Here is a 72089-nt window from a genome sequence, read left to right as displayed (position 1 = left end):
ACTAGTCCAAATCACTTTTAGGGAAACCCTGTGCAATACCAAAAATAGGCTTTGCTAATGTTAGGCACTGAAAAAGAGAAACAGAGGCTGAAGATGAAAAAAAAGAGAAGGCTGAAAAGGAAGCTTCAACACTTCAGTTATCTACCGAATAACCACTGTTAAAAAAAAAGCAAGTGAAAAAGAAAGAAAACAATCTGTGAATGCTTTTACACTCTGCAGACATACTCTAAGGGCAAACCTCGCCATGCTAATTTCAACAAACAACACTGTTTGCTTCTCAAAATCCTTCTGATAGTAATCACAAACCAATCTTGAGCAAAGACATTTACTTCTAAATGCACAAAAGTTATCTAGAAAACCAAACCAATTCACAATAATTAAAATGTTAATGGCTCCACCTATACTTGCGTCATTATAATAGACTAAAACACGGTTAGTTGACATGCTGAAGAAACAGCTAGGGACCAGCTGGTGTTTGTCTTACTCTTTTGTTTGGGCTTTGCCATGCAACCTGTTCGCAAGAATAGCGAGTTTGTTGGCCCCAAAACCATCCAAATGTATCAATAAGAGTTCTTAAAAAGACACAGTGTCAGTTACACTTACTGCATTTGTCTTAGAGAACAATATATGGCGCAGCTGGTTCATGCAAATAAGTGAAAAACAGGTTATTATACTTTATTAAAAGACTCACAAACTGTTTTTCTTTAAAATAAAAAAAAATTAAAAAAAGAAGAAAAAAAAAGCGGTTGCTCAGCAATTATCTCATAACTGTAATTCTTATGTCAACCAAAAACAATTATTAATAAAGTAAATAAAATATGTCTATATTATATGATGTTATATCATCTGCGCTCATATATATGCAATGTGTGTATGTATATATATATATATATATATATATATATATATATATATATATATATATATATATATATATATATATATATATATATATATATATATATATATATATATATATATATATATAGCAGATGATATAACATCATATATATGTGTGTGTATGTATGTATATATATATATATATATATATATATATATATATATATATATATATATATATATATATAGCAGATGATATAACATCATATATGTGTGTGTGCATGTATTTATGTATATATAGATATAGATATAGATATACACACAAATTCACCTACGTGTGTCGTCGAGAACAAATGTGTGAGACTAGGGAGGAGATATGGCGATGGCTGCCTATTAAAACAACGGTTACTGACGTCATAATGCAAAGTTTAAAAATATCTTTTTTTCAAAAACATAATAGAAACTATGTTAACGACGCGCTTTATGAACGAAATCATGGCTTACATAAATAATAATGCCTCGTGTGTGGAAGCGTGTCTTTAATGTGGCTGTAATTTCCTGACACGTGATCATTCTAACTTGATCAGCAACTCTAGATACTGCAAGTAGTTATTTTACTACATACCTCGACAATATACCTGCATGCCCTGTTTTTCTTTTCATTTAGGAATGTGATACAACACTCCTCCCAAACTACAGTTAAGATGTGTTTACTACAGAACAATGAGATTACTATACGGTCAAGTATAAGCTATAAGTAACTTATAATATATAGTTTGATGGAAGAAAGAATACAAACAAGACTGAATAGATAGTCAAACATAACATAAAATCATTAATATATCAAACCTCGTTTGACTTATACAAAAAGTTCCTTCTTTGTAGCTATTAGAATAAATAGTTTTGAAATGGCTGCATTAAAAGCTATTATGTGAATAGCATAACAGGTCGGATAGCAAAACACAACTTTTGTTTTTGGGGATGGTTGAAACTTTTGTCAAGTTGTTGTCTATTCTTTCCCCTTTCAAGTTAAGGAAGAACATCAAAAGACCTTAATGCAGTTCCTGCATTACAAAAAAAGAAACCAACTTCATCATCCTCTTGTTTCATTTCACATTACAGAGTGTTTGTGTTCAACTAAAGCCTTTGTTTTAGTTCGTTAACTTTGGTGAGTTATAGATCAACCTGCACTCGTGCTGATAACAGAAATTTGGCTAACGACACGCTAACGATGAGTGATATAGAAAATAAGGAACTCACCCTCCATACCTACCATTATGTTCAGACTTCGTCAGGTATTCTTATTGTGTGCCAACAATCGCTATAGTAACTAATAACGTCTTTGGGATGTTAGTTTGGTAGCTGTTTTTCTTTCTTTCTTTCTGGAAATCTGATTAGCTGAGTTAGCCAATTGTTAGCCGGACGAAATGCCTTGCTTTCAATGTTTGCAAATCACTCACTATGCAGCTGTTGCGTTCAGAGAGAGAGAGAGAGAGAGAGAGAGAGAGAGAAAGAGAGAGAGAGGGGAAGGGCGCGCTCCCGTGGGTAGCAGTGGATGTCCGATTCGTTAACGCACTGTTCGTTTGAGTCGAATCTATTAAACGACTCACTTGAACCAGTTCACAAAACCGGTGAATCAGAAACGTACAGCCAGAGAATAGTAATAATAATAATAATAATAAACAACTTTATTTTATATAGCGCCTTTAAAGGTAACATCTCAAAGCGCTTTACAGACATAGAGATAAAAAATGAAATAAAGATCATATACATACCAGTACATGTACACATACATATACCATATATATGGTACACACACACACACACACACATATATATATATATATATATATATATATATATATAATATTATATAGTAGTGTGATTCTGTTGATTTAAAGTGCATCAAATATAAATCACAACCAGAATAGTTTGATTCCCATAAACGAGTGAACGAACTATTGTTTGTTAGTGAATCTCAACGGTTTTCTGAATTCATCTGATTCACTTAACAGAAAAGCATCACTTTCGTTGACTAAAACCTTAATACAGTATTCAAGAAGTACGTGTTTAAAAAAAAAATCCCTAGAATCATGTTTACAACGAAAAGGAGTTGATTTTAGTACGAAAAGATATTCTAGTGTTGTTAAATATTATTGAAAATTGTATTCAATCTGTTCTGGCACACATGAAACTAAAACAAAAAATGTATTAAACAACATTCATTAGCACGTAAGTTGGGATATTATGAACCACGTGGTGACGCAATTACGTACTCACGTAAAAGAATCACAGAATTGCTTCAATGAACTGTTCTAAGGAACCGTTCACGAAATTGAATCGGATGAGGCGCGGTCACGCAGCCCACCGCGTTCTGTGGAACGTCGCGACTCGCGCACCTCTGATCACATGACCCTCTCAACTATTCTTCATCTCGATTGCTACAGTGGAAGTGTGGTTTAGGGTTATTATTATGAACTGAGTTATGAGAGTTATAGGCTACACAACATATGTGTGGAGATGGCTTCCGTTAGTAGTAATGAGAAGTAAGTTAACAGTATTTTCGCACGCATTGTAAACAAATGTACTTTAAAAAAACACGAGGTGCAGCTGGTACCCGTATGTAATTAGCCCACAACAAGAATAAAACAAAAAGTTACAAAACATACCTTTTAGTTTAAGTTCTCTTAACCACGATAAGTTTTGCTAATAATCCATTTTGTCCACAAAACTTTTTTTTAAATAACCTGGAGTTCCCATTAGTAAATGGGTGTTTTCAGTTTCAGCTATGGGCAATTTTTTTTATAAATTCTCTTAAAAGACTTTTCATACTAGTTTAGGCTTAGCCTAAATGTTCATTTTTTGTTCTAAAAAGTCAAAATATGTATTATGTTAAATAGTTTTCTGTGGTGAAAATGACATTTTATATATTCTTGGAACAAAATGGTTGACTCCTTTGTCTTGCTGAGGTAAATTTAACAGCTAACATTTTATTTATCCTAAAACTCACTATTAAATATGCTTAACTATTCACAGCTTGGCTGGAAATTATGCACAATGTTCATATCCTGCAGCCTTATGCACTTAAATGAGGGCTAAAATGTATTTATTCCAGTTCATGTAGCCACACCTCATGGTGGCATCATCCTAAAAACTTGTGTCCTTTTTCCCCCTGCATTTGACTATTACTGTCCAGGTACACAAAGTTGCTTTCTCTCCTTCCTCGAGGTTTCCATGCATTATTTCTTTCGCAAACACAGATAAGCACTGAATCGTTACTCTTCTGAAACTGCATGAAACTGAAGGAAATTTGGCTGTTATTTGAGAGAGCAGATACCTATCACGTCCCCTGCACTGCTTCCCTCAACACACACACACACACACACACTATGTAGGGTGGGGGAGGGGTAGAGGACTAGCACAAGAAAACACATGAAAGTAAAGGCATCAGAGTTTGTTTACAGTTACTTTATTGGCTAAAAGTCAGAATTATATAGCATATTTAGAAGTGCAGATCACTTTAGTCAAGCTTATGTAGAAGAAAACTACCATTCTGCATAATCTTTATTCAAATAAGCAAGTATAACGTGTGCATGACAAAGAACAATCAATCATTCAAGGAAATTATTGTATTTATTTAAAAATTGTTATGAGGTACACAGATTAATAGTCATTATGACTCTCCTAATGCTTACTAAGACAACATGCATTTGTTGTGACACATAAACCATGTTGATTGTAACTGGAATAGGAGCGTAAACTCGGGATGTAGCGTTTCTTTAGAAGTGAGAAGTACTTTAAACACCCTCAGGCGAAGGACACAGAGCTGTTGTGCAATCATTCAGTTGAGAAAACGTTATTGAAATCACTCATATACAGAGACCTACAAAAGTCACTTTAATGTGTTTGTGGAATAGCCTTCTAATGCTTTCATCCAAAATCTGACCTTCAAAACATTAACTTAATTCAATATGACAACTTCTATATATATTCCGTACATTTAATATGAAAGGCTGCTTGTCCTTCTGTACCAGTCAAACTCTTCTGCTCTTTAAGTTTGATATTATGCATGTGAATGAAGTGCCAACTTCACCATCCCCCACATTTCCACACCCAACCCTCATGGAAAGGAAGATGCAGCTCTTGGGAATCTCCCTAAGGCCCTTTGCTTTTACATTGTTCTTGTGTGAGGACTTAAATGCCATGTTATTTTATTATTTTATGCCCAGACCCTCTTTGGTGTCATCTATGGAAACATTGTCATACATTATTTGATAAGTAAGAAGGGGCGTAATAGCAGGTATATAGACTTATCATGAAAATTAAGCATTAATCTTTTTTGCATAAAGAATATATATATACATCTGAAAAGTGTGTGTTTATATATATATATATATATATATATATATATATATATATATATATATATATATATATACTTTTTTACTTTATGCATAAAACGGTTTTGGTTGCATTTGGTTGAATTGGATGAATCTGTCTATCTATCTATCTATCTATCTATCTATCTATCTATCTATCTATCTATCTATGTATAGATAGTATACAGATAGATCTATGTATATATGTATGTGTGTATAGTGCAGTAAAATCGATTAATCATGATTAATCACATCTAACAGTTTGTAAATATATATATATATATATATATATATACCTATGTGTTTGTATCTGTGTGTGTATATACATAAACACACACATACATACATATATACGTATAAGTTTGCAAACTTTTATTAGATATGATTAATCGCGATTAATCAATTTGAAAGCATTACTATATACATTATATACACACTGTAAAATCGGTTAATCATGATTATTCGCATCTAACGTTTGTAAATATATATGCATTCCTTTACACACACACACACACATACACGTTTACAATCTTTGATATTAGATACGATTAATCGATTTTAGAGTACTACTGAACAATATATATATATATATATATATATATATATATATATATATACATACAATATCTATCTATCTATCTATCTATCTATCTATCTATCTATCGTTCTATCTATCGTTCTATGTATCTATCTATCTATGTATCTATCTTCCAATCTATCTATTTATCTATCTATCGTTCTATCGTTCTATCTATCGTTCTATCTATCGTTCTATCTATCTATGATATATGTAAATATATAGTACTGTGCAAAAGTCTTATGCCACCATTAGATGTTGTTTTAGCAATGGGATAATGACCATATATAATTATTTCTCAGTCTCTTTATTAGAATATAACCAGAAAATACAGGACATCTGTTTGCAGTATTAAAAAAAACTTCTATAGGCTAAGTGGCAAGTATTTAGTGACCTCCCCTGACACTTGAGTAATAGCAGGAACCTGCTCTCTTAAACCTAAATGGAATCTGATAAGAAGTTTCTCAGATTTTCATCTTTGAGAAAATGGAAGAAGTCCAGGAGGTAACACTAAATACTGATATTTGCTTAAAGAAGCCATTTTGTTCTGATTGTTCCATGTGTGTCATTCAAATTATGTAAGGAAGTTCAACTTCATCTATTTCATCTATCTGTTTTAATTATATTTTGCTGCATATAAAGTTATTTTAAAGATTTTGAAGTGTCAAAAGGTCATTCGAATTAAACCGTCCAACGGCCAATACAGCCATTCAATTTGTGATTAAAATATCTTAAAATGTAATAAATGTATATATTCTTTAATTCTGGCATGATTTTATATCATCATATATCAACATAGTGCAAAATAGTATTAAAATTATGTGTAAAAGTCGTTAATTTGTTATGAGAAAGAATGTCAGAGAAAAATGAATTTCATTGATGTCATTCGGAGTAACCAATGTAAAGGGATATAAAGTAATGCGGTCAATATCATGTGACAGGATGTGACATCATTCAGACACCTGCACAGGACCACATGATCAGGAAGCAAAGTAACTAACTCTCTCTTAACTATTTGGAAAAAAATTCATTTTCACTCGCTCATACGCATGTCCCGAAACATCAGGTCATTCGGTGCAACCGCTATAAAACATGGAAAATGTTGTAATATTTTAAAAACTTGTACTACATATAAAATGTTTGATTATCCTTTTGCTAGCTAGATAGATATCAGCCTGTTAGCATTGTTTGAAAATATTGTCATTCGGTATAACCAAAAGTAAACCAAATGACTTTTTTGGTGAAAAATTTTGTCCATCTTGTAATAAATGACAAAAGCAGTGTTAATTGATTATAAAAACCATATAATCTCATTGTTAACCCTTAATAAAACTTTAAAATTAATTATATCTCCATTATATTTTTTGAAACTTTTAAAAACCTTATTCATCAATGACCCATATATATCCAAATCAAATTTGGCTCATTAAAATGCCCAAACCTTTGTAGTCTCATAAAGGATGGAACTATTAATTTCTGTGTCCAAAGTCAAACCTCCTATTCTTTTGTAGCTACAGTAATTCCATTGAAGAGTGTCCAGGCAGTGCTATGTTGTATGGTTCCCATTCATCTCTGCTCTGAATGCTGGCTTACAGACGAATGCTCTATTGCAATCATTTCTCTGAGAGAGGGGCTCTCAGTTGCAGCCCACAGCTGTCAGCAGGGCGACACAGTCAACAAATCCACATCAGTCTCTGTTCGGGAGAAATAATTGTCCAAACATCTCGAGAAGCTCTTTTTTGATTAAATGTTTAGTACACACTAAATGATGTCACTCCAAGTCTCCAACCCAGTTGTTAAGTCTTCCAGTTGCTGGTTTCCATCAATGGAAAGTATTGCGCAGCATGAAGGGGGAAAGTTTACAAAATAGACCCTTTAAGAAAGATTGTTCAGTAGGTCTCCCAGTTAATGCCCGATCTAGAGATTTAGCTCTTGATAATCCTGACAATAATCGGCCAAGTCACAGCAGCATGTACTTAGTACACGGCTCCCTTGTTTTATATATGCAGGCCTGTGTTTTTCATATATATCAACATTAGTGTTTTACATCTATAGACCTCATGCAGCCCCTCCCCCTTTCAGCACTGAGCTCATTCGCTGATATCCATGAAATAAACACGTTTTAGACTACCAGATATAAATACTTCTTACTTCTTACAGACAAGTACCACCACCACCACCAAAAGTAATTGTGTCTGCTTTAGGCCTATAAATAACAGATGCATAATTTTATGGCAAGTTAGAACAACCTAAACTGAAATCGCGGTGACAAATGCAGTGAAACTATCCAATTATCAAGAAAAAAAAAGAAATTTCATCATACCTTTAGTCAGTATAGAGCTGCATTCTTTGTGGCAGAGGAAGTTTGTGTCAAATGTGCCAATCAAAATGTGACTTTGTCAAACAGACTGTCCTGAACTAAAATGTTGTATAGTAGCCTAATATTAAAAAGTCTATGCTCTTGGCAACTGTGTTTTTTTAATAGTCTTTTCCATTTCATCATTTAAATCTATTTTCACATACTTCTTGACTGAGGGGGATAGTCTGGGTAAGGGTATTTTGATATTTTTAAAAATACATTCAACAGTATTAATGACAAAAGTATTATTTTTTGTAGCCTATATATAATGGTGTAGCCTATATACAGTATATACCCCAAACTGGGGTTCGTGAAGGAACTGCAGGGGGTTTTTGAGTTTAATGCAAACAAATGCCTTTCGAAGACAAAGCAATACATGGTTAAATGAGTGATAATTCAAATAATAATTAATGTTTAAAACATGAAAAAGAAGAATTAGCGATTATGAATAATTTACTGCCATTGTGTAAATAATACGTAATCAGTAAAAAAAAAGTAGCTGTAGTCTGATTATGAGTATTTCAAAATGTAATATAATCTAATTACAACTACTTCATTTTTTAAATTTGATTACGTAATCCAGATGACATGTAATCAGTTACTACCAAGCACAGTATATATATATATATATATATATATATATATATATATATATATATATATATATATATATATATATATATATATATATATAGATTTTTTTAATCTAATTAATTACATGATGTGGTGATTAATTAATCTAATTAATCGCACATTTATCGTACATCAAATTTGGCTGAGAAATTATCCCTAAAAGATCATTTGAAGTCATTATTGTGTAAAGCATCAAAAAGACATTACAAAAAGTAGATTCAGAAATATTTTTTTATTTGATTATACATAGAATTTATTACACAAATTTTTAGACCATGAGGTTGAGTAAAGGGTGACTGAATTTTAATTTTTGTGTGAAGTATATATTGATTTTTATTTAATTAGTTATTTTTTATCACTATGGTATGGAAGAGGATTAGGGCCAAGCAATAATAAAAAATTAAAACCATCTCGAGATTAAAGTTGTTAAATTTCGAGAAAAAACTTGTTAAATTTCGAGAAAAAAGTCGAAATAAAATGTTGAGAATAAACTCATTAAATTACGAGAAAAATGTCGTTAAATTTCGAGAAAAAAAGTCGAGATAAAATGTTGAGAATAAACTCATTAAATTACGAGAAAAATGTCATTAAATTTAGAGGAAAAAAGTCAAGATAAAATGTTGAGAATAAACTCATTAAATTACGAGAAAAATGTCGTTAAATTACGAGAAAAAAAGTCAAGATAAAATGTTGAGAATAAACTCGTTAAATTACGAGAAAAAAACGTGTTAAATTTAGAGAAAAAAGTCGAGATAAAATGTTGAGAATAAAGTCATTAAATTATGAGAAAAAAGTCATTAAATTACGAGAATAAATTCATTAAATTATGAGAAAAAACTCGTTAAATTTCGAGAAAAAAGTCGAGATAAAATGTTGAGAATAAACTCATTTAATTACGAGAAAAATGTTGTTAAATTTCGAGAAAAAAGTCAAAATAAAATGTTGAGAATAAACGTGTTAAATTTCGAGAAAAAAGTCGAGATAAAATTTTGAGAATAAAGTCATTAAATTATGAGAAAAAAGTCGTTAAATTACGAGAATAAATTCGTTAAATTATGAGAAAAACTCGTTAAATTTCGAGAAAAAAGTTGAGATAAAATGTTGAGAATAAACTCATTTAATTACGAGAAAAATGTTGTTAAATTTAGAGGAAAAAAGTCAAGATAAAATGTTGAGAATAAACTCATTAAATTACGAGAAAAATGTCATTAAATTTAGAGGAAAAAAGTCAAGATAAAATGTTGAGAATAAACTCATTAAATTACGAGAAAAATGTCATTAAATTTAGAGGAAAAAAGTCAAGATAAAATGTTGAGAATAAACTCATTAAATTACGAGAAAAATGTCATTAAATTTAGAGGAAAAAAGTCAAGATAAAATGTTGAGAATAAACTCATTAAATTACGAGAAAAATGTCGTTAAATTTCGAGAAAAAAAGTCAAAATAAAATGTTGAGAATAAACTCGTTAAATTACGAGAAAAAAACGTGTTAAATTTCGAGAAAAAAGTCGAGATAAAATGTTGAGAATAAAGTCATTAAATTATGAGAAAAAAGTCATTAAATTACGAGAATAAATTCATTAAATTATGAGAAAAAACTCGTTAAATTTCGTTAAATTAAATAAAGTTTATTCTCAACATTTTATCTCGACTTTTTTCTCGAAATTTAATGATTTTTTTCTTGAAAGTTAACAACTTTAATCTCGAGATGGTTTTAATTTTTTTATTGTTGCTTGGCCCTAATCCTCTTCCGTACTATGGAAATATGAAATTGAAAGTAAAGATATGGTCAACTGATGTTTTATGAATTATTTTCTTAGAGAAGTTAATTTACTGAAGGCTATAAGGAAGCTAGGCTACTAAGTTTATTAAATTAATTCACAATATGTGCACATTTATTATTAATGTGGGGGGTGACGTGTCACGCAGGCATGCCTATGTAGGTCTGAGGGCGGGGCAAGTGCGTTAAATGCGTTAAAAATTTTAATGCATTATTTTTTCCTGTAATTAATCTAATTAACATGTTAAATTCACAGCCCTAATATATATATATATATATATATATATATATATATATATATATATATATATAGATGTATGTAAACTTGAATGTCTCAAAAAGTAATTTCTCACATAAAAAAAATAATTAAATCAATATTTCTTTCTTTTGTCATTTAATAAGTGGGATAGTTTACACTCAGATGGCCATTATCAGAGAATAAATTCTTAGGAAGAACTAATCAGTTTATTTTCATGATAATGACTGTACATTATCATTTACATATGATGACTCACATTATCACAGTGTTCTGTGATGTTGTTTACACAGCGTTAACTTGAGGGGGAGATATTAACAGAGCTCTGATGTCATCTCTTCTCCCATGGGATTCTTTCAGAATTCGCAACCAATGTGTTTGTCATATGTAAATATTGACAAGACAAACTACATAACATTAAAGCATGAGTCAGTGCTGCTACCTGCAATCTAAAATGAGAACATTTTAACTACATTTATTTATAGTCATTAATTTACATTTATAAAGCTTATAAATCTGTGCTGAATCGCATTTCACCTGGATTATTCCTGCTCCATCCCGAGTCTCTGTCACACAAACCAGTCTAGAATGTTAATCAAAGGCACCACATGTGACACAGAGGCCTCCCGCTCATTTCCCATTGTTCTGACATCACAAAGGCTTCGGGGGCAGCCAGGAATCGGGAATGGCATTATTATGTCTGGGATGATGAAACCATGTAAAAGTCCTTATAGAGCCAGACTGAAGGTAGATTGTGAATGAAGTTTTTAGTTCAGTGTTTTACACACAACATTCTTGTGTACTCTGTTGCAGTTTGACAAACTTGGATCCTGGTTTAATGACGTAGTTTCGGAACAATTACAGTAAACGGTCATCAATAGTGAGGCGTCTTTGTTTACGCTGCTCAGATTAACCTCTCTGAGAAGGAAATGATTGTTTTGTTGTCTGAGTTCATTAAAATACACTTCACCTCAGTATATCCCACTGATTTTTAAACAATATAATCTTGCTCTTCCAGTCCAACTAGATAGTTTCTCTGATAGTTCCACTTCCTAATAAGCTTGTTCTGCAGTCACAATAAATGCCCGGCACTGTGCCGCGTCCTCAACGTTTGCTGAAAGGGGGTTGTATTCCCCTGGGGATAATATCAAGCCAAATGGCCAGTCAGCCAATAATGACGGAGAAAAGTAGGGCAGAAGGCATCATCACAACGTTTGGAGAAAGAAAAGCTAGTCACTCATTAGGTGACACATGAACAACACACAAACACAAAACAAAAACATCACTGATAAAAAAAAAAAAAAAAAAAAAGAGTAAAGTAAACTTAAAACCATCTTCAAATTTGCCTTACAAATAGTGATGCATACTTTGAGTTTTCATGAAGCAAGCTCTGCATTATGGCTGCTAGAACAACAGCGCAGCTAAACAAACAGAATACATTCATGAAAACAGAGTTAATTAAACGGCGGTATGATGAGTCTGTGTGAGTGTGTATTGAGCAGACGGCACACATGTGTGATGGCTGCGCTCTGAGTGGCTTGTGAAGTTTGCTGAAGACTGTTTTTGTCTTGATGTGTCAGGAGCAGCTGACTTCATTGTTCTGCCTCGACTGAACGCTGTCAAGAATGAACCGCATACAAATGCGTTCTCCCCATTAATGCAAAGATTGCGATATGTGAGATTATTATAGTCACTCATGTTTACGCTGATACTAAAAATGAGGGCTGCGAACAAACCCCCAAGTATAACTTTTTGACTATTTTTCAAATAAATGATTGATTTCCTGTGTCATAAATCAATGAACTCATGCTTAAAAACAATAAAAAAAGGGTTTTTTTTGTTGTTGTTGTTTTTTTAAAAAAAAGGTCACTCCAGATAAAAAAAAATTGGAACAAATATAACAAACTTTATAAGTAAGAAGCACTTCCTAAAACTTTCTAGAACTGAACTTTCTGGAACTTTCTAGTACTTTTTTTAGAACTTTTTTTTAGCTCTAGTATGCTACTCTCTAAAAAATGCTGGGTTAAAAACAACCCAAGTTGGGTTGAAAGTGGACAAACCCAGTGAATGTGTTGTTTTAACCCAGCGACTGGGTTGTTTTAACCCAGTTTTAACCCAGTGAATGGACTGTTTTAACCCAGCGATTGGGTTATTTTAACCCAGTGAATGGACTGTTTTAACCCAGCGATTGGGTTGTTTTAACCCAGCGATTGGGTTGTTTTAACCCAGTTTTAACCCAGTGAATGGACTGTTTTAACCCAGCGAATGGACTGTTTTAACCCAGTGAATGGACTGTTTTAACCCAACGATTGGGTTGTTTTAACCCAGTTTTAACCCACTGAATGGACTGTTTTAACCCAGCGATTGGGTTGTTTTAACCCAGTGAATGGACTGTTTTAACCCTGCGATTGGGTTGTTTTAACCCAGTGAATGGACTGTTTTAACCCAGTGATTGGACTGTTTTAACCCAGCGATTGGGTTGTTTTAACCCAGTTTTAACCCAGTGAATGGACTGTTTTAACCCAGCGAATGGACTGTTTTAACCCAGTGAATGGACTGTTTTAACCTAGTGATTGGACTGTTTTAACCCAGCGATTGGGTTGTTTTAACCCAGTTTTAACCCACTGAATGGACTGTTTTAACCCAGCGATTGGGTTGTTTTAACCCAGTGAATGGACTGTTTTAACCCAGCGATTGGGTTGTTTTAACCCAGTGAATGGACTGTTTTAACCCAGCGATTGGGTTGTTTTAACCCAGCGAATGGACTGTTTTAACCCAGTGAATGGACTGTTTTAACCCAGCGATTGGGTTGTTTTAACCCCGTGAATGGACTGTTTTAACCCAGTGATTGGACTGTTTTAACCCAGCGATTGGGTTGTTTTAACCCAGTTTTAACCCAGTGAATGGACTGTTTTAACCCAGTGAATGGACTGTTTTAACCCAGCGATTGGGTTGTTTTAACCCAGTGAATGGACTGTTTTAACCCAGCGAATGGACTGTTTTAACCCAGTGAATGGACTGTTTTAACCCAGCGATTGGGTTGTTTTAACCCAGTTTTAACCCACTGAATGGACTGTTTTAACCCAGCGATTGGGTTGTTTTAACCCAGTGAATGGACTGTTTTAACCCAGCGATTGGGTTGTTTTAACCCAGTGAATGGACTGTTTTAACCCAGTGATTGGACTGTTTTAACCCAGCGATTGGGTTGTTTTAACCCAGTTTTAACCCAGCGAATGGACTGTTTTAACCCAGCGAATGGACTGTTTTAACCCAGCGAATGGACTGTTTTAACCAAGTGATTGGACTGTTTTAACCCAGTGATTGGACTGTTTTAACCCAGCGATTGGGTTGTTTTAACCCAGTTTTAACCCACTGAATGGACTGTTTTAACCCAGCGATTGGTTTTTTTAATCCAGTGAATGGACTGTTTTAACCCAGCGATTGGGTTGTTTTAACCCAGTGAATGGACTGTTTTAACCCAGCGATTGGGTTGTTTTAACCCAGCGAATGGACTGTTTTAACCCAGTGAATGGACTGTTTTAACCCAGCGATTGGGTTGTTTTAACCCAGTGATTGGGTTTGTTTTAACCCAGTTTTAACCCACTGAATGGACTGTTTTAACCCAGCGATTGGGTTGTTTTAACCCAGTGAATGGACTGTTTTAACCCAGCGATTGGGTTGTTTTAACCCAGTGAATGGACTGTTTTAACCCAGCGATTGGGTTGTTTTAACCCAGTGATTGGGTTTGTTTTAACCCAGTTTTAACCCACTGAATGGACTGTTTTAACCCAGCGATTGGGTTGTTTTAACCCAGTGAATGGACTGTTTTAACCCAGTGAATGGACTGTTTTAACCCAGCGATTGGGTTGTTTTAACCCAGTGATTGGGTTTGTTTTAACCCAGTGAATGTTTGCCTAACCTGCTGGGTAATTTTATTTAACTCAACTATTCTATAAACATTACTGTATTTCTTGCTTATAATGAAACCAAAATATGTTTTAAATGAACATTTATTAATGTGTTTAATAAATGAACATTTATTGATAAGTTTAATTAATAATAATTCAACAATAAACATTTATTAAATTGCCCATCAATAAATGTTCACCGTTTGATTATTATTGTTGCCTCTAGTAATTATGTGTCTGATTTTTAATTTACAACATATTTTGGGTTCATTTAAAGGCAGCCATAGAGTAATTTTTAAACAATAGTTGAGTTAAATAAAACTGCCCAGCACATTGGGCAAACATTTAACCCAACCGCTGGGCTAAAACAACCCAATCACTGGGTTTGTCCATTTTCAACCTATTTTGGGTTGTTTTTAACCCAGCATTGTTTTTTTAGAGTGTACCTAGCAACCACCCACAACACCATAGCAACATGATAAAACCACTCAAAACTCCTTAGCAACCACTAAGCAATGCCCTGACAACTTCCCACACCACCACAGAACTTTCTTTATTTTTTATATTAATTTTATTTTAATGGCAAAGTTGTTACCTTTAATCTTTGTTTTTGCAGTAGTGTATCATTATTGTATTGTGTTAATATATACTTAATGGGATAAATCATTATTTAAATAAAATAAATAGAAAATAAATATATAAATAGTACTTAAATTACATTTTTAACCATGATTTATTTGCATTTTTAAAGTTTAATTTATGTGTTTGTTTGTTTGTTTGTTGGTTGGTTAGTTAGTGTTTGGTTGGTTATAATAAAGATGGTTAAACTGTCAGATACCATTAAGTCTCTTTACAAATCAGTTTATGTAAATAAATAGTAAATAAATTACATTTGGTAAAAATGACTTAAACTTAATCTTTATATATTTACTTATTTATTTGTATTTTTTTTAAGTTTAATTTATGTGTTTGTTTGTTTGTTTGTTAGTTAGCTTTTGGTTGGTTGGCTGCCAGTCTGTCAGATCTCATTTACTGTACCATTAAGTCAGCCTATTTAAAGCAAGCATTCCAACTTTTGTTTTTTATAACACCAAGTTTAACTACTTTTGTCTCCTTCAAAAATGATTTTGAAGATGGTGGGTTTGCCAATAAACACTACAGAATGGCAGAATGTTCCAAACTTGAGGCTGTGTTAGAGGCAGGTTAGGGGTCTTTTGTCCTGCAAATCCACCATTGAGGGTGAAAATCTTGGAGCTTTTGAAATGGAAACATGCGGCTTGACGTGATGTGACACAGACAGTGGGGGGAAACGCTCTGATCCAGAATGTTAAGCTTGTACATGCTCGCTAAAGGTTAACACCTCATCTTGCTGACTATGTTGACTTTCTAAGTAGTTTTTTTTAACCAGGGAGGATTCTATCGAAATCAACTCCCCTACAGTACATGAGGTGGCAGAAGCTGGGAAAACACCTTTGAAAATAACTTCCTGTCTCTTGAAATGGAGATTACTATTTCCCCAATGATGGACTTTGAGAAATGAAAACTATGTGCACAAACAGAAATTCTCTGCCTGTACATGAAAGCAATTCAACAGGATGTGCTGCTTAGTCTGCTGGTCAGGAGGGAAATACAACTAATAATAATGAAATAAAATATAAATAAAAATATAACAAAAAAAAAAAGGGAAAAAAAGGCAAATAACTTGAACATGAGCAGGTTCCTGAAGGTAATTGGAAAGTTTTATTTTGCTTTCAGTTCCTTTTTTTAAGCATTATGATGCTTGTGTAATATATAAAGTGTATGACTCTTCTAGCAGAATATATGTGCTGCTTGGTGAGTTTTTCAGAGAGACTTCATTTGAATGATATAATGCATAATGAATAATATCCACTATAGTTCAAAATTAAGATATTCCTGTTTTGGTGTTGAGGAGTAGTAGAGCCTTACTGATGAAGCTTTAAGTAAAAAATAAAAAAAAAATGTTGGAAAACACTGAAATCTGGTTCCTGGAGCAAAAACAGGCAAGAACCAAATGATGTCCAGCTCCACCTTGGATGTAACAAGTGTGCTGCACAAGTGAAGCCAAAACGTTTTGATCGCCCCCAGGTGGCTGGTCCCAGTATAGGTCATAAACCCCGCCCACTAAAGGGTACATGAGACAAACTAAACAATCAAATGACACTTCAAATATTTTTTTTCCTAAGATGGTTTCTGTCATTAAGTAGTTTTTTTTAATCACGCTGATGTAAGTTTAAGTGTTCGTTTTTTGTTTTGTTTTTAAAATAAATGTGGTTTTAGTTAGTTATTTGATGCTATAAAAAAAAAACATTATGATTGACAACTGAGATTGACAGCTTCTCTGATTTTCGGGAAGAGATTGGAGCTTTAACTTTAATTACATTTCCATAGCTGTTTATTTCACACCAACATAATGAGTCGTTTTGCAGTAAACTGTACTAACAGATTCTGCAGGAGTGTGGGCGGGGCCACTTCTCGCTCTCTACTGCGCAGACTCAGGTCCCGAATCAGCGCAAGATGTCAGCGCCATATTGAGACATTGGTAGAAGAGAGTGAATGTGCGTCATCAATCTTTTTTTTTTTTTTTTTACAGTCCATAGGATGTAATGGGAGGAATTTGACCTAATCCAGCTATACCTCTGTGGACCTAATGGGTGGAGTTATGTTTAGTAAAAGGGTTATGGGTAGGGTTAGGCTGTGATTGGACCGTCTAGCTCCTCCCATCACGTCCATCAAGGGAGAGCTATACAAAAATGTAGTCCTAACCCTATTCCTTAACCTAACTCACAACTTATCCTTAAAATCAGAGGGAAATGACAGTTGAATAACACTGATGCACAATCACCTAACCCTTGTTGTAAGCCTAAACTTGACAAACTTAAACCCGTCTCTCAAATCTGATTGACTGATTGAAATGTTGTTCCAGGAACAGCAAAGATGTTGATCCAGCAACATATTGCACTTGGTGAAATAATGTTCAAGTGTAGAGACACCTTGTGGTAGAGCAAGGAACTGTACCAAAGACTGTTTTGTTATACATATATGGAATGTTCCTCTTCATCAACACATTTTATTTCACAAATAGTTACACCCTCTCCATGTCCATGTCTCCATCTTTCATACAAGTTTCAAAAGATATTTTTGTGTGAGCTATTTCTTAAAGGGTCACCAGGCCCCAGCCTCATTTGTTTCAGGTTTGCGTGAGCGTCTCGGAGATATCACATCTCTCTAAGAGAAGCGTTCATGACAGTTATGAGAGCAGTCATGGGTCTGCAGTACAATGGCAGCAGTGTTCACCCTCCCAGAGCAAACCCTCTGTCAGCACACCACACCAGCTCTCTTTAATATACAAATACTTGAAGGTACCACACCTAATAAATCCTCCTCAAGCACTACAACAACTAGATTGTTGTAACTCTATAGCTAACATAGCTAAGTTTTCTTCCCAAGATTGTGTGTGTGTGTGGTCCTGCTAAACAAACGCAATCTCACAGCAATTCGTACGTATTTTACGAGGTGGTTAATTCTTATGAATTCGTATGACCTCGCTTGTATTTTTTCGTATGACTGGTCTACCCCCATTGATGGGTAGGTTTAGGGGCGGGGTTAGGGGTGGTCCTTCCTGGTGATGCTTTTTGAAAAAACGTACAAATTGTACAAAAACGTACGAGGTCGCACACATTCGTACAAATTAGTCACCTCGTAAATGGACCAAATGTCCTCACAAGGAAAGTAATACCAGTCATTTTTGACCTTGTGGGGATATTTTTTGGTCCCCATGAAGGAAACTGTTTACAAATCATACTAAATCATGTTTTCTGAAAATGTAAAAATGCAGAAAGTTTACTGTGAGGGTTGTGTTTAGGGTTATTGGATAGAATATACAGTTTGTACAGCATAAAAACTTTTGTCTTTGGAAAATTATGAAAATTCAATGTGTGTGTGTGTGTGTTGTAACACTTTAGAACAAGGTTTCATTTGTTACTACTACTTAACTACATTAACATGAACTAATGTGCAATACTACTACAGCATTTATTAATAGTTATGTAATAGTAATGTTAATTTCAACATTTACTAATACTATTTTCAAAGTTCAAAGGTGATGAAAGGAGACAGAAAAGACATTTTCAAAAGACTACAAAAAGATTTGTATTTCAAATAAATGCTGTTCTTTTGAACTTTCTATTCATCAAAGATAATAATGAGAAATGTTTCTTGAGCAGCAAATCAGCATATTAGAATGATTTCTGAAGGATCATGTGACACTGAAGACTGGAGTAATGATGCTGAAAATTCAGCTTTGCATCATATGAAAAAAATATATTTTACAATATATTAAAACAGTTATTTTAAATTGTAGTATTTCACAATATTACAGTTTTTAATATGCTGTATTTTAAATCAAGTAAATGCAGCTTGGGTGACAAAAGCATTTGAAAAATGTATAAATATACAGATTCTTTGTCTTTGATAAAACTTTCAAAGAATTTTGAAAGAATAATTATATCGGAAGAATTAAGATTGGGGTTATCTTTCTCCAGTAATATGGCCTGGGAACGTCTTGGCCCCCTGAGGGTCTAGGAATCTGATCCATACTCTAATCTCTCTCTGTCGGCTGTGACACACATTAGTGCTGACAGGGGTCCTCCCAGCAGCCCCCTCCCCCGGCCCATGATCCCACACACAGTTGGGACAGTGCGCCTGCGTGGGAAAAGACAAGCATGCAGCAGCAGCACACTGCACTCACAATCAGTGCTGAGAATGCCATGCATCTTTTGTCACATGTTAATTGTTTTCCAAATTTTTGTTGCCCTGTAGGCGGTCCTCACAGATTGCCAAAGCTCTCTAGGGAAATATCAGACTTCATAAAGTAAACTATTAAGAAATTAGCTGTAGCCCAAATCGTAATTTATCATGAGCGGGTGGCCAGTAAACAACCACCTAGCAACCACCCTAGAAACCATATATCATTTGCATAGCAACACCCTGGCAACGACCCACAACAAGTGGCGGCAACTTTTACACCTGCAAAAAAAAAAAAAAAAAAAAAAGTTTCTTTCTCTGTATTTTTTGTTGTGTTTTTCAGTACAAAGATCTAAACATTTTTAAATCAATATACATTTACTTGAGAAGCAAAATAACATTATATAAAGTCTTGAAATTAAGTGATTTTACACTTCATACAAGAACATATGTCTGCCAGTGGTATAAGAAAAACTGGTTTTCCCTTTAAATTAAGTTTATTTTTTATTACTCAATTGGTAGATATTTTTTCTTGTTTAAGCACAGTCTTTAATTTTGATAAATTTTTCAGGACTTGCATAATTTTGCTACTCAAGTAAATGCATCTTGATTTAAGAATGTTTAGATATTCGTACTGGAAAACATGACAAAACTGAGGAAAATATGTTTTTTTTTTTGCCATGCACCAGACATTTTTTTTAGAAAATGTACAAATATTTTTTTATACATATTGCTTCATTGTTTTAAATACAGAATGAGTCATTTTACAGAAGAGAGAAATGATTCTTTTATTTTTATAAATCGGTTAAATAGACATAAATGCAACAAAGGAGATACAGAATGTCTAAGATTCATAGATATAGTTTGAATTCTGAATTAGGCCCATACTCTTTACAAATGTAGAGAAAATTAGGAAGAAAATCATAAAATGTGTCGGCAGCAGAGAGTTGGATGTACATTGTATATTGCATAATTGTATAACATAATTATATAATGTTCTAATAGCAAGTGATGTGTTCGGAAAATAAGAAATAACAAAAAAAACATGAAAGAACATGTAAATAGATTAATCCCCCCTGGACGGCCAAGTAAAAAAAAAAAAAAAAAAAAAAAAAAAAAAAGACAATAATTCAAATGTTATTATAATCTGTTAGGTATTTAAAGTGGAAATGCCAAAAAAAAAAAAAAAATTATATATATATATATATATATATATATATATATATATATATATATATATATATATATATATATATATATATATATATATATATATATATTTTTTTTTTTTTTTTTTTTTTTTTTACAAAACTGGGTCGAACTAAAATAACCAATATGTAATATATGGTGTTCAAATGTTGAGATTGATATAAGGTTTAAATAAATAATTATGATTTTTAAGGAACTATTAGGGCCCTGTCCCAAATGGCACCTTACTCGCGGTCAGTCAGCACTTTCATGATGTTACGCCGCTTTGACTATTGGGTAAAAGTCTACTGCAAAGCTCGCTTCAGTGTGCATCCAAGTGTGTCTGATTACATCCTGCAGTAGTGCAAACCACGCCCCCTACTACAAATCACGCCCCCCTACTACAATTTACGCCCCCTACTACAAATCATGCCCCTACTACAAATCACGCCCCCCTACTACAATTTACGCCCCCCTACTACAAATCATGCCCCTACTACAAATCACGCCCCCTACTACAATTTACGCCCCCTGCTACAATTTACGCCCCCTACTACAAATCATGCCCCTTACTACAAATCACGCCCCCACTACAATTTACGCCCCTACTACAAATCATGCCCCTTACTACAAATCATGCCCCCTACTACAATTTACGCCCCCTACTACAAATCATGCCCCTACTACAAATCACGCCCCCCTACTACAAATCATGCCCCCTACTACAATTTACGCCCCCTACTACAAATCATGCCCCTTACTACAAATCACGCCCCCCACTACAATTTACGCCCCCTACTACAAATCATGCCCCTTACTACAAATCATGCCCCCTACTACAAATCACGCCCCTACTACAAATCCACTAGACTGTAAGTGCATATGAAGTGTGCCATTTGGGACAGGGCCTAAAACGACTCAGAAGTTTTGCATTTTATTTTAATTGCAGTTTCAGTGAGAACGCCGATTGAATTAAGCAGACGATGGGTCATTGTTTTTACAACCAGATAGTGTATGATTACATAAATAAATAAATACTTTTCATGCGCAAACTCGCATGATATTTACTTTGTCCCGGTGAAAAGGCATCTTAACGTGATGCAACCGTTTTAATGCACAATGCAACGCAAGATGAGTAGTGTTAGTAAACATTTTTTACATTCCGTTACATTTTAACATGCACAGAAAATAAAGAAAAGGGAGTTTATATTAGATGTAGGATTACATTTTCACCTTCACTTTTCCATCTTATGACATCACTCAACTCTGACACATTACTCTGTGGGAAAACAATAGACGTTCCTCCCTCCTGTCAAAAACACATGTTACACTTGCTTAACAGGGAATATCGTTACACTTACTTCCGCTCTCTTTAAATGCATGGGGGTTCAGCCATGATTCATGGCAATGATTTCAGATTTAGAGTCAACCTCATAACCAAATAAACGAAACTGGGGGTGATTTATATGTAGGCTTATGCATATGCACAATCGTTTTGGCAAAGATGAGCGATCAAAACAAAAGCGGGGCTTTATTTGGACTTCTCGGGTGCCACAGGGTCCGTTTGCACTCCGGCATCAGAATGGCGTTTTTGGCCCTGTGAGACACACCAACGCATAACGCAACATTAGTGATCCTAACTTAGCAAGGAAGTGTTTGTTTTTTACTGCTTGTCCGCAATGGTGCCTGAAGCAAAATCCCTCGAAACCTGTCTGACAACTGTTGTTTTTTTTGTTTGTTTTTTTTTTGCTAATTTATCAGCAGTGGATCTTGCTCCAACATGTCCCTTTTAGTTGTAGTCAATGGTGAATTTGTACTCTTTACTTGTCATCATACTTTTGTCCAAGATAATTGAGATCATCCCACTCGAAACTGCCTATAACTGTGAACAATTATATTTATATTATATAACACAAATTTATCTTAATTTATAAAGAAGCTAAAAAAACAAATATTGCAACAAAGATTAGAATAACACATTTAGATTATGCGATTTCATGCAATATTATTAGATTTCATGCAATAATAAAATATCATATGCATATATTTTATTCCCAATTTAATCTAATGATATTTAAAAAATAATTTTAAATATTTTAATTAGCATTTATTAAAGCGCAATACAAATAAGAGTTCATATTTATGTGGAATTGATTAATCTAGATGTTGGTAATTGAGGCCATCTAGTGGTCATACACTGTTGATTCTTGTATCATGTTCATCACCTCGAAGATCATGTTTGAAGATTAACAGCCAGCAAACAATACCAAAATAATCAGGATGGTTAGACGTCGGACAGAATTACAAACAGCATTTAGCTGGCAAACTACATGCAACTGAACAGGTAAACTACATAGACACGTTTGTCCTCGGTCAACTCACTAGCCCTCGATTATCTCTGGATTTCTACTTAACCAGGTTTTTGAAGAACAGCTGGAGGGAATTCCTCTTCTCCAGCTTTCGTGGCATGTTGGGCGAGGCGTCTGTGCTTCCGACTGATTTGTTGTCCGGGGCCGTTTGTGGTGCTGGGGCGGCCGGTTTTGGCTCTTCTTTGGCCTTCACGGCTGGAGCGGCTTCTGCCACAGGAGGTGGAGCTGGCGTCTCCTTCTTGGGCTCTGGTGCCTTGTGTTGATATAAATGAACGGTGGTTAATGAGATGAATTTTGAAGTTTTGTGCACATTATAATTTATATTTTGTACACTCCTGTTCAAAAGTTTGGGGTCAGTATTTTTATTTTTTTATTTTAAAGAAATATATATTTTTTTTTTAATCAGCAAGGTTGCATCAAATTGATCAGTAAAGACATTTATAATGTGACAAATGATTTCTGTTTCAAGTAAATGCTGTTCTTTTATATTTTAAATTCATCAAAGAATCCTAAAAAAAGTGTATGATGGTTTCCACAAAAATATGAAGCAGCACTGTTTTCAACATTGATGATAAGAAATGAGTAACACTTTACAATAAAGTCCCATTAGTTACCATGACTTAACTAATATTAACTAACAATGAGCAATACATTTTGTTACAGTATGTATTAATCTTAATTATTGTTAGTTAATACAAATGCAACTATTCATTGTTAGTTCCTGTCAGTTCAGGTACATTAAATTATATTAACAAATATAATATTAATATTAGTAAATGTTTAATATTATCTAAGATTAATAAATGCTTTAGAAGTATTTTTTCAGTGTTAGTTCATGTTAACTAATGTAGTTGACTAATGTTTACAAATGAAACTTTGTAAAGTGTCACCAAGAAATGTTTCTTGAGCACCAAATCAGCATATTAGAATGATTTAAGTTATTTTAAATTGTAAGAATAATTCACAATATTGTTTTTGCTGTATTTCTGATCAAATGAATGCAGTTTTGATGAGAATAAGAGGCTTCTTTCAAAAACATAAAAAATCTTCCCACCCCCAAGCATTTATTAATACATTTATTTTATATATTATAAAAATATAATAATCATAAAATATTACATATATTATAAAAACTAAATTTTGAATCATGTAATTATTTATATATATTTAATACTTAAATATACTTAATATTATGGACGCTTGTTTCACAATTCTGACTTTTTTCTCACAATTGCGAGTTATAAAGTCAGAATTGCGTAATATAAAATCAGAATTGCGAATTATAAAATTAGAATTGTGTTATATAAAGTCCAAATTGGAGTTATAAAGTCAGAATTGTGAGTTATGTGCAATTGTGAGGAAAAAAGACGTTTACATCTCACAATTCTGACTTTATAACTCGCAATTCTGAGAAAAAAGTCAGAATTGTGATATAAAAAGTCGCAATTACTTTTTATTATATAAACAAGCTAAAAATATATAATATAAAAAAAATTAAGCATTATTATTTAATATATAAGGGAGTAAAAAAAAAAAAAGCAAATAAGTACAATATAAAAAATTGTCACAATAAACCATAGTGATCAAATAAATCAACCCACAGACAACCAATACTATTCAAATCTATATCTCAAATACACCGTGAAAGAAAGAAAGAAAGAAAGAAAGAGAAAGAAAGAAAGAAAGAAAGAAAGAAAGAAAGAAAGAAAGAAAGAAAGAAAGAAAGAAAGAAAGAAAGAAAGAAAGAAAGAAAGAAAGAAAGAAAGAAAGAAAGAAATGGGACTAAAGGATTTTAGTGCAAATGAATTACTGAGAAAACAGCCTATACAGGCTATATAATATCGCTGAAATATTAACTCGATTAATAACTGTGCCACTAAAGGCCTGTTCACACCAAGGACGATAATTATAATGTTAACAATAAAGATACAGCACTAAAAATCATTCTAAATATAAAATAGCAGAATCCACATCACAAGTATGACGAGAAATGATATCACTTTCAGAACAATTTTTTTCCAGTTGATGAACGACAAAAACATTGACAGCCAATCAGAATCCTTTAAAGAGCTCAAACATTTAAAGCGGCAGATGACATAAACTGCAGTGTGCGCTTAGAATAAACAGAACGATATCGTCCGCTGGTGTGGACGCTAATGTAGTTATCATTATAGTGAATGTTCTTGGTGTGAACGGCCTTTATATATGCGTTTTTCACCCTGTAAAAATCGATTTAATGTGCTAGGGAACATATACAGACAGCACAAACACACATGTCAGATGTAAGGTTGAGCAGGGCAACAAAATCAATCAGTTTGGTTAATGCAAGAATGGCCACCGTATAGTGCCATTTACCGATCGAGCAGACATGAGGGAGATGCTGGCGGCAGCGCTGGACGCGGCTGCCTGGATCCTAGTGCTCACTTGGCCTAGCAGTACCTCAAATTCACACAAACCTGTTATTGCATGCAGTGCTCGAATGTAGAAACACAATCTGATACACTCACACATGCACCTGCGCTTTAATTATTCTGAGGTTTACCTTGGGTTTGAACATTCCAAAAGTCGATTTTTTCTCTTGTTTTTCTCTTCTGGCTTTGGCGCTGGTGGTTCTTCAGGTTTGGCAGCGGCCTCAAGGGTGCTGCTCTTAGATGCGTCTACCTGGTGTGTCAGAGAAGAGCAGAAAAAGATTATTTTTATAACAGTAAATGAAAAAACAGTGTCAGGATTTAAGAAGGAGGTCAAAAGATTGTGAATCATCAGTGAAGAGGTTAAAATGGATCACATCTAACTTAACTACTGCATTTTGATGTGTACATCTGAGCATCTTTTTCTTGTGGCACTTTCCAAAATGAGGGTATAAAATAGTGATTTTTTTTAAATTATATATTAACCATGTTAACAAAACTAAACTTAGGACATATATATATATATATATATATATATATATATATATATATATATATATATATATATATATATGTGTGTCCTAAGTTTAGTTTTGTTAACATGGTTACAGACTTCATTTAAAATATTTGAAAAAAAAAAAAAATTATATATTAAATATTTGTGATAAATGATTGTAAAAAAAAATATTTTTTTATATATATTATATATATATGTGTGTGTGTGTGAAACTATTATTGTATGTATAAGTACATGTATCCAGTCATAATAAAATATTAATTAAATATAAATATAATTTAATGCAAAATTAAATTATATATATATAAAATTAAATTTAATACAAAATTAAATTATATATATATATATATATATATATATATATATATATATATATATATATATATATATATATATATATTTAATTAATATTTTATTATGACTGGATACATTTACTCATACATACAATGAAACTGTACAATATTATTCAATTTTTCATGCTTATTTAAATTATTTTGGAAAAAATTAATTGACAAAATTCAGAGTAAATGTATCCAGTCATAATAAATTATAAATTAAATATAAATATAATATAACCTAAATATATATTAATATATTAAATAATACTGAAGTTTAATAAATATTATATATATATATATATATATATATATATATATATATATATATAGTGACATATGTTATTTAAATAAAAATCCTAAAATTACTCACGAATCAATATTTCAAGATTCGAATGTTGGTTTATAGTTATTGATAAACTTATATTTCCCATAAGCTCAAGAAATATTTATCTATCTATCTATCTATGATCGAAATTTAATTTGTGTAAAATGTACATTATTTTAATAGTTTCTGTCAAAGCTGTGCCCCTTTTCATTGTAAAATTTGGATACATGTCAAAATAAAAATCACCATTCTATGTTTGATAATAATTCATCTAACACGTCTTCTCTCTCAGAAGAACACAGCAGTATTGCGACACTGTTTTATACCCTGTTTACAGAAAGTGGCAAGTATGTAAATGTAAGTGTGTAAATAGTAAATGAATAATTTTATTCAGGAAGACAGTCCCACCACCGTGCTGTGCACAAAGAGACAATCGATCAGCTAAATATATTTACCTGTACCTCAACCGGCTTTTTCTCTTCAACCACAACAGGCTGCAGGCAAGCAAATATTGGCATTAATTTTGCATTAATCTACAATTCCCATGGCACTTTACACTGTCCGTTTATTCTAGCAAGGCCAAATACTGAGTCACTGTTACACAAAGCCTTTACATGAGCCTCGAGTCGCTGAATAAATCTGATGTAAGTATGAAGTGGAGGAATGGAGAGCAGTGGAACCCAAAGCACATGGTTTAGTTGGCCGACTGTTGTGACATGAGGTAATGGCTGCTGTCAACATGATGTCACTATAATGGACGTTCAGTGACTCATTCATTATTTTCAATGAGTTTTCCACTAATTGAATGGCATAATGTATTATGCCTATGTGTGAAAACATTGCAAACACATTTTATACCTCAGAATATTTTATACTATAGCTCTATCACACACAGGGCAAAATAAGAGTCGCTCCTTGGATTAATTTGCATGTCTGGAGTTATGATAAAGAAATGGGGTCAGTTCTGTTAATATCAGAATAGCCTATGCTTGTTATCATTTACCACTCTTGATGTCTTAGCACTGGCTCCACTGGTTGTCGCCGCCTGAACTTTTGACACCACCTTGCCTAGCAACACCTCAAATTCACATTACTGTTATGGTGTGCCACATACACTATATTATATATATATATATATATATATATATATATATATATATATATATATATATATATATATATATATATATATATATATATAAAAAGTATAATAATAGTCTAAGTCACCCCACAGCCAAAAGGAGAAATGCTTTATTTATGTGGTTTATTGTAACCTACATGTACTCCTGCCAGGTCTGGGCTTACCTTTGGACGGAAGAGTTTGCTGAATGAACTGTCTTTAGTTTTGGTCTTGGCAGAGCCCTCTGCTTTTGTTGCAGCTGCTGCCGCTGCTTTTGTTGCAGATGTTTCCTCTTTCTTTACCGCCGGCTCTGCTTTACTTTCCATCTTAGGTGGCGCAGGGGGAGGTGGAGGTGGTGCCTTGGGTGCTTCCTGTACCTGATAAAAGAGTGCAATTGGTTTTATTTAAAGCACAGAACAGCAGATGGTATACATTTCTATCCATCAATTTATCCATCCATCCATCCATCTATATATATATATAAATGTAAAAGTAAATGTATAATATAATTAAATGACACAGTTGAGAATAAATATATCTGGACATCCTAAATTTTGTTATCGGGATTGCAAACTTCAAGTAAACAAAAATAATAAAATAAATAAAAATAAATAAATAAATAAAAAATTATATAAAAAATAAAACTTTAATTAAAATAAAATAAAAGGTCCCACTTTATATTAAGTGGCCTTATCTACTATGTACTTACATTTAAATTAATAATTTGATACAATGCACTTATTGTGTACATACATGTTTTTACATTGTACTTATATTTTAAAAACACCTGCATGTAATTAGATCTGTAATTAATTTCTGTAATTACATTTATAATTACACTGTTGACCCATCTCTTAACCCTTACCCCTACCCTTAAACCTACCCTTACCACCAAAGCTTTCCCTAACCTTACCCGTATCCCACCTCAACAGCAGCAAAAGTGTTTTGTAATTCAATTTGAACCCAATAAGTACATTGTACTTATTTTTTGATGTAAGTACATAGTAGTTAAAGCCACTTAATATAAAGTGGGACCAAATAAAAAATAATAATATATATATATATATATATATATATATATATATATATATATATATATATATATATATATATATATATAATATATATATATATATATATATATATATATATATATATTATTTTTTTTTTTTTTTAATTTAATTTAATTTTTATATGAAGTTTGCAATACCGATAAAAAAAAATTTAGGATGTCAATATTCTACAAAATAATTTAAATAAGTTAAAAATTAAATACAATATTACAATTCCTTTTTTTTTAATATTTAAATTTTTTTTTTTTTTATCTAGAATGACAGGATTGCAGCCTAATGACTCAAGGAATCAAGGTAGTTATGGACCAAATGTTGGTTAATATATATATTCATTATATATTATATATGTGTGTGTGTGTGTGTGTGTGTGTGTGTGTGTGTGTGTGTGTGTGTGTGTGTGTGTGTAAAAGGGTGAAATATTAATATATAATATAATTATATAAATTATATTATATTATACATTGCATATAATATATATATAATATAATATATATATAATATAATATAATATAATATAATATAATATATATATAATATAATATAATATAATATAATATAATATAATATAATTAATATATATTAAAATGCTCATAATATTAAATGGCTCACATTTGTTGACGGTGCAGGTGGGGCCTCTTTCTGTGACTGAGAAACAAACATTATAACAATAAATATCAAGCATTTATCATACATAATTTTTTGCAAAGATATCTAAAGTTTAATTAGTAATATTGATTATAAAATATACTAATACTAATATTGATTATATATATTTTTGTTTATTTATTTATTAATCATGCTTTATTTATAAATAAATAAATAAATAAATAAATAAATAAACCAAGCAAGCAAGAGTGCCACAGAGCCGAAGTCCAATGAAAAAAGGTCTGATAAACAGAATTTAGGGTGTCACTTTAAAAATGCTCCGCTCTATAATAATAACTGAAAACAATCCTGAAAACCTTCAAAAGTATACTGATACTGTAGACTGTCATATTAGAATGCTTATATAAATATTTATATAAAATGTAAGTTAAAAAAGAAATTTGCATATATATATATTATATTATAATATTAGTAATAAAATGGCAATTTTAATTTTATAATTTTATAATTTTATAATTTTAATAATATAATATAATATAATATAATATAATATAATATAATATAATATAATATAATATAATATAATATAATAATCTCATGAATATGAATGAATAGCGTTGTGGCAGTCAAGGTTTTATTACCTGTTCTTTTGAAGCATCAGGTGTGGCTTTGGCTTCTTTGCTTGTTTTGGTCGGAGTGACCTTCGCGTGCAGAAAAGAGAATGGAGACAAGTTAACATTAGAGTGACTGTGAAAAACCGTCAGAGTGGCATGTTTAAGCATATATTGCTCCTTCAGGTACTCCATGTCGGAAAGCCGGGCCTGCTCATCTGCATGGAGATGAAGATTGAGATATCAAAAATGTATCTTTTGTGAGGATAATGCCTGTCTGTCAAACCCCAGACGCAGTTTAGATGGGCTCGCTTTGCCACGGGCACACAAAGAGCTCCCTGGCAGGGACCGTTCTGAACATGTTTCTCATATTGAGTCAGCCTTTGTCCTCTGGAGATGGCGTAGGCCTACTCCTGCTTTATCACAGCACATCACAACTCCAAACGCACAGGCCTCCCTTGTGAGCTCACATTATGCAGCAAACAAAAGGCTGCCACAGTGTGACATGTCCAAAGGCTTGATTTAGCAGAGTGCCAAGGATAGTTTAACAGATTAAAGATGCAGTGTAACAAATACCACAATGATGGAGTAAAAATGCATCATTGTGGTCTGGTACAGCAAGTCGAGATTGTTGTATAGGGGTCAGTTATACAGAAATACACACCTTCCTGCTATTCTCTTTAAGTTATATATTATATAAACACTGCACACTCAGTAATATTTCCTTAAAAAATATTTTCATTAGGGATGCATGGTATATCGGCCACCATATCGGTATCGGCCGATATATGTTCATTTTTAATGTTATCGTTATCGGCCTGATAAGAAAATTTGTCCGATATATTAAAGCAAATAAATAATAGATTATTTCCTTCAGCTGAGACACTTCAGATGCGATTTCAATATGTTACTTGAAATATGATTGAAATCACTTCAAAAAGGAAAATACAGTTAAGTGCAACATACAGCACAAGTCTCTCATATAAGCTACATAATATTATAATGAGAACATTATAATTGTGTGCTTGGGATATGGATTTTAATGCAGAGACTTTTGTTTTTGTAATCAGGATCTCAATAATTATATAAAAATTTTGATTTAGATTTATCGGTTAATATATCGGTTATCGGCTTTCAAATATAAAGAATTATCGGTTATCAGTATCGGCCAAAATTTTAATATCGGTGCATCCCTAATTTTCATAGCTCAATTGAAAGAACAATGCACTTGAAACACCAAGGTCATGAGTTCAATTCCCTCAAAAGAAAAATGTCTTTAATGCACTGAAACGACCCATCTGTCGAACGCATAAATGTAAATGCCATTTTAAAGAAACTTAGAAAGTTTAAATGATTAAATTCTAAGCAAAATAATTAAATTTGTACTTACAAATGTTTTGAAAAAGTTCATAACTGACTTTTCAGCTGTTTTAATGTCCTCAGGTGGGTTATTTTCTTCTGTGACTTCCACAGGACTGGGTTCGAGAGCTTCACCCTCCGGCTCCGGCTCAGGCTCTGTGCTGGTCTTTATGTCCACTGGATCCTATAGACAAATCCAGAGAATTAGCCCTTGGAAATGTGTTACAACCCTTACAGCTGATGTGCAATAGATGCATTGAAATAGGGGCACAATTCCATCCATGCCTCTGCCTACTCGAGCCAGCAGCAACAATCATCCTATTATTAACGCCTGTTTCCCCCCCCTCACTCATTGATATTCAGCAATGTGCTGGACTTAAAGTCTGCGTGTGCTTTATGTTACAGTAAAATGTGTCATATTTATATTATAGTATGTGTTTGGCTTGTTATATTTTACTGGCAATCACTTTTAGAAAACTTAATGTTGAGATATGGGTGCTGATGACTGGTGTACAGTAGCTCTTCATTAGATACAAGATGATATTTGCATTTCATGCAAATTTAAAACAAGAAAAAGACAAAACAAACACTTGTGTCTGAGACAGTTACACTACTGGTCAAAAGTTTGGAATAATCACACTCTAGAAAAATGCTGGGTTAAAAACAACCCAAGTTGGGTTGAAAATGGACAAACCCAGCGATTGGGTTGTTTTAACCCTGCGGTTGGGTTAAATGTGCCAACGTGCTGGGCAGTTTTATTTACCTCAACTATTGTTTAAAAATTACTGTATTGCTTTCTTAAAATGAACCCAAAATATTTTGGAAATTAACAGTTATTAATAAAAGTTTAATGAATAATAATGAAACAATAATGATTCATTAAATTGCTTATTAATAAATGTTCACTTTTTGATTATTATTGTTGCCTCTAGCAATTATGTGTCTAATTTTTAATTTCCAACCTATTTTGGGTTCATTTTAAGCAAGCAATACAGTCATTTTTAAACAGTAGTTGGGTTAAATAAAACTGCCCAGCATGTTGGGCAAACATTTCACCCAACCGCTGGGTTAAAACAACCCAATCGCTGAGTTTGTCCATTTTCAACCCAACTTGGGTTGTTTTTAACCCAGCATTTTTTAAGGAGTAGGATGTTTTTAAGTTTTTGAAAGAAGTCATTTATTTGATCAAAAATACAGTAAAACAGTAATATTGTGAAATATTATTACAAGATAAAATAATTATTTTAAAATTTGCATATATTATAAAATTGTATTCATTCCTGTGATGGCAAAACCAAATTTTCAGCATCATTACTCCAGTCTTCAGAGTCACATGATCCTTCAGAAATCATTCTAATATGCTCACAGTTTGCATACAAATATTAAGCAGCAAAAACTGTTTTCAACATTGATAATAATAAGAACCGTTATTAAAAACTAAGCACCAATAATAATTAAGCAGCAAATCAGCATATTAGAATTATTTCTGAAGGATCATGTGACTCTGATCATGATGATGCTAAAAATTCAGCTTTGCATCACAGGAATAAATTACAATTTAAAATGTATTAAAATAGAAAACAGTTACTTTAAATTGTAATAATATTTCACAATATTACAGTTTTTACTGTATTTTTGATCAAATAAATGCAGTCTTGGTGAGCAGAAGAGACTTCTTTCAGAAACATAAAACATGTATTTAAAAAGTTTGATCGGTAGTATTTATAGAGAGAACACAATAATCCAACATGATAAACTATCAAGTGTTATTTTTTGATGCAGTAAGTTTCGACGACACTTTCAGGAACAATTCATGTTAATTTTGTGTTAATCGATGACAGGCATCTTGAGGAAATGATTTTGAGTGAATCGCATGCGGTGAGTTTGTCCATGCAGTGCCTTTCTCGTTGAAAGAACATCGTTGTTGTAACTGACCTTATTCAGACATGTGAACTCGTCCGGGCAAACCTCAATTGTGATGTGAATAGTGCTTTCATCAGCACATACATCTACACTGAGCGGCTTATAGGAAGCATCTTCTAAAGCCTTAGTGCAAATGGACTTGAGTTGGGAAAGAATTTGAGTAGATTCTGCTGAATTACATTTACTTTTAGTGAGCGCAGGTTCTTCTGAACGTCCACTATGGGCAGAGACGTTCAGTGGTCGAGCCGGTTCCTCAATAATCACCCAACTTTCCTCATCTACAGCTGCCTTTCCATTAGCATCTAAGATGAATTCGAAAGCGGCAGGGGACATTTCTTCTTCAGCAACCAGCGCTGGTTCCACAGATGTTGTTAATGGTTCCTCTGAAACGACCAACGACTCCTTGAAATTGTTGCTTAGGACTTCTTCGGTTTCATTTGCATGGCACACCGTTTCTTGTTCCTGAGTAATCTGCAAGATTTCCTCAACAATATCCGCAATTTCTTCAGCAACTAGCAATGGCTCCTCAGTTCCAACGACTGGTTCCTCAACAGGAGACAGGACGTGGACAGCATCAACTGCTAATTTGACAACTGAAGACATGCCGTGCGCAATAAAACTATCAGATTCATCAGCTACTTTCGTCAGTTTTTTGGAAATAGGTTCAAGTTTATCAATCAGATGTTTGGTAGTTTCACACACTGGAATGTTCTCACATGCTAATTGTTCCCTTTCATCTGATATTATGCTTTCAAAAATTTTAATAAGTTCCTTGTCTTCTAACAAGGCCCGTTCAGCATCCACAATCTTAGGTTCTTCATCTTCTGGAACCTTAGCGTCAATTGTTGGTGGTTCTTCAGATTTTAGATGTACCTCACTGGCTTTTCTTTCACTTAGATGTTCTTCAGCAACAGCTACTGGTTCTTGTATAGCGTGCAAATCTGGTAGGACCTCCAAGCATGTCTTGTCTTCAACATTCGTGCTAGATGACTCCATCGAGATGTTCTTTGTCAATGAGCTTGGGCTTTCGGGTTGTGCGGGAATGGCGTCAACCAGTTGCAGTTTAAGCTTTTCCGCGACCTCCTCGAGAATCTCCTTTTGGTCTGAATTAATGAAGACTTTATCCTTTTGGAACGAGAAATTGGTAAATGTGAATCAGAATGCACTATTTTTTGCGATTTACGAGGATTAGTTGTTACCTGGTGGATGCTCTGCAGAACACTTCAGGTATCCATCCAAAAATAACCATGAGCTAAAGCACAGTTTAATAACAACACGTTTGATGTGTTCTAATAACATACTAAAACATTCTTTATTTTATGATGAATCTGCTTCAAGCTTTTTTTACATATTGCATACTACATTTTCTGATGTCAAATAATGGTAACACTTTAGTTTAGGGTCCAATTCTCACCATGAACCACTTGCTTATTAGCATGCCTATTACTAGGATATTGGCTGTATATTAGTCCTTATAAAGCACATATTAATGCCTGACTCTGATTGACCATATTCTACATCCCTTAATCTTACCTAAACTTAGTGTTACACATTAAAATCCCCAGAGTTAAATCAACTCTGCTCAGAGTACATTTGGTCCCTCTCTAAATAGTGTTAAAGTAACACTGAAACAGAGTTAAAGTTAATGAGATAATTAAGCAATTAATAAGGCTGTTTTGTGTTTCTCTTTTCTTTAGTGATTCTGCTTGTTAACAGCAGGTGTTCATCACTACTGTACAATCATCACTTAATTAACTGCTTAATTATCTCATTAACTTTAACTCTGCTTTAGTGTTATTTTAACACTATTTAGAGAGGGACCATATGTACTCTGAGCAGAGTTGATTTAACTCTGGAGATTTTGCTGTGTAGTTCACCCAAAAATGAAAATTATCCCATGATTTACTCACCCTCAAGCCATCCTAGGTGTATATGACTATCTTCTTTCAGATGAACACAATCGGAGATATATTTAAAACTATCCTGGCTCTTCCAAGCTTTATAATGGCAGTGAATGGGGGGCGTAATTTTAAAGCAAAAAAAAGTGCATCCATCCATCATAAAAGATATCCACACTGCTCCAGGGGGTTAATAAAGGCCTTCTGAAGCGAAACAATGGGTATTTGTGAAAAAAATATCCATATTTTAAACTTTATTAACTATTATAACTAGCTTCTGGCAGACGTTTGTACGCAACGATTTGTGGTGGAAGAGTAACCTCTGACCCAACACGTGATGTAATGACGAACGCGGAAGTGCAGAGGAAAACAAAACACCGGTCACGAATTAGAAGTCTAAAATGAGGAATTTTAAAGAGAAATGTTGGAGGATTTCGATATAAGAGAAAAGGGACCTTGAGTTTGTTGCCCAGCCCTATTTGTTTTTTAACTGCGAGAGGCACCTAAGCTTACGATACTCCTACATCCTAGCGTCAGAGGTTACTCAGTATGGTCGTCCTCTGGAAGCTAGTTATTTTAGATTATTAAGTTTTAAATATGGATATTTTTCCTATAAAAACTCATTCAGACGGCCTTTATTAACCCCCTGGAGCTGTGTGGAGTACTTTAACGATGGATGGATGCACTTTTTTTGGCTCCAAAATCATGTCCACCATTCACTGCAATAAAAAGTCATATACACCTTTGATGGCTTGAGGGTGAGTAAATCATGGGGTAATTTTCATTTTTGGGTGAACTATCCCTAAATATTAATAAGCAATTAGGAGTTTATTGAGCCAATAATCATAGTTAATAGTGAGAATTGGACCCCTAAAGTGTGACCCAAATAATTTTTCTGTCCACACTAACAGCAAAAATGCTGTGCAATGTGACAATCATAGCCAACCATTAATGAGAATGGTTGATACTGAGGAGAAATGATACTGAATTAGTAAAATAATAAACAAACAACTTTGCAACTTCTACTCACAGGCTGCACGTCAATTTTCAGATCCACCGCTGTGACCTGAACTGCGTCGACTGAATCCTTGCTTTCTGATGCAGGTTTCACAGGTTCGCTCTTCTTTTTGAACATTTTACCAAAGAAGTTGGTCACTTCATCTTCACTGGGCTTTGGGGCTTTTTTGGGCGGTTCTGCATCTTTCACGACTGTCGTTTTTTGCTCAGGTGTTGTTTCCACATGTGCGGGTCCGTTGGGTTTACTGCTGTCTACCTCCTCTTTTACTGGTGGTTTTGGTTCATTTTTGATGACCACTGGTGGGGTTTCACTCTTTTTCTCCACCACTGCTTCTTTGCTAGCCACTAGGCAAAAGAAAAGAAAATAAATGATGTATGTAATGCACAAGGACACATAATATCTATGCGGCCTTTAGTTATCAATTTGATAATCTTTTTGACCAATAATAAATCAATACACACCCACTTCTTATGGCTTAGGCCTTATTTATATTCAGTTTATTGGTCCTGATATTTGAAGGCAACTGTCTAGTCCTGAAGTTACCGCCAAAGTTACACAAGCATATTCAACAGGACTGTGCACATGCATCTGCGTAAAGTGCGTTTCTGGCCTTATTTCTACATGCATGCATCTGTTCTGTGGGATATATATCACTCACATCCAGCAAGTCTTTCAACAATCAAAGAGCATGGAAAATGTACTTGTGAGTGCACTTCTCTTCTATAAAGGCTTTGTGAAAGTGTTAGCAACCACAAACTTGCAATGCATACAAAACGCAAATTAAACATTGCTTTATCCACCATGCATCTGGCTACAACACCCAAAGTTTATACAGAGCTTTGCACCATGTTCTCGACTTGCTGAGTTAATCCAAACAATGTGAATGCCAGCAAGTTTAGCTTCAAGTTACTTTTGCACATCTTTACTTTGGGAGTATGAGGGGACATTTGTTAACATCTGTTAATGCATTGGTTAACATGAACTAACAATGAGCAATACATTTGTTACTGTATTTACTAATCTTCGTTAACGTTAGTTAATGAAAATACAGTTGTTCATTGTTTGTTCGTGTTAGTTCACAGTACATTAACTACTGTTCACAAGATTTTAATAATGCATCAGTAAATGTTGAAATTAAAATTAACAAAGATTAATAAATGCTGTATAAGTGCAGTTCATTATTAGTACTAATGTAGTTAACTAATGAAGCTTATTGTAAAGTGTTACCGTATATTTTTTACAGCATTTATTAACCTTGTTAATGTTAGTTAATAAAAATGTTCATGTTCAAAGTGCATTAACTAATGTTAACAGATACAACTTTTGACATTAAGATGCAATAGAAGTATTTTTTATGTTAACTAATGTTAATGAATGTAAAGTGTTACCGATAAGTTTAGCCACTTAAACAAAATAAATGTGCAGTATATATACATACCAGGTTCGGTTACTTCTGGAGTCGGGACCGCATGTCCATTCATTTCTCCATTCTGGACCTTTTTCTCAGCATTTGTCTGGTAGATGACATTGGTTAGTTTCATGATCTGATGTTATTTTACATTTTTGTTTGAATCATGGTGCCTTGGTTTAAATATGCAAAGCTGTCTCAGTAAACACAACACTATCACATGATCATCTTTAGCCGAGAAAGTCTCACATTTTTAAAGACCTTTCCTACAGAGTTATTCAAAGAAAATGGAAAAAGGGTGTTGTAAAAATGTATATTAAATCATTTATAATCTGACTTCATCAAAATTACATACAAATATCTACCAAAACAAACACATAGATGGCATGAAGTTACTTGCCACATTGTAAACATTTGCTATCATCTAAAAATTTAAACAAAATAGTTTTAAGACTATATAGAATATTTGTACTTAACAATGTGTTTATGATATTGCTAAAAACAAGCATACAATATTATTTAAATGCAGGAAAAGCACCTAAATATAACATTTTCTTGTATATATATTTAACTTAAACAACATTGATGCTTTGAAAAAGAAAGTTCTGTTAAGATAAGGTAAAACACTGTTTTATGTCAACTGCTTACAAAACAATTAATAATAAAAATAATCAAAAATTAAATTTACCTTCTGCCGCTTTTTCTGAGTTGATTGCTCGTTCCCCATCTTCACTTCAAGTCAGGAACTGAATCAATCGGCATTGACATTATGCAAAGCACATATTAATACGAGGAAAATACCCACTAAATATTTTTTCCAAAGTCTGTTACAAGGGTTGAATTCAATAAGAAGACCAAAAATTCCCACACTGCAAAAAAACATTTTCTTCATCAGTTTTTTGTCTTATTTTCAGAACAAATATCTAAATCAAGATGCAATTCCTTAAGAAGCAAAATTGGATTTTTTATTCAAAGTCTTGTATTCTGAAAATTAAGTTACCATAAGCTGAAAACAACAAAAAGTTTGCCAGTGGCGTAAGAAAAATAACCGTTTTCCCTTTAAATTAAGTTTATTTTTCTTACCCGATTGGCAGATTTTTTTTTAAGCATAAAACAAGACTTTATATCTTAAGTAAGTTTGCTTCTCAAGTGAATATATCTTGATTTAAGAATGTTTAGATACTTGAAAACAAGACAAAAGTGCATCGCTGCAGGGTGGAGTAGCTTCTGACTTGTTTTGTGAAGGTTGTAGGTTCAATCCCAAACTGGGATGATAGTTATTAAGATATTAAATAATACTTCTAATTATTATATTACTTAAATACAATTGTACATACTGAAAATATTTGCATTTACCTTTCCACTGTCTTGTGCCCCAAACTGACAATTAAGAGTCTGTGTACAGTTTCCAAACCTCGATTACAGTAATCACCAGCAGTTTGCTATCTGTCAAGCCTGTGTGTGTACACATATACCTGTCCTAAGAGAGGGTGGGGCTCAAAACTTATTACCTCAAGACACTGTGGATGAGACATGGCCTGTGAACCCATTCGCACTGATGAACTCAGCATCATGTCCTTTTGTTTCTCACTGATGAGCTTTTCCACCTAAAAAGTGACAGGATTATAACACATGTCAAAGATAAGGCATCAGACAATGTCATCCACTCATTCAAAGAACTGAGACAGAGAAAGTGTCAAGCTGATCTGAGAACAGCTCTCATGGGCGAGTCTGTTTTGTAGGTGTGGTTGGCCCCAAACAGGATGTGTGTAGAGGATATAAAGCAAAAAAAAAAAGTTTATTTGCGAAGTATGACTCTCATCCAGGGCTTGAGTACAGAGTACATGATATCAAGCTTACCAACCTAAGCCTTTGTTTATTTAATGATTCCTCACTTGCAGAATACATTATGACAAACACTTAATTGGAAGAGTTAGGGTGTGAATAATGAGAAAGGCTACAATTGTAATATTTTGGTGCCAATTTATGTACACTACCATTCAAAAGGTTGGACAACTCTTTTCAACATTGATAATAATCAGAAATGTTTCTTGAGCAGCAAATCAGCAATATTAGAATGATTTCTGAAGGATCATGTGACACTGAAGACTGGAGGAATGATGCTGAAAATTCAGCTTTGATCACAGGAATAAATTACTTTTTAAAATATATTCACATAGAAAACAACGGTTTTAAATTGTAATAAAGTTTCGCAATTTTTTACTGAAACTCTAGATTTTCAACAGGGCTCAAATTTCTGGACTTCACTGCAGGTTTATTGATTGAATTATCTGATCTTTACAGCCTGTTAAACTGATCAATTTAAGCTCATCATCAAACATATAGATTTTTTTTTTTTTTTGATGTGATAAACCCTGGGTTTGATCAGTCATCAGCTCCAGACTGTAAAATAAATCCTAAGGTGAAGTACCATCTAAATACAAAACATTTGTACAATGGATTGCTGTGGACTGTAGGCAAATGGAAGGCTTATGTTTAATGACATGGAAGCTATATTTTGATTTCTAAGGCAAATATTCAGCAAATAATGATATATGAGATGCATTGAAATTCATTTAATTAATTAATCAGTATATTACACTGGTGGTCAAATGTTTGAATAATTAAGATTTTTTAATGTTTTGAAAAATGCCTCTTACGCTCACCATGACTGCATTTATTTGATGAAAAATACAGTAAAAACAGTAATATTGTGAAATATTATTACATTTTAAAAGAGCTGTTTTCGATTTTAATATATTTCAAAATGTAATTTATTCCTGTGATCAAAGCTGAATTTTCAGCATCATTACTCCAGACTTCAGTGTCACATGAACCTTCAGAAATCATTCTAATATGATGATTTGCTGCTCATTTCTGATTATTATGTAAAAATATGTAGTTGTGCTTCTTCATATTTTTGTGGAAATCGTAATACACTACCATTTAAAAGTTTGGGCTAAGTAAGAACTTAAAAAATATAGAAATTAATACTTTTATTCAATAAGGATGCATTAAATTGATTCAAGTGACAGTAAAGACATTTATAATGTTACAAAAGGTTCAAATAAATGCTGTTCAGTTGAACTTTTATTCATCAAAGAATCCTGAAAATGTGTCAGTTTCCACAAACAAATTAAGCAGCAAAAACTTTTTTCAACATTGATGATAATAAGAAATATTAATAATAATTTAGCACCAGTAATAACTGAGCGCTAAATCAGCATATTAGAACGATTTCTGAAAGATCATGTGACACTGAAGACTGGAGTAATGATGCTGAAAAAATAAATAATAATAATAATATATTTTATTTTATTTTATTTTATTTTATTTTTTATATGAAGTTTGCAATTTCTATAAAAAATTTTTAGGATGTCAATATTCTACAAAATAATTTAAATAAGTGTGAAAAATTAAATACAAAATTACAATTCCATTTTTTTAAATATATTTATTTATTTATTTATTTATTTATTTTTTTTAATCTAGAATGAGTAACAGGATTGCAGCCTAAATGACTCAAGGAATCAAGGTAGTTATGGACCAAATGTTGGTTTAACTAATTATATATATATATATATATATATATATATATATATATATATATATATATATAAACTGTTATTTTAAAATGTAATAATATTTCACAATATTATTTTCAAACACTTTAAAAAATCTTAATTATTCCAAAATTTTGACCGCCAGAGTATGCAACTTAAAACTTTTAATCGATTAACAACACCTAATTTGTAATATGTTATATTAACAGATTTTGATAATGATTCTCTCATTCTTAGACTATTTGGAAAATAGAGGAATACTAACTGACATGAATAAAAACAGATAAAACAGCAAATATCAAGTTTACTGTATTAATTCAGTGACGTAACCACAGTATAACTGACAGTAAATGCATGTCATTGTGATCCCTGCTTATATTCTTGATTGTTTTATCATAAATTACCAATCTACTTGACCTTTAAGATATTTTTCTTGACATAACATTAATTATTTTCATTGCACGAGCATAAATACAGGCTGTCTTATACAGTATATGCTGATTATCTCCCACGTTTTATTCATTCTCCAATCCTCAGACTGTCCTCTGGCAGTAAATGCAACTATTTGATTCACACATGGTTGTTTGAGCTCTCGCTTAGCCAAAGTGCACTGTAAACCCTTTAACATCTCATGAAATAAATGTCAACCAAAACACTAATATGTACAGTGCGCCGCGTTTTCCTATTCAACAGAAAGCATGACAACGAACAAAGGAGTAGATCAGCAGAGAGTGAGATTTTGTCATGTAAGCGCCGTTCATGGATACAGAGTCACATTGTAAATGTACACACTGGGGGCGAAACGCAAATTCCTCTGTGGTCACTGTGAACTTGATCTGTCACCATGAAAGGAATTCTTGCGACATGCTAACAGTGAAAAACCTTGAAGGCGTTCCATAAAATTATCCAAACGACAAATGTTTTCATTAAGCTAAAAGGTTGCACAGAATGCAATAGTTTTCATATTTATCGAATTATAATTTTGGCATGCATACTCAATGCAAATTAATGACAGCTATCAAAAAAGAACCATAAACCAATAGTAATGACAGTCAGGTTGGGAAAAGTGGGGAAAATTATCTCAATATTTGTCTTTGGGCGTAGCATTGTTTACAAAAAGGAGGTTCAAGAAGTTTCAAGCACTAGCAACCACGGTGAGTTTGTTCAGTCAGGTTGTGTCCACTGTCATTATGTTAACTAAATATTCAACAGCTTGTGTCTGGCTTGACTGTTTTTACTTACCATAGGAACACTGGACACTCAGGTCACATGCTTATCCTGAAGCTGAAAGAGACAGTTCACCAAATTCTGTCATCATTTCCTGTCTTGCACTTCTTAAAAACATTGCAAGAAGATATTTTGAGATCCTTTGAAGTTCGGTTTTTCTGCTTAGCAATACAAAGATTCAGTTGTTTCTGAAAATGCATTAGATAAAAGCATATAGGAATTACATAAATACATGTAGTCATGCATTTTAAAATGACAACAAGCAACAAAAAATAACCACAACAATGGCAGACTTTAAAATAATCTAGACAAGTCTGTTATAATGCTGGATTCCTATGAGAATGGTCAAGTTGAATGTAAATATACAGGTTTGGTCCTGTGGATTTTTATAAAGTAAACATGTAGCTAAGTAAACAAGGCCTACAATAATGTTTTTAGGGGCAAAACTTGTTTAGGATGGAAATAACAGCTGTATTTTTTTTCTGGTTCTTGATATGGCTAAATCTACAGGGTCAACAAAGGTAAATAAAAGGTTAATTTTCGATAAACCAAGCTTGGGACATAAAAATATAAAGTATTTAAGTCTGTGTGGAAATAAATCTAGGCTACTACTGTCCAGAAGATGTCGTAAGAGTCCTGAAAATCCTAACCACAAAGAAACTATGGATAATTTCAAGAAAAACGAAATGCTTGTTAAGTCGGTTATTACAGTCAAACATTATATTTCATTCTTCCTCTCATAGAAGTACTACATTTTTGAAACGGCAACAGAACCACGCCATAACCTCATGAATACCCACGTGCTCCATTCGGGCGCCGTTCACGCGCGTGCACGCAGTCCGACTCCGCTTCCCGTTCAAGATGGCAGCCACCATGAAGAAAGGAGTGGTATGAGTTCACATAAAATGCTTTCTGTCTAGATTCATGACGATTTTTTTTTTTTTTTGCGTGCTTAGTAGCATGTTAGTGGTGCAGAAATATCGAAATAGGTGCACGAGGTAGTGAGGGACGCTGGAGATTATTTATTTTCATTAGCTAGATGGCTAACGTCAAAATTATTCATGATTGTCTGGCATATTGACATTTAACTCTTATTATTTACGTTTACGTTCATCTGTAAACAGCTGTACGTTTTCTTTTAGCTCATAAGCTATGCTTTTTTAGCTCAGTGTCTGCTTATGATACTGTATGTTTATATCGTATGGTTACAGCTTTTGCTATATTATCTTTATTTGAAAATATAGATATTCCTAGATAGAAATGCATCTATCTATGAGTTTAAGATACTGTATGATATGACGTGGAATTAATTGCTGAGTGCTTTTTACATTATATACATTTAACGCCATTATTTAATATTATATAATGTCATTAATGGCACTTCATATGTTTACAGATACAGGATGCGAAGAAAATTGTGTGGCATTATTTTTTTAGTGCTTTTTATATAAGACTTTATACAAGTCTTTATATGTATCTTTATAAGATTTGTTTATATTGGAATAAATGAGATTTAAAAGGTGCAATATGTAAGATTTTTGCAGTAAAATATCCAAAAACCACTAGGCCAGTGTTATATATTTTGTTCACTTGAGTACTTACAATATCCCAAATATTTCCAACTGTTTGTAAATCGTGAGATAATTGCAATTTTAACCAAGGCTCCGGGACGTGTGAGGAGTCGCCTGTCAATTGCGTCATACCCGCGTTGCCCTCGGTTTCCGGTTTTATTTTGTAGAAACCATGGAAACACCAAAGACGCTTTAAAATATCACGTTTTAATAGACAAGGGAACAACTGTTTTAATATATTTGACAGAAAACGAATTATTGTTGTATAGCTCAACACATTTAGTCTTATTGTTTAAATCTAATTTTCTTGATTTCTTTTGCGAGTACCATGCTTTACCATGACTCAGAGAAAAACACTCTTTTGTCAAGTAGCTAACATAACATAATCAGATGCAGCTTTATTTTTAGTAACAGTAATACAGAATTTTCTCCATCATACAATACATTTTAAAATGAATTGCATGCCATTTATCAACACAAGCCATCCAGCATTTAATATGATATTCTAAAATCAATCTATCTTACTGCAGTGTGTAACAGTGTCTCACAGCAGCCGCTGAGCGAACACACAGAAAAACATTATAACATCATTTTCAACACATTCAAATGTATCTAATATGATAAACAGAGCTGCGTTACCTCATACTCATGACCGGAAAAGCGGCGCCGGCGACTATGTCATAATAAAAGCTCCGCTGCTCATGAGGCGTGTGTTGCGCAATCGCTCCAGCTCCTCATTCAGCTCCCACAACACTCGGTCCTGCTCTGCTTCATACTACAGTAACGTTAATAATCTCATCCATGAACATGATTTCTTCCCGAGTCCTATCCCTATTCTTTTGCACCATCCGTTGAGGTGAAGACCACATGTCCCAAGATTCTGCGCTCAAACTTGGCGTCATCAAGCTATGACCTCTAGCGACCAGAATTCTTACATACTGCACCTTTATTGCAGAGTTTTGATTAAAAAAATCTCTCTTGAATCATAACAGGCAGCTGAAGATGTCAATGTAACATTTGAAGACCAGCAAAAGATAAACAAGTTTGCCAGAAATACAAATCGGATGTCTGAACTGAAAGATGAAATCGAGGCCAAAAAGGTAAATGGATGTTTTGATTTTTAAACATTTTAGACTGCATTTTGTTCAGGCAAATGCTGATATTTTTAAATTTTTTTTATAGAAATCTTTACAGAATTTAGAGGATGCCAGTGATGACATCATGATGTGTGAGGATGATGCAATGCTGATCCCGTATCAGATCGGAGACGTGTTCATCAGTCACTCTCAAGAAGAGACGCAGGAAATGCTGGAGGCAGCAAAGGTGACATGACCCAAACCAAACCATGAGCCTTTACTCGAGCCGTGCGTGTGTTTATGTATCCCACAGAGCTAGTTAGCCGTACACATTCTGGATCGCAGAATCTGTAAAACCTCGGAGGTGTTGTAGACTAGTGGATAAAGATCTGGAAATGTTATAGGTTCAAATCTCATTAGATTCGATTCCATGAACTACAAGCATTGTGTCTTCGAATAAAGACTTAACCTCTGGTTATTGCAGGAGGATGTAAATACTAGGGCTGGGTAAAAAAATATTGATTTCTCGATTTTAATCGTTTCTCATTTTTACAAACCGATATCGATTCTTAAATCCCAAGAATTGATTAGTCTAGTCTGTTTTCAGTTGATGAATGAACAGAACATGTAGCGCCTCCCATCCAATAAATCGCAATAATCTTTGTTACTTTTGATATGAAGCAAAGTCTCAGATTTCAAATGACGTCCATCTTATTATGAGATTCAAAAAATAAATACTGTTTTGGCGCTGTTTAACGTGACACGTGACAGATTGCTTTAGCGTCTCGGTTAAAGAGAAGCGGCAGCACGAGCGCATGTGAACATCCTCTCCTCCGCTTTAATTCCAGTTACAGCATGAAATAAACATGAATAAACATCTGAAGGTATGTTAAAAGATATAGTACAACTTACCAAAATCCTTAATCGCTCAATCAGTGCTTCAACCTCAGAAAGACGCCAGTAAAACAGCTTGTAAACAATGTCACGTAACGTCACATTTACCTCAGAAAAACATATTCAGTGACCATAAACTCGTTAGTCAGCTAGAAAAGTGAACTCTAGAAAGCATTCTGATAAATATAGCTATGCACCGTTACATATTCATTATAATTTTTAATGTTCTTCGATATTTAATGCATGTTTGAATAAATCCATTATGACAGCCACGATTTAAATGTTTATATTTCAAATAAACTAATTGGTGTAGAAATATGATTATGTAATTCTAAACTTTATTTATAATAAAAACATCATTGAGTGTAATTTAAATGTTTGTATATAAATAAGTTAATTTAACCTTCAATATTATTATAGTAGTACCAAGTGACTTACATGTAGCAATAGTTTACAGTATTAGTTGAGATTTTTTCCTCTAGAAAATTTGCCATGTATTGTAACTGAAATACTTCATCCAAAATAATCTATATCGAATCAAAATAGTAATCAAATCGAATTGAAAGCATGTGAATAGTAATCGAATCGTGAAAATTGTCAATACCCAGCCCTAGTAAATACATGTACTTAGTTCTACTGACCATGAAACTGTATTATGCTTTATTTCATTAAAAGAATATTTTCTTTTGCTCGTATTATCTAGTTATTTTCCCTTGCATACTTGCAGCAAATCAAGTACAAACAACCTAACACAAAACGGTTGAGCATCTTGGTGTTGCTGGATGACCCAACTGGCTTCTAATTTTCTTTGCTTTGCAAAACCAATTTTTATTTGTGTTTTTGCTTGCCAAGTGTTCAGTTTGAACCCTGGTTTTACCGCTCTACATTTCCATACTGATATTCTGGTATCCACAGGAAGCTCTGCAGGATGAGATCAAAGCTCTGGAGGGTCGTGTGTCATCCATACAGGAGGTCCTTGGAGATTTGAAGGTTCAATTATATGCCAAGTTTGGAAACAACATCAATCTAGAGGCAGAAGAGAGCTGAAACCTCACGCATGTGGACTTGACCTCACAGACTGTCATTCTCCAACAGGATATGACATTTCTACTCTAACAACAAGTTCTCACCCTGTTTACTCTGGTGACGTTTGTTGCATTTCACATGTTGTTATGTTTAGTGAATTATCTGCAGGTGGTTTTGGGGCTGGGTCAATGAAGCATCCGGGAAGAGAGAAAGAGAGGTGTTGATGTAAAAATAAAAAAAAGAGGCAAAACATTTACATTGTTTCTTTCACTTCCGTTTTTTGTCTTCAGTGGATGCTTATTATTGGCACGATTAGCATAGTGGTTAAAGTTTTGAGCTGGTAATGGAAAGGTTGCAGGTTCTAATCCTTCACGTTTCAGCTCAAATATACCCATAGTGCCCTTGATACAGACATTTAAAGGTCCCGTTCTTCGTGATCCAATGTTTCAAACTTTAGTTAGTGTGTAATGTTGTTGTTAGAGTATAAATAAAATCTGTAAAATTTTAAAGCTCAAAGTTCAATGCCAAGCGAGATATTTTATTTAACAGAAGTCGCCTACATCGAATGGCCAGTTTGGACTACATCCCTCTACTTCCTTCTTTAATGTCGTCACTAAAACGTTTTTTGACTAACCTCCGCCCACAGGAATACACAAGAGTTGCGTTTGTAGAGTGTGTTTGTCGCCATGTCGTCGAAACGCTGTTATTTTCATCCCGCAGTCCAATCACCGGGTCTGATTCCGGCTCAAATTGATAGGGTAAAATTAAAGACATGTTTACAATAACACTGAGCGCATGCATCTCCACGTTATGGTAAGAGGCGTGACCTTTCCGGGCAAGGAGCGCTAAGCTGCTGTCGAATCACAACACAGGAACCGCTGGCACAATCAGAACTCGTTACGTATTTCTGAAGGAGGGACTTCATAGAACAAGGAAGTCATCAGCCCGTTTTTATGACAGTGGAAACAGCGGTATACAGATAAGTAAATTATGTGAAAAATACTGTGTTTTTTTACACACGAAACATGAACACATGTTATATTGCACACTATAAACACAATCAAAGCTTCAAAAAACCACGAAAAACGGGACCTTTAACTTCAGGTTATTGTACTGTGAGTTGCTTTGGATAAAAGTGTCAGCTAAATGATGTAGTAGTGTAGTAAACCCAAGGTCATTTATTGTTTAATGAAATTTAATGAATATTTAATTTATTTTAAAACTTACATTACCATTCCAAAAGGTTGAGGTCAGTGAGATTTTTTTTTCTTTTAAAGAAATTGATAATTCTGTTTAGCTAGTATGCATTAAGTAGATCACATCAAAAGTGACAAATACATTTATAATGTTACGAAATATTTCAAATAAATGCTGTTTTTTTTTTTTTTACTTTCTATTATCAAAAAAATCCTTATCACAAGAAATGTATCACAGTTTCCACAAAAATATGAAGCAGGCACAACTGTTTTCAACATTGATAATGATAAGAAATGTTTCTTGGGCAGCAAATCAGCATATTATAATGATTTCTGAAGGATCTGAAGACTGGAGTAATGAATCTGAAAATTCAGCATTATCACAGGAATTAATTATATTTTAAAATGGATTAAAATAATACTTTTAAATTGTTTCACAATAAACTATCACAGATTAAATAAATTTGATCAAATAAATGCAGCCTTGGTGAGCATAAGAGACTAGTAGTGTGTATTTTAAATTATTTTATATGTGAAATAGTGATATACATAATAGTAATTAAATGTAATATTTACATTTCATTTCAGCAGATGCTTTTATCCTATGCAGTTTACAGATTTGAATCCAAATTAAGAAACATTCAATTTGAGTACTAGAATAGAACAGCATTTGTTTTAATTTTTCGATGGGTTTAAAGTTGTGAAGGGAAGTTCGGATCATTTACTGACTCGGATCTTTGAGTCTCGTTCAGCAAAATGAACAAATCTTTTTTTCAAGTAATTCCAGCAGCATATAATTAAAATGTTAAATGCTAATAGCCAAATTCCCCAGCATCAACTTACGCAAACATTGAACGCATTTAGAATAAGAAAAAACTATAAAAATAAATGATTAGTTCACCAGAATCGAGTCTTCAGGTCTGAGTCGTTCGTTGATCAAAAGTTATGGAAAAGAACTATTATGACACAAATTTACAAATTTATAAATTGAGACCAGAAATGCATCATGTAACTGTAAGAAAAAAACAAAAAAACTATGCGCTTGTTTTTAAGGAAGGTTGGGAATTATTAACTAATTTCTGGATGTCACGTCACGTGACCAAAGAAGGAACGACTCAGACCTGAAGAGGTGAACTAATCATTTCTGTTTCCTGTAGAGAATGCATAGCCTCAAGCCCCGTTCACACCGCCAGCGACTCTTTCGCTGCATGTCTCTAGTCTCTGTACTGTGAAGTCGCTTGTGGGCGTTCCTGCTGTCGCTCTAATGTCATTGGTAGAATGCACGTCTGATCATATGCAATCACAAATGATATATAAAACTAAAAAATCATTCTAAGTTGACTAGGAATTAGGCTTAAAATAATTAAAAGTAACATTCTGCTGTTGTAAATCATTAACTAGATTAACGATCGTTCTATCAACAAATTAAACTCACTCATACTGTTAAAAATTACTAAAACGTCATTCGAATTTGACAAATAATGGATTTTCTTGTCCCTAATAATCAACATAATTCATGGGGAAACTGTAATATGAACTGCAGCAGTGCTAAACTGCTCACAGCATCATATAATTAAAGGGTTAGTTCACCCAAAAATGAAAATTCTGTCATTTATTACTCACCCTCATGCCGTTCCACACCCGTAAGACCTTCGATAATCTTCAGAACACAAATTAAGATATTTTTGATGAAATCCGATGGCTCCGTGAGGCCTCCATAGGGAGCAATATACACTTCCTCTCTCAAGATCCATAAAGGTACTAAAAACATATTTAAATCAGTTCATGTGAGTACAGTGGTTCAATATTAATATTATAAAGCGACGAGAATATTTTTGGAGCGCCAAAAAAAACAAAATAACGACTTATTTAGTGATGGCTGATTTCAAAACACTGCTTCAGGAAGCATCGGAGCATAAATGAATCAGTGTATCGAATCATGATTCAGATCGCGTGTCAAACTCAACAGCTGAAATCACGTGACTTTGGCGCTCCGAACAGCTGATTCGATACGCTGATTCATCTGTGCTCCGAATCTTCCTGAAGCAGTGTTTTGAAATCAGCCATCACTAAATAAGTCGTTATTTTGTTTTTTTGGCACACCAAAAATATTCTCGTCGCTTTATAATATTAATATTGAACCACTGTACTCACATGAACTGATTTAAATATGTTTTTAGTACATTAATGGATCTTGAGAGAGGAAGTGTCCATTGCTCCCTATGCAGGCCTCACTGAGCCATCGGATTTCAACTAAAATATCTTAATTTGTGTTCTGAAGATGAACGAAGGTTTTACTGGTGTGGAACGGCATGAGGGTAAGTAATAAATGACAGAATTTTCATTTTTGGGTGAACTAACCCTTTTAACTATCAAAGTATGAATCAAACTCACAAGATATCATTTTATTATATCCATGTATGTGGTTATAATCATATAAAACAGTGAAATTGCTCCAGAACTCTTCCTGTCTGTCTTGCCTGCACTCGAGATGGTGAGGTGAGCTCCAGAGAGCCTTAAAAAAATGAGCATTAAAAATCTGTGACATTCATGCGTTATTTGCACAATATGTTTCATTAGAGAGGACATCATGACCTGCATGATTTGTTTATCACATACATGGTGTATTCTGTTAAGTAAGAAATATATTTATTTCTCCCTCTAATTGCATCATTATGGAATAAACATAGTCACTACATGGTGGCAGAACTGTGCTATTTGGCCTATAATAGTGAGTGTTGAATTCCAGATGTTGATTCTTCATCTGTATAATCAGATGTTGGTCTGGTCCCTGCTGGAGCAGGAGTGCTGGCACTGGTCTAATTAAAGAGAGCGTGTAAGTGTGACCTGAACCCGCTAATAAAATATCAGATAAATGAATGGAGTTCGAGGCTTTGGTGGCTGAACCCTGGAGAATCCAGATCTCAATTAATGTTCTTCTGCAGTGGCCATAAAGAGAAGCTCCACTCACTCTCATTCTGCATTATGAGCAGCCTGTTTCCCACACAACCTCTTCTTCCTTTCTTCATTGCTTTCCTTTTTCCTTTATTTCATTTTTTCCCATCTTTCTTAATTTATTATCTTCCTTTATTTCCTTCCTTGCTTCATCATTCCTTAATTTCCTGCTCTGCCTTCTTCATTCCTGCTTTATTTCTTTCCCATCTTTCCTTCATTCATGTATTCTTCCTTTTCCTCCCTTCATTCTTTCTTCATTTCCTTTCCCCTTCCTTTTCTTGTTTCCCTCCCTCCTCCCTCCCTTCACTTTATTTCTTTCCTTCACCTTCATTTCCATAATTTTGTTTCCGTATTCCTTCATTTCCAGCTGTCCCTTTGTTCCTTCTTTCAGTGCTGCTTCCTTTTTTCTTAATGTCTGGGGAATTACATTTTATTTCCTTCATTGATATCCTATGTTCCTTCATTCTCTTTCTTATTTTTTTTTTTATTCCTCTCATCCTTTCTTTTCTTGTTTCTTCATTTTCTTTCTTTCTTTCTTTCTTTCTTTCTTTCTTTCTTTCTTTCTTTCTTTCTTTCTCTTTTTCTTTCTCCTCACTGCATTTCTTCATTCCTTCTGCATTTCTGCTATATTTCCTTTTTTCTTCCTTAATTTCCTTTCTTACCTTCTTCCTTTATTTCTGTCCTTCCTTTTCTTGTTTCATTATTCCTTAATTTTTACTTTTAATGTTTTCTTTCTTTCTTTCTTTCTTTCTTTCTTTTTCTTTCTTTCTCTCTTTCTTTCTTTCTTTCTTTCTTTCTTCACTTGCTTTTCTTGTTTACCTCCCTCATTCCTTCCCTCCTTCTGTATTCATTCATTTCCTGCTGTCCCTTCAGTCCTTCCTTCTTTCTGTTGCTTCCTTTTTTCCTTAATGTCTGCTTTATTTTAATTCCTTCTTTCCTCCCTTCCCTTTCTTCATTAATGTATGTTCCTTCATTCTTCATTTTCTGCTCTCCCTTCCTTCTTCCCTCACCACATTCCTTCTGCATTTTTATTTTCTTCTTTTACTTTCTTTCTTTCTTTCTTGGTCCTACTTTCCCTTTTGCATCATGTTTTTTAATTATTATTCTTAAGAGCTTGTTATTTATGCGTTAGTTTCAGTAAACACTCCATTTAGCTGCCAGACACTGAGCTGTTGTTATCAGTATCAGTGCTCAAGTGATAGTCATGATTGTAAATTACACTGTATGGGCCTTTTGCATTTAAATCAACCATGCTTAACTCAAGAGTGTTATTTGTGCAACTAAAGATTTTTCTTTGCGCTTTTGTTTATCTTGCTTTTTATAGATATGAATTTTATATTTTTCTGAAGAAATGTAAGTGGCGTTTGCAGGGTGAAGTGTTTTTAGGACATGCTACATGGTTGCTATAGGTGGCTTCTTATTGGCTTATTAGTCTCTATGATATTCTCAAGTCTCTTCAATGTTAGTCTATTGCAGGGTTCGGCAACCTATGGCACAATGATTAACTCAGAAACTTACAAATGGCACTTCATGACAAAAAGGTTGTCAACCCCTGGTCTATTGGACTTTTTGCCCATTTTAGCATCTACACTCTTTAAGTTTCTTCATTGGCATCAGTAGTTCCATGAAGAAACTTTAACATCCATGGATGCTTTCCACTGCACAAAAAGATTATTGAAATGTTCTTCAGTTCACACTAAAAAAATAAATAAATAAATAAATAAAAAACCCCTAAAGGTTCAAATTCTGCTGTAAGGTATGATGATTTGTAATGCACATACACATTCTTTCCACTGGGAGTCTCTGTTTCTCAAGTAATTTCATTCCAGGCGCATTACTAGACACTACTACCGGATGCTCACATCAGATAGTCTATGGGGGTTACATCGAAAGGTCGCCACCACCAAATCAAGATTTCTGATTGAATCTCTCATTCTAACAAGCTGCTGAAAACGTGTCTTGTTTATACATTTTGATCACCGTGCAGCTTTATTGCCTACAAAACAGATGGCAAACGCATGGTACGCTCTGTGCTGCCCATGGGAGAAGAACCACAAATCTGTCTCCCAGTACTCTTTCTTTTCCTCTGGGGAGTTCGTAGCCATCGCTCAGTATCTCCCTTGACTATAAAACCGTACAGAGATGAATCACTCTGGCTTCTGTTTGTGTCAGAGGTAATCTCAATTGCCAAGGAACAAACATCACTAATTTTTAATGCTGCATGCTACTACTTGTGGATTATTTAGCAGGATAAGAATCCCTGGTCTGCAATTGGTGTGCTTTCTCAGTGTTGTCTTCAATCCTTATCTGAATAGTAGTATCTGAATAGATTAAATTGCTCATTTTTAAATGAAACAGGTTAGAACAGACTTTTTAAAATATTTTCAAATTCACACCTATAAGAAATAATTTGTGGAAGATATACTATAAGAAATGCAGCAATCCATCTAAAAGGCAAATCTGATCGGTTGCGTAATGAACTTCGTCTCTTAAATATCTAATGCACTCAGCAGGGGTGTTCAGTCCTAGATATCTATCTACCTGCAGAGATTGTGTTTGGAATTTCTAATTTCAGTGCGTTTGAATGTCATTTCAAGTTGTATTTTTGAATTTGAAATTCATGCTCTGATTCAAATCTAGTGCTCTGCCTTCGCTCCAATGATGTACAGAGCAAATTAACTTTTAAGCAAATAAAATGCATCATATTTTGCTGAGCCAACAAAAATTTTTGGTCCCCATGAGGAAAACAGACTATAAATCATAAAAAAAAATTTTCTTAGTTATTGTTTGGTTGGTTGGTTGTGTTTTTCTTTTTGTTTTTTTGAAAATGTAAGGGGCTGTTTACACGACACCGTTTTCAACAAAAAAACACAAAAGTTTTTATGCATTTTGGCTGTTCATTTACATGACAACGCCGTTTTGGTGGCCTGTAAACAAACTTTTGAAAACGATACCATTGTCATCTCTGTGTAAACTGCAAAAACGCAAATCTGTGAAAATGGTGCACATGCGTATTGCGTGTTTAGTCCATCCACCTTATTTTTCAATGCAAAGGTAAGGTGTTTTCTGTGAATGTGTGAGACTTCCGATTTATTAGCTGCTATAGGGAAATAATGAGAAAAATATCGAAGTGCAGTAAATTGTAAAAAATAAGCTGGATATGCATGTGCGAGTGCTCTGTAAAAGAATGTGTGCAGGAGCGTAGTCTTTCTTTACAGAGTGACATTGCCATCTACTTGTCTGACATGTGTCATACAGCATTTTTAGTCATTTTCGCAGGTCCGTGTGAACTGGGATAAGTTTGATGATGTTGGCATCTGTACAAAGAAAAAACTTTTCCGTTTTTAGTACAAACCCGATTCCAAAAAAGTTGGGACACTGTACAAATTGTGAATAAAAAAGGAATGCAATAATTTACAAATCTCATAAACTTATATTTTATTCACAATAGAATATAGATAACATATCAAATGTTGAAAGTGAGACATTTTGAAATGTCATGCCAGATATTGGCTCATTTTGGATTTCATGAGAGATACACATTCCAAAAAAGTTGGGACAGGTAGCAATAAGAGGCCGGAAAAGTTAAATGTACATATAAGGAACAGCTGGATGAACAGTCTGCAACTTATTAGGTCAATTTGCAACATGATTGGGTTTAAAAAGAGCCTCTCAGAGTGGCAGTGTCTCTCAGAAGTCAAGATGGGCAGAGGATCACCAATTCCCCCAATGCTGCGGCGAAAAATAATGGAGCAATATCAGAAAGGAGTTTCTCAGAGAAAAATTGCAAAGAGTTTGAAGTTATCATCATCTACAGTGCATAATATCATCCAAAGATTCAGAGAATCTGGAACAATCTCTGTGCGTAAGGGTCAAGGCCGGAAAACCATACTGGATGCCCATGATCTTCGGGCCCTTAGACAGCACTGCATCACATACAGGAATGCTACTGTAATGGAAATCACAACATGGGCTCAGGAATACTTCCAGAAAACATTGTCAGTGAACACAATCCACCGTGCCATTCACCGTTGCCGGCTAAAACTCTATAGATCAAAAAAGAAGCCATATCTAAACATGATCCAGAAGCGCAGGCGTTTTCTCTGGGCCAAGGCTCATTTAAAATGGACTGTGGCAAAGTGGAAAACTGTTCTGTGGTCAGACGATTTGAAGTTCTTTTTGGAAAACTGGGACGCCATGTCATCTGGACTAAAAAGGACAAGGATAACCCAAGTTGTTATGAGCGCTCAGTTCAGAAGCCTGCATCTCTGATGGTATGGAGTTGCATGAGTGTGTGTGGCATGGGCAGCTTACACATCTGGAAAGGCACCATCAATGCTGAAAGGTATATCCAAGTTCTAGAACAACATATGCTCCCATCCAGACATCGTCTCTTTCAGGGAAGAGACCAGACCACATACTGCATCAATTACAACATCGTGGCTGCGTAGAAGGAGGATCCGGGTACTGAAATGGCCAGCCTGCAGTCCAGATCTTTCACCCATAGAAAACATTTGGCGCATCATAAAGAGGAAGATGCGACAAAGAAGACTTAAGACAGTTGAGCAACTAGAAGCCTGTATTAGACGAGAATGGGACAAAATTCCTATTCCTAAACTTGAGCAACTTGTCTCCTCAGTCCCCAGACGTTTGCAGACTATTATAAAAAGAAGAGGGGATGCCACACAGTGGTAAACTTTTTTGAGTTGTGTTGATGCCATGAAATTTAAAATCAACTTATTTTTCCCTTAAAATGATAAATTTTCTCAGTTTAAACATTTGATATGTCATCTATGTTGTATTCTGAATAAAACATTGAAATTTGAAACTTCCACATCATTGTTTTTGTGTTTTTATTCACAATTTGTACAGTGTCCCAACTTTTTTGGAATCGGGTTTGTACATCATTGTCATGTAAAAAAAAATGGCAGAAAGTTTTCTGTGAGGGTGGTGTTTAGGGTTAGGGTATAGAATATACAGTTACAGTATAAAAACAATTATGCCTATATGGAAAGTCCTTTCTATTATCAGAAAAATCCTTATCAAAAAAATATATCACAGTTTCCACAAAAATATTAAGCAGCACAGCTGTTTTCAATATTGATGATAATAATCACAAATGTTTCTTGAGCAGCAAGTCATCATATCAGAATGATTTCTGAAGGATCATGTGACACTGAAGACTGGAGTAATGATGCTGAAAATTCAGCTTTGATCACAGGAATAAATTACATTTTAAAAGTCTAATTATATTAGACTATCGTTACTTTTACTGCATTTTTTGAGCTGTGGTAGTAAGCATAAAGTTTTCGTTTGAAAACCATACCAACCCCAAACTTTTTAACGATATTGTATATGTGAATAAACCAGCTTGAACACAATGATGATAGCAGATGTTGAGGAATAATAAACTGGTAGGTTTTATTATAGAAGCAGCAGGAACACCATCCAATGCAGGTAAGCAGTGCAGCGATCATAAAACAATGGAGTCTTTGATGATGATAACTGGTTTTGCTTTACAGATGATCCGGGCACACACACACACAAAAGGGAGCAGATGAGACGAGAAGATGACTTGGAACGAGGTAACAGTGTGTGTGCTATCTAGTGCTTGTGATGAGGGCTGATGAGTAACAGCTGTGCCAGGGAGGATCATGGGGAATGCAGTCTGTGACATTATGCACATTGTATTTTATTGATAAAAATTCATTATATTGGGGTATGTTTACACGACAACGATGTACTAAAAACGAAAACGTTTTTTCTTTGTACAGATGACAACGCTGTCAAAGTGATCCCATTCACACCTATCCACGAAAACGACTGCATTATTCATGCCAGGCCAGTAATTGGCGAAGTCACTTTGTAAAGAAATATGTAAGGGGCTGTTTACACGACACCATTTTCAACTAAAAACGGAAAACTTTTTATGCATATTGGCCGTTCATTTACACGACAATGGCATTTTGGTGGCCTGAAAATGCAAACTTTTGAAAACAGGTTTCAAAGTGCACGTTTTTGAAAACAATACCAATGTAATCTCTGTGTAAACTGCAAAAACGTGAATCTGTGAAAACGGTGAAGGTTAGATTAATCATTTTTGCAGATCCGTGTGAACGGAGATAGTTTTGATAACGTTGTCATCTGTACAAAGAAAAAACTTTTCCATTTTTAATACATCATTGTCATGTAAACGTACCCTAAAAACAGAAAACTTTTTGTGTTTTAGCTGTTCATTTACACGACACTGTATGTATTGATAAAAATTGTATTATATTAGGTTACGTTTACACAACAACGATGTACTAAAAACGTTTTTTCTTTGTACAGACGACAACGCTGTCAAAGTGATCCCCATTCACACCTATCCACGAAAACGACTAAAAACACTGTATTATTCATGCCAGGCCAGTAATTGGCCAAGTCACTTTGTAAAGAAACGCTATGTTCCTATAAAGCAGGGGTGTCCAAACTCGGTCCTGGAGGGCCACTGTCCTGCAGAGTTGAGCTCCAACTTACCTCAACACACCTGCCTGGAAGTTTCTTGTATGCCTAAAAACCTTGTTTACCTGGTTCAGGTGTGTTTAATTGGGGTTGGAGCTAAACTCTGCAGGACCGTGGCCCTCCAGGAGCAGGATTGGACACCCCTGCTATTAAGGGTATGCATGAGATGTCACCGTTGGCTGTGGTTATGCCCACTGAGTGGCAAAAAGACTGAATGGCAGCATTGGTTTTCAGCATGAATGCAGCAAAAAACACATTCAAAATGGGAAAGAGCTTTGCAATTGACTGATTTGACAAGAAATCTGAGGTTTATTTTTTACAGACTGCCAAAAAGAAAAGAGAAGCAAATGAATCGCTGCAATTCACAGAAACAACTGGACTCCAGGCAGCGAAATGTTGATTTGCCGTTGATTTTTGAGGGTAAAATCATACCCCGTATTGCAACATTATATATTGTATTAACAACTCATCAATTAAATATTTACCATCTTATAGTCTGCATAATTGGGTGTTTTTATATAAACACTGACAAAAACTACACAAGTTTTAGGACTGGATGATATATAACATTGATATAAGTGATCACCCGGATTTAGAGCTACATATATTGAATTTATATAAAAAGCATTCACAGGCAAATTTGCTTTATATATTTCCCCTGTGTCAAAATCAGGCACATATAAATGTCTGGAAACATGATTCCTGGCTGCATGTCAATATCCACGGATTACTGATCTTTGGTAAATTGTAACAGGAACACTATCGAGTCGAACCTTTAATTTAATCGTTTGTTTTACTCATGGAGGTAATAACAGTACTGTTTTCAAAAACGTGCATTTGCAGGCCCCCAAAACGGCATTGTCATATAAATGAACGGCCAAAACGCATTAGAAGTTTTATTTTTTATTTGAAAACGGTGTCGTCTGTCGTGTATACTAGATGTTTTGCTATAATCTTTATTGGACTGACTTAAAAATATGACTTTTTTGGTCTATTTTTCCCTGTCTGCTGCATTTGACAGTCGCTAATGGCGGATTTGGACTATGTAAATTCCCTGTGTTCAAAGGCAAGCTCTCTATTGGTAAAAGGCAGTGGTGTAGTCTAACGTGATACGCAGGAAATGTCAAGGATTTCCGTATACCAACTTAAAAAAGCGCGAGGATACGTAACCATCCAGTTAATCACAATAAGATTTGTGGTTTGTTGCTTTTGATATGAAACATAGTCTCATTTCAAATTCTGGCCATTTTACTAAGAAATAAAAAAAAAAAACATACCGTTTGGCGCTCTTTAATGTGTCGTGACCGCTGTAGCGCCTCATCAGTTCAAGAGTTGCGGCTGCGTGACCCGCCCGTGAACTGATCCTCTCCTCCGTTTAATACCAGTTACAGCGCGAAATAAACATGAATGAACTTCCGAAGGTATGTTAAAAGATACAGTACAACTTAACTAAATCCGTGTTATGTCTCGTGTATTCGCGTAATCAGTGTTTTAACCGCGGAAAGACGTTATAACAGCTTGTAAACAATGTCACGTAACGTCACATTTACCTCAGAAAAACATATCCAGTGACCATAAACTCGTTAGTCAGCTATATATTGTGACATACTGATAAGCCTCATCTTTCCATTATTGTTACACTCTAAAAACGCTGGGTTAAAACAACCCAAGTTGGGTTGAAAATGGTTTGGGTTGTTTTCACCCAGCAGTTGGGTTAAATGTTTGCCCAACCTGCTTGCTAGTTTTATTTAACTCAACTATTGTTTAAAAATTACTATATGGCTGGCTTAAAATGAACCCAAAATAGATTGGAAATTAAAAATCTGATACATAATTACTAGAGGCAACAATAATAATCAAAATGTGATCATTTATTAATAAACACTTTAAATATTTATTGTTTTATTATATTTAATATTAATAAATGTTAATTTCCAAACTATTTGGGGTTCATTTTAAGCAAGCAATACAGCAATTTTTACACAATAGTTGGGTTAAAACTACCCAATTTCTGGGTTTGTCCATTTTCAACCCAACTTGGGTTGTTTTTAACCCAGCATTTTGTAATAATAGTTGCAACTTGCACTCTTAAATGTGCATTGAAACTTGCCAGCTGAAACTTAAGATCCAGGGACCATATTCATATAATTTCTACGGTTATCTTAACTGGCTGAGTTAGATGGTGATTGACACTAAACAGTAGAAAATCATCCAGTCTCTTCAGCTGTAAATGCCATTGGCTGTTAAAGTCTTGTTTTGCCCAGATTTAAGTCTTTGAGAATGCTCTCAATAACATGTAGCCTAGATCAGATGCATACTATATGCATTAGTGAGTGTGGCGGTGCTTATGGGGTGTCGCTCTGGGACGGGTGAGTATGACGTTGGGAGGGAAAAATCACAGTATACTCACTACAAACAACTAGACTACACCACTGGTAAAAGCTATACCAGGGGTGGCGAACGTCAGTCCTGGAGAGCCACAATCCTGCAGAGTTTTGCTTCAACCCTAATCAAACACACACGAACAAACCAATCAAGGTCTGAAGGGTTACTAGAAAGATACAGGTAGGTGAGTTTTTACCAGGGTTGGAGCTGAACTCTGCAGGACTGAGGCTCTCCAGGACCGGAGTTCGCCACCCCTGCTATATACAGTACTGTACTTTAAGTATGCAGTATAAGTATGTGAGTTGGAACAACCACTTGAAATTTTCATACGGGTGTATGAAGCATGTTTAAACTGTGTGAAGATGACTTTTCTTTGCATCTAGCATATTCAAACTGACAGCGCAGAATATGCTCGCAAAACAGCAAATCCAACAGTCTTCACGCACTTGACGGAAAAAACCCCGTTTACTTGACATCTCACGTAGAAGAGATTATGACAGCCTGACATGTACGGGAATGCTGGGGGATTTGTGGCAGATTATAAATCTTGGCCCACTGCTGGATGTGGCATGGAAAAGAGCTCAGGGACACGCGATACGACGTGCGGCGTGGGCCGCGTAAAGGAACTCATTGAGGATTCGCCGTGAAAGAGGCGCTTCGTTGGTCCAGATGGACTTGCAGCGAGGAAGCAATCACTGGCAAGGACTTGGAGATGAATTCATTTGCCAATAATTACATTTCAATCACTGCAGCTTGGGACGCTCTGCTAGGATGCTGAGGGCTTGCTGAATGAAGTCATATTAATGTGTGTTTGAACTTTGCAGGGAACAAAGTCTTTGAAACTGTTTCAGAGCCGTGACTGTCATTATTATTAGTCTGTCATTGCCTTTGGGAGAGCGAGTGTTGTTTTAAAGGGATAGGTAAACTTTTGTCACCATTTACTCACCCTTATTACTTTCTTTCTTCTGTAGAGCAGGAATGGAGGCCAAATATTCTGGTCATTTTTTTGTCCATATAATGAAATTCATTGGGAAACTGAAGCGTTCAAGCTCCAAAAATACAATGAAAGGGCCATGAATACGGGTTTCGATCAACATGAGAGTAGGGGGCTTTTTGTTTAAATGTAAAAGCGAAGACTTATGTGTTGAATATTTTTGTCATACTCTGGTGACTCGGTCTTCCCTCATCACCGAGGTGACACGCTGATCATTGTTTTCGGTTTGGACCGCATCCATTTACAAGCTCCACCAGTCCTCATTCTCTGTCTCTCTCGCTCTCTCTCTTTTCCAAGGGCAGATATCCAAAGACTTTCTGATTACAAAATCACTGATCATTTTGCCACTGCCCCGCATTTGATTCATCCTCAGCATAACATTACCGAGACTGGGCTTCCACTCCGTAAACCCATCCAGTTAGTCTAGTCACGTCAAAAGTTCTACAACAAGCAACTTTCCTGCTCACTTCTCAACAAACACAGACAGTTTTCTGTGCGCCTGCATAAAAATATGAAATAAACACTAAATCCAAATGCACTGAGCATTGTTTAGCAACTTGATAATAACTGAGCAAAGTTCAGAAAGATTCTTGTTTTGAAATCTTTGTCTTCTGGGGATTCAAAGCAGCCTAGAAAACCGTATTGTAAAAATTTTGGTAATACTTTGCAGTAATGTTCAGTTAGGTATCCTGAACCAATGAGCAATACTTACTTTGTAAATATGTGTTGTTCATTACTAGTTTATGATTTAAAGGTTTAGTTTACCCAAAAATGAAAATTATCCCATGATTTACTCACCCTCAAATCATTTTGAAGCCAACATAATGCATCATTCCATCAAAGATATAATCCATATGGCTCCAAGGGGTTAATAAGCGAAGCGATGCGATGCGTTTTTGTAAGAAAAATTTCCATATTTAAAACTTTATTAACTATAATAATTAGCTTCCGGCAGATGGCCATACACATCGATTTGCGGCAGAAGAGTGACCTCTGACCCGATGCATGACGCAATGGCGAACACGGAAGCGCAGAGGAGAGAGCAAAACAAAACACCGGTCTCGAATTAGGAGGAGGATTTCGATATAAGAGAGGAGGAGCTTGAGTTTGTTGCCCAGCCCTATTTGTTTGAACCGCGAGAGGCGTCTAAGCTTACGTTACTCCTAGATCCTACGTCATACATCGCGTCAGGGGTTACTTTTGTGGCGCAAGTCTACTTGCACAGTATGCGTACAGTCGTCTGCCGGAAGCTAGATATCTGAATTTATAAAGTTTTAAATATGGATATTTTTCTTTGAAAAAAGCATCACTTCATGTCAAAAGGCCTTTATTAACCCACTGGAGCCATCTGGATTATTATTTATAATGGATGGATGAATTTTTTTTGGGCTTCAAAATCAGGCTCCCCCTTCACAACCATTTCTGTCAGGATCACTATCGTCAAATATGATTGATAATGCATAGAGTTTGGATTGGCGGCATGATTCCGTTCTGGGCAAGAACTCCCTGCGCATCCATGCAGCTTAGCATGGATAAGAGCAGGGAGAGCAGCAATAACCCCCTTAGGGTAAACAGAACACGACCAACATATGCAGATATAATTAAAGTCAATAATTTAACATGTTTAACATACACATATTTTAAGAATTAATTTGATCCAGGGGAATCATAAGGCCAATCCTGACTGAATAGAGGAGGAGCTGGGGATGGAGGAGGGTAATTAGCTCCTGAGAAATGCAATAGCTGCTGATAATACTGAGGAGCTTATATATGGATGCTGTGATAGGCGTCGTATTCCTATAGGTAGACGGGAGTCGCCTGGGAGTCAGCTGATGCGAGCTGAACTGACACTAGAACTGACACTAACGCTTGATTATAAAGCTTGGTAGAGCCAGGATATTTTAAAACATATCTCTGATTGTGTTCGTCTGAAAGAAGATAGTCATATACACCTAGGATGGCTTGAGGGTGAGTAAATCATGGGATAATTTTCATTTTTGGGTGAATTATCCCTTTAACCTTATTGTAAAGTGTTACCAAACCTATGACTTTTAAACTATTAGTTGCATTTGATTAGTGTAAATATATTGATTTAAATCTATATACACTAAATCGGTCAACATCTTGAATTTTAACATATAGCCTACTTTAATTTTAAAGGATTAGTTCACCCAAAAATGAAATTCTGTCATTAATTACTCACCCTCATGTCGTTCCACACCCGTAAGACCTTCATTCATCTTCGGAACACAAATTAAGATATTTTTGATCAAATCCAATGGCTCAGTGAGGCCTGCATCGCCAGCAATAACACTTCCTTTTTCAGTGCCCAGAAAGCTACTAAAAACATATTTAAAACAGTTCATGTGACTACAGTGGTTCAACTTTAATATTATATTTTGTGTGCCAGAAATAACAAAACAGCGACTTTATTCAACAATATCTAGTGATGGGCGATTTCAAAACACTGCTTCATGAAGCTTTGAAGCTTTGAATCAGTGGTTTAAGGCCTGTACACACCGGGACGAATATCGCACGCGTTTATTGCCAGCGTTTTTCGAGACGTTTTTTGTGTTCACACCCAAGCGATTTTCACTGGCCATGCACAGAGTGAATGTGCAAATTCACTCCCTGACAGTATGCGGCGCTTGTGCTTAACGGTAGTGCAAATAAACATATTTATGATATTAATAAAGTTAAAGAAGATACAAATGCAGATATTAAATGGCATATTTGAGAGATGGTAGTCAGAAACAGTAGTGCAAATAAACATGATATTAGTAAAGTTAAAGAAGATAAAAATGCAGATATTAAATGGCATATTTGAGAGATGGTAGTCAGAAACAGTAGTGCAAATAAACATTTATGAAATAGACATTCTCAACTATATTTCTTGAATGTAAAAGAAAAAAAAACAGCAAAAAAACAGAAATAATACACATCTAACAGCACCCATAGTGTGCGTCTCAATCAGCTCCCTAGTTCACTAGTCAGGGCACTGATCAGGGAGTCGGCCACATTCATTTAAATGTTATACTGACACACGACCTAGGAAGGAGCTGTTTGAGACGCAGGGATAACTTGTAGGGGTCTTCCTCGTCTGCTTACTTTCTCTTCGTCGTCTTGTGTGCTCGGCAAGACCGTTTTGTGCTTGAGCGCCACCAAGTCGTGTTTTACTGTTACTTCAGCAGCTCCAGGCACGTGAACAAAAGCACCAATCTCATTTGTTGGCCAGTTTTTAACGCGGCACGTCAAACCAAAAAAACGAACCCGAGGCGTTTTTTTAAAAAAAATGGCGCTTTTACGCCTCGCGTTTTTCGCATCGGTGTGCACACTCACATTGGCGCCCGTTGTTTAGTCACGAGGTGTTAAACGTCGGCGAAAATCACGCGCGATATTCATCCCGGTGTGAACAGGCCTTCAGAGCGCCAAAATCATGATTTCAGAAAACGAGGCTCCGAACCACTGAATCGAAACAAAAGATTCATAAAGCTTCGAAGCTTCATGAAGCAGTGTTTTGAAATCGCCCATCACTAGATATTGTTGAATAAAGTCGCTGTTTTGTTATTTCTGGCACACAAAATATAATATTAAAGTTGAACCACTGTAGTCACATGAACTGTTTTAAATATGTTTTTAGTAGCTTTCTGGGCACTGAAAAAGGAAGTGTTATTGCTGCCGATGCAGGCCTCACTGAGCCATCGGATTTTATCAAAAATATCTTAATTTGTGTTCCGAAGATGAACGAAGGTCTTACGGGTGTAGAATGACGTGAGGGTGATAAATTATATAATTTTCATTTTTGGGTGAACTAACCCTGTAGTGTTGTGTCACTACCGTTATAGGGATGTGCCCGAAGCAGAATACCCCCAGGCTTGGTTATAGTTTTAGTTGTCAATAACAACATTGCTATGAATGAGCAACCTATACGTGGCTGTGTGTACCAGCCAAACCTTCACCCCTTGTGCCCGACTAGGCTTGAGTTTAGGGACGTTTTCCTCTCACCTGCTGATTTCATCCTCCTGTGATGACTCATGTGCGCCTCCTGATGCTGTGGTCCAGCTTCTGTGAGAAAGGAAGCAAATGCATTTTGAGAACATCCCCAGCGTGTAATCAATCAAAGTTCCTCTTTGTATCAGTCATCCATTGCTATTAGAAATGAGCTAAACTGATTAGAGGGGAAGCACAGAGAACTTTTATCATCTGTCTCTCTCTCACACCGCTCTCTCCCATCTGCAGCGCTCTGAGACAAAGCACTATTGGGTGTGAGGGATAAAACATTAATCTTCTTTTAGTAAGTGTGGTAACTGCTTTATTCCCGTGAGCTGGCCAGCGGCTGCTTCCTCCAAATATGTTTTCTGCTCACTTATGGTCCTATACTGTGGGGCACAATGGGTTAGAAGTTTCATTTTCACATATTAGTGCATTACAGATGTATGCTGAGTGTTTAGTTACTCGATAAAGATTTAGAATGTTTTCTTTACTTTAGTAGTCAGCAATGAGACCAGTAAGAAATGGTCTTAAACCAAAGAAATAACCTATAAATGAAAATTCTGTCATCATTTATTCACCCTCATGCTGTCAACTGAACTTGTTAACTTGCTCTGATATAATTTACACACAACCAGATTTGCATCAAAACTGCATCTGATGCTCAGGATGCTGACAAATTTGTCCCAAACATTTCTGTATATTCAATATATCCTCCATGTGAAGGGGTACATCACTTAGAAATGGAAAGATATTTCATGATAGATGGATGTCATTAAGGCCCCCTTTCACTTGGCATTAATTTTTAATTAACATCTGGAAATTCTATAGCTGGAGTCCATTTACACCTTGCATCCCACACAGCAATAAATTATTTTCTTCCTCATTATTTGTGTCCTATTTTCCAGTACAAATATCTAAACATTCTAAATACATTTACTAGAGATGCTAAATAATAGGATATTAAGGAGCTTTCCAGAAAAAAAGAAAACAATCAAAATTAAGTTTTGCTGAAAACAAGAAAAATGTCTGCCAATGGGGTAAGAAAAATAAACTTGTTTTAATTTTAAGTAAAATTTTTCTTACCCCATTGGCAGAAACATATTCACATTTACTTGTGTTTATTTTTGACAGAATTTTTAATAATTACCAATAAGACTAGTTCAGATTGCTCTGTTTAAATGAATAATTAAATGCATTCTGCAGATTTTCTCCCAAATGTTTCAGAGATCCGATCACAAAGCATTTATACCTGGCTTTTAATATGGCCATGTGCTTTCCAACTGTAATTCGATCACGGCAAACGCATGTTCATGTGAGGTGTAAAGTTGGGTCTGGTTTTGTTTTGTACCATTTTACTTTGTTCTGAAATTAATTTTACTTTGTTCTGTCCAGTGGAAAGCAGCATTACTTCTTTCAGTAAACACACAATCCCACAGTCAGTTGTTGTCCAATAGGTGACCACTGTGAGAAGGTTGACTGGTTTGTAACCCCAATATCCCTGAGCATCTGATGGTCGGCTGTAACATCTGCTGTCTCATTTGCCATTCTAATTCAAATCCCAGGTGGCTGAAATAGGGAGAGAGCAGACTAATTGACACAAATTGCAGCATACTTTTTCAAGAGTTGTTTTCAGAAATATTTACGGTCACATCTCACAAAGGTCATTGCTCACGGACACTTACTGATAAAGTGTTATATTAATAGAGTTAGATTTAACTATAGAGGGCAACATTTGGGTTCTGTATGGAAGTAAAAACGCCATTCATTTTCTCTGTATGGAAATTTATTTTTAATGAAAACTTATAAACCTTTAAAGACAGACCTCCTGTGAGCTATGAGGTTGTTAATCGATGGTATTTGCTTCTTTTGAAGCCGTCATCCCACATTTTATTTATTTATTTTTTTAAATAACTATGTTTAATAGAGGAATTCACAATGAAAAACTACATTACCCACCATGCTGTACAGAAAATTCCACCAATCAGAGAGTCGCGACAAGCAACATGCACCAAAAGATCTCATTAGCACCGCCCACTCCTATGAAGCAATGCAAATGACATAATCAAGTCTTATAGACTCAAAATATATATATATATATATATATATATATATATATATATATATATACAGTGCTTCCCACACATAGACTTTACTTGGGCGGGCCGCCCACGTTTAATAACGGCCGCCCAAGTACATTTGGAGACACATTTTTGCTTTTATTATTTTTATCCTCTTATACTTTTATATCCGCGCAAGATAATAAAACCATCCGCGATCGATAAACTAGTCGTTTCATACCTGCTCGTTACGTGTGCGTCAGAACTGTTTACTCCCACTAACATTCCCACAGGCGCTGCATTTTGCAAAGTCACAAGGGGGCGCTGTTGCGTGTTCTACAAGCTCGCGCAACAGCGTTTCAGTCTGCTTCAAAGTGATTCTCAATCAATGAAAAGCGCAGATTTATGCCAAGCGATTGCTAATGAACTCAAGTTGATGAATTATTACAAAGTCTACTTTATGGACTTTATATAAAATGTTTTAGACGATTGTAAGAATCTGAAGGATTAGCCTGCAATAGTACAGACATTTCAAAATAAGAGTCCCGGTGTATTTTGGGCTTGTTTATAATTAGAAGTCACACGCTAAGTTTTTTCTTTTTCTTTTGGGTATTATTGGTATTTTGGTTACACAATAAATTGTATTTAATTTGATTTCCATTTAATTCATAGTAAATTATTGTAGTCTCCCCCACAGGAAGAAAAGACTAAGAACATTATTTGACACATATATTATTCATTTTACAAATTTTACTAGTAAAATCTGTGTCCCATTCACTGAGAGAGACACTATATGACAGCAAGGAGAACATAGGAAAAGGATAACCATTTAAATGCTGTAATTTTGCATAATTTACAGTGCATAATAATGCATAATATTAGTATGTAATTAAGTGTAATATGCTATGTAATTAAAATGAATTTCAATAAATAAAAATACTGTTAAAAATCGCACATTATTTGTTTGTCACATGTAGCAGACCATTTTTGTGCTGTGGGTAATAGGAGGATTTTTCGCCCGGCTACCCCCGCAAGTATATTTCAAACCTGTGGGAAGCACTGTATATATATATATATATATATATATATATATATATATATATATATATATATATATATATATATGCATGCATATTTTGTAACAAACTTTAAATATATTGTTTTTATACATAAAATCACCATTTGTAAATTAGTAGTATTACTCCATTGTTTTTAATTTGCTTATACTGTTTGAAATGCTTCATAGGATTCGTAGTTCTTTACTAAAGCTGTTAAGAAAACAGTTTTGTACCTTTGTTTTTTGTCCAATTTTCTAATACTTTTTTGCTTCAAATCATAGTTTGTAATGTTATGATTGTTGTCGTAGCTGGTTGACTTGATTCATGGCTTATGACGCTTTAACAAAGACTTTTTTAAAATTCCCATGGGAGAAATTAATGGAAAAAAATGCGTCCAACACCAACACCACTGAAGAAGTGGACGGGCACTGTTGCACTCTACACTGTAAAAAATTACCGTGATTTTAACAGTAAAAGACTGTAAAAAAGCTGCAGTGAAAAACTGTTAATTGGTTTACAGAAAGTTTCCGTACTATATACGGTGAATAACTGTAATAGATCTAACGGTACATTTAATGTAATTTTACGGTAAAATACCGTTAAATTCACAGTTTTTGAAAGTGAAAAATAACAATTCATTGTAAAATTTACAGTGAAAAACCGTAAATTGACATTCCCACAATTCCCTGCGTGACACTTCACATTTGATATATTTTTGTTGAAATAACTCTGTTTCTTCTTAGTTTTTCTCATTTTTTTCTAATCAGTTATGTACATTAGGGTTTTATGTTACATCTAATGTTGTTAAATTAATGTTTATTGCATTTTTAAAATTTCATGCATGTTACCATGATGGTGTTTAGTGTGTGTGTGAATGACACTGTGTGCTCCTTCTATATATTAGTATTGTCCTCCTCAGCTTGTGGAAAAGCTGCTTGTGATGAACTTTGATTCATCATGTGACTCTTATCACCACTGTGTTTGGTGACTGTCAGTGTATTATAAAGATACAAAACAGATATTAGTACTTCATTAGGTTGGTAAATTAACATTATATCAGTTAATGAAATATGTTATTTTACTGTAAATTTTACTGGGATTTTTTTTACAGTGTACTGAAATCCAATGTTAAATATACATATTTAAAATGTAAAATACACATGTAACTCCGTAAGTATGTTTACGGTTTGATGTCATTTTTACAGTATTGTTCTGGTAACCACAGCTGCCGGTATTTTTCCGTAGAAACAACGGGATTTTTTTTTACAGTGTATTTCAGTGATAGTTCACCCCAAAATTTAAAGGGATAGTTCACCCAAAAATGAAAATTCTGTCATCATTTTCTCACCCTCATGTTGTTGTAAATCAGAGAAATTCTGAATACTTTTTCAATAACAAATATGAACCACAGTTTTTAAGCTTAAAATAGGATGCAGTTCTGTAAAAAAATAAATAAATAAAGTAGTCTATATGACTTTTGCACTATATTCCATGTTTTTTTTTGTGTGTGTGTGAGAAACAGACCAGTGTCACTTATAGCTCAATAAGAATTGAATTTGACAATCAGATCAGTCCAATTTGTGAACGATTCATTCAAACCGGCTTTGTGAACTGGATCAACCGATTCATTGAAAAGATTCAACTCAAATGATGTGTTAACAAATCGGACATGGCATCTTCTGAGTTGGAATATAGTGCACAAATCAAAAGTAATACTTTTATGGTGCTGCTTTGTCATTTGTAAAGCCCTCATCACTTTCATTTAAAGGAGCAGCTAGGATATTTTTTAAAGGGTTCTTTGGAACACAAATTAAGATCTTTTTTAATGAAATCTGTGTGTTAACGAGAGCACCACGACGCAGGCACGAGAGCAGACATTGTTGCGTGAACGTGTTGGAGATATTGGAGAATATTTTGGTTAAACCACTGGAGTCACATGGATTACTTTAATGATGTCTTTACTACTTTCTGGGTCTTGAAAGTGGTAGTTACATATGGAGGGACAGAAAGCTCTCAGATTTCATTAAAAAGATCTTCATTTGTGTTCTGAAGATGCTTGAGTAATGAGTAATTAATGACAGAATTTCCACTTCACTTTTTGTCTTCTATGGTTGAAAGTTTGGAACAACATAAGAGAGAGTAATGTCAGAAGTTTCAACTATTCCTGTAATGCCTAATTTATTGAATCATTTCCATGAAATGGTGCCGTATAATTTAGTGCATCTATTTGAAACTCTGTTCCCTCTACTTCTGCATGGCCGACAGACTTTAATGGAAAAACAAATGACTCGCACAGAAAGGAAAGTCTGCATCTCCCTAAACTCTCCACCGGTAATACATTTCCAACTTGATTAGAGGTAAAAGCTTGGAAGTTCTTTCATTTCTGTTGATTTAGTTGATAAGGGAATGAAATGGAAAGCCATTTCTTCTTGCAGTATTAAGGTTCATTTCAAAGAGTCTGCTCTGTCTTCTTGTAATACCTGATTATTAGGGATTCGTCCTCTGAAACGAAATTCTCTGCAAACTATGTCAGTCTGAGGAAGTCTTAAACCTCAGATGTACCTCGACCGCTACAAAAAGATCTTTATAAACAGTACTATTAGATTTGTGGCTGTTGTTCAAGGAATGTAAAGTACAGGTTGCTTTTGTTTGAATTAAGATGTCCCAGGGCTTTAAAAGCATGCTGTGCCATTTAGAAACGGAGCCAGCGAGAGTAAAGCAAACATATGAATAGGCACTCAGGTTTGACCCGGCCTCTGTTTGTTAGTCTCCATGCGTCGCACCTCTTATAGACCTGGCTGACAATAGATGTGGGTGGTAATCTGAGTTTCTGAGAGCTGTTGTCAACATTGGCAAAGTGTATCATAAAAAAAGCTGCCTCAATCTCATGCAGGCCTCCCATTGAGTGTGTTTAAAAGTGAGAAGGTAGTCAAAGCCAAGCTTCATTTCTCATTTAACAGTGAAAGCCTTTCACTAAACGCAGCTTGAACTAAATATTCCAGGACTAATTCCCTCCAGTAAAACATGTTCATAATTCATTTCGGAGATGCGATTGCTTTGTTTTCTTTCAAAGAGCCGCGCAAAGTTTGTAGTAATTATTCATTTTCAGTGTATAATACCTGTTCTGGGTCATTAGAGAACTTAGGAAAATGATTTGGAAACAATTTCAGGGCCTGCATACATCAGAAGTTTGCAAATTAACATCACAAAAATATTCGCTGCCAGTGTCAACATGGTAAGACTTCATTACAGTGACTCGCTGCTAAATTGTTTTTGCAGAACACACTGAGCAGCATAATATACATTCATACACGATATAAGTCAAATATACATATTCATAATCAAGACTGTGTATGCATCAAGACATAACTGAACAACCAGAAAAAGACATATTTTGAGTAACTGTGCTTCATTATAATATTTTAAGACCCGATTATAAATTAGAGTTTTGAGGCTCTTAGTTCAATGTTTTATTTCTATACGATTGTGTAGCACCTAAACATAGGCATTAACTTATATGCGCATCTATGTCATTAATGACTCACCCTCATGTCGTTCCAAACCCGTGAGACCTCCGTTCATCTTCTGAACACAGTTTAAGATATTTTAGATTTAGTCCAAGAGCTTTCTGTCCCTCCATTGAAAGTGTTTGTACGGTAGACTGTCCATGTCCAGAAAGGTAATAAAAACATCATCAAAGTAGTCCATGTGACATCAGTGGGTTAGTTAGAAGTTTTTGAAGCATCGAAAATACATTTTGGTCCAAAAATAACAAAAACTACGACTTTATTCAGCATTGTATTCTCTTCCGGAATCCTTTCCATTCAATTGATTCCATTAAATTGATTCCATTGAATCCTTTCATCTGTCGGCGTTGGTAATGCACTTTTATGTCGCCGTGGTTGTTTTTGGCGATTAGGACATCCGCCACAT

At 34.5% G+C, this 72089-nt stretch overlaps 4 protein-coding genes across 11 annotated transcripts in view; 1 reads left to right on the top strand and 3 right to left on the bottom strand.

The window, feature by feature from the left end:
• Positions 1–2384, bottom strand: part of znf217 (zinc finger protein 217) — an 11321-nt gene extending 8937 nt beyond the window's left edge. Inside the window, exon 1 of one of the 2 annotated variants that reach the window (XM_048177878.1) lies at positions 2101–2384. The gene's annotated coding sequence lies outside the window, so the exon portion shown is untranslated. The remainder of the gene's footprint in view (positions 1–2100) is intronic. The other variant, XM_048177877.1, reaches the window with a different exon arrangement.
• A 19040-nt stretch (positions 2385–21424) lies between these two features.
• Positions 21425–43346, bottom strand: LOC125259988 (proteoglycan 4-like). Of its 7 annotated transcripts, XM_048178039.1 has the most exons (14): positions 43248–43346; positions 42463–42635; positions 39169–39264; positions 38346–38403; positions 37688–37763; positions 36262–36593; positions 31442–31594; positions 30082–30141; positions 29444–29479; positions 27947–28138; positions 27645–27719; positions 27097–27135; positions 25596–25714; positions 22338–23306 (listed from the first exon to the last, which is right to left on the bottom strand). In XM_048178039.1, exons 4-14 carry the CDS (start codon positions 38382–38384, stop codon positions 23243–23245), a joined length of 1185 nt encoding a protein of 394 aa, XP_048033996.1. In that variant the 5' UTR covers positions 38385–38403; positions 39169–39264; positions 42463–42635; positions 43248–43346; the 3' UTR covers positions 22338–23242. The 7 variants fall into 7 exon arrangements, 4 of the variants coding, with proteins under 4 accessions (XP_048033996.1, XP_048033995.1, XP_048033997.1 ...); XR_007182946.1 differs by lacking the exons at positions 39169–39264; positions 42463–42635; positions 43248–43346 and adding exons at positions 21425–22281; positions 39014–39155 and having other exon boundaries at positions 23100–23306; XR_007182947.1 differs by lacking the exons at positions 39169–39264; positions 42463–42635; positions 43248–43346 and adding exons at positions 25409–25492; positions 39014–39156.
• LOC125259989 lies at positions 33044–34932 on the bottom strand. Its single transcript, XM_048178042.1, has 2 exons — positions 34533–34932; positions 33044–34458 (listed from the first exon to the last, which is right to left on the bottom strand). The coding sequence occupies exon 2, from the start codon at positions 34327–34329 to the stop codon at positions 33238–33240; it is 1092 nt and encodes a 363-aa protein (XP_048033999.1). The 5' UTR covers positions 34330–34458; positions 34533–34932; the 3' UTR covers positions 33044–33237.
• Positions 43200–47266, top strand: pfdn4 (prefoldin subunit 4). The gene is made up of 4 exons (XM_048178043.1): positions 43200–43335; positions 45011–45118; positions 45201–45341; positions 46904–47266. The coding sequence occupies exons 1-4, from the start codon at positions 43309–43311 to the stop codon at positions 47033–47035; spliced, it is 408 nt and encodes a 135-aa protein (XP_048034000.1). The 5' UTR covers positions 43200–43308; the 3' UTR covers positions 47036–47266.
• The last annotated feature ends 24823 nt before the right edge of the window (positions 47267–72089 follow it).

This window comes from Megalobrama amblycephala, linkage group LG24 (genome assembly GCF_018812025.1).
Source record: "Megalobrama amblycephala isolate DHTTF-2021 linkage group LG24, ASM1881202v1, whole genome shotgun sequence".
NCBI classification, from domain to species: domain Eukaryota; kingdom Metazoa; phylum Chordata; class Actinopteri; order Cypriniformes; family Xenocyprididae; genus Megalobrama; species Megalobrama amblycephala.
Note: the sequence above shows the minus strand (reverse complement) of the source record. Positions and strands in the feature narration are given on the sequence as shown.

Coding starts and splice junctions, on each gene's coding strand:
- LOC125259989 (XM_048178042.1), bottom strand. CDS start 34,329: ATGGAGTCATCTAGCACGAATGTTGAAGACAAGACATGCTTGGAGGTC.
- LOC125259988 (XM_048178039.1), bottom strand. CDS start 38,384: ATGGGGAACGAGCAATCAACTCAGAAAAAGCGGCAGAAG. Junction 37,764..38,345: donor CTCAGAAAAAGCGGCAGAAG/GTAAATTTAATT, acceptor GTCATCTACCAG/ACAAATGCTGAGAAAAAGGT. Junction 30,142..31,441: donor TGAACTTTTTCAAAACATTT/GTAAGTACAAAT, acceptor CTGCACGCGAAG/GTCACTCCGACCAAAACAAG.
- pfdn4 (XM_048178043.1), top strand. CDS start 43,309: ATGGCAGCCACCATGAAGAAAGGAGTG. Junction 43,336..45,010: donor CCACCATGAAGAAAGGAGTG/GTATGAGTTCAC, acceptor GAATCATAACAG/GCAGCTGAAGATGTCAATGT. Junction 45,119..45,200: donor ATGAAATCGAGGCCAAAAAG/GTAAATGGATGT, acceptor TTTTTTTTATAG/AAATCTTTACAGAATTTAGA.